The sequence below is a fragment of the Rattus norvegicus genome, chromosome 4 (assembly GCF_036323735.1).
Source record: "Rattus norvegicus strain BN/NHsdMcwi chromosome 4, GRCr8, whole genome shotgun sequence".
In the NCBI taxonomy this organism is placed as follows: domain Eukaryota; kingdom Metazoa; phylum Chordata; class Mammalia; order Rodentia; family Muridae; genus Rattus; species Rattus norvegicus.
Genome location: NC_086022.1, coordinates 129211616 through 129283704, shown reverse-complemented (window position 1 = coordinate 129283704; position 72089 = coordinate 129211616). Strand labels below are relative to the sequence as shown.

General features: G+C 40.9%; 1 protein-coding gene and 1 pseudogene across 3 annotated transcripts; one reads left to right on the top strand and one right to left on the bottom strand.

The window, feature by feature from the left end:
* Nucleotides 1–21342: 21342 nt before the first annotated feature.
* Hnrnpa1-ps45 (heterogeneous nuclear ribonucleoprotein A1, pseudogene 45) lies at nucleotides 21343–22185 on the top strand (annotated as a pseudogene).
* A 15911-nt stretch (nucleotides 22186–38096) lies between these two features.
* Kbtbd8 (kelch repeat and BTB domain containing 8) lies at nucleotides 38097–50924 on the bottom strand. Of its 3 annotated transcripts, none has more exons than XM_006236932.4 (4): nucleotides 50845–50924; nucleotides 49947–50157; nucleotides 44329–45443; nucleotides 38097–41308 (listed from the first exon to the last, which is right to left on the bottom strand). In XM_006236932.4, exons 2-4 carry the CDS (start codon nucleotides 50093–50095, stop codon nucleotides 40845–40847), a joined length of 1728 nt encoding a protein of 575 aa, XP_006236994.1. In that variant the 5' UTR covers nucleotides 50096–50157; nucleotides 50845–50924; the 3' UTR covers nucleotides 38097–40844. The 3 variants fall into 3 exon arrangements, with proteins under 3 accessions (XP_006236994.1, XP_038964124.1, NP_001102720.2); XM_039108196.2 differs by lacking the exon at nucleotides 50845–50924 and adding an exon at nucleotides 50612–50714; NM_001109250.3 differs by lacking the exon at nucleotides 50845–50924 and adding an exon at nucleotides 50687–50741 and having other exon boundaries at nucleotides 39184–41308.
* Between the last annotated feature and the right edge of the window lie 21165 nt (nucleotides 50925–72089).

Here is a 72089-nt window from a genome sequence, read left to right as displayed (position 1 = left end):
ACATACATACACACATACATACATACACACACATACATACATATGCATGAGAAATTATACATACATTATTTTTAAAACAACAGATAAACGGTTTGATTGTTTAGTTATTTTTGTTTGCTTTGTTTTGCTCTTCAAAACCCTTGTTCAATGTGTCAGTGAGAGACAATGTACAAAATTGAAAAGCAACAAAAATTGGGGCAGATAAGATACATGTAAAGCTAAAATTGAGGGTGCCTTCTCTAAGAAAGTACTTATTAGCATGTGCAAGGGCCTGCCCTGGCCCTGGCTTTAATCCTCAGCAGTGAAAGAAAAGAAGAAGGGAGAAGCAAAGGGAGGGGAGAAGAGGGAGGGGAGGGGAGAGGAGGAGTGAAGGAACTTACAGGTGTGGTGTCACACACCCTCATCCCAACACCCAGGAGTCAGTTTCCTGAGGCCAGACTGTTCTACACAAGGAGCACCAGACCAGCCAGGGCTACTCAGTGAGACACAGTCTCAAGAAAACAAAACAACAACAAAAGCAACAAGTGTATTCAACATGATCACCATTCTTTAAAATCCAGTAACTCTGTGGAGATATTATTACACTTTATGTGGAGCATCACATTTTCTTCATTAAATATGAAGAAAAATGAGAACATTTACATGAAAGCGGATTTATTAACTTTAGAAATAGAGATGTATGATTTTATGAAACATGTAAGTACCAGTTATAAAACATCTCAGTTTTTTTATTTAAAAACTGATTGATAAAAATTAACTGCTAATAAAAATAATTTAGGGTAAATATTTCAAAACTATTAATTCCATGCTCCTATTCACTATGTAATTACTCTGTGCTGAGCAATTTTCAAATGTCATATCTATTAACTTCTCCTTTCACAGCTCAGTAAGTTTGGTGCTTTTATTCCTATGCTGCAAACAAAATGAAGACACCAGCAATCTGGATGGTCTACCAGGGAGTACACAAGCCTACAAGGAGGAGCCCTGGGTTCAAACTCAGGGAGTTTTAGTGTTAGCTTTGTTTGGGTTACATGATAAATTCATGTATTCTCTTAATTCTAAAAGGTCAATAACATAATAGACATTTAAAAAAATTACCAGAAAAAAATTACTCAGAAGTATAACTAATAAAGGCTGGGGGGTGGTGTGGCTCTGTGGTAGAGTGCCTGCCTGGCTTATATGAGGGCCTGCAATCAACCTTACTGGAACAGGAGTGGGGTGGGGAGCGGGAAGGATGCTGAGGTGGCTTGGAGGGGCTGGGGGAGGGGGAGGGTGCCGGAAACAGAAAGAGCACTTCTCTGTGTTAGTCCACGGAAGCAAATGCTGTGAAGCACTTAGCATATAGACAGACAAGGTGCACATGCTTACACACTACATTTTTACACAAACGGGCACACACTTCTACAGCTGAAAGGTGCCTGTCAGGCATGGCAGCACATGCGTGCCATCCAAGCACCCCAGAGGCTGAGACTGAGACAAGCAGTTCCTGTCTGAAATGTGTGTGTGTGTGTGTGTGTGTGTGTGTGTGTGTGTGTGTGTGTGTGTGTGTAAAATTTCCAAAATATATGTTTCTGTATCCTTAAAACACCCCTAGGGGCTAAAGAAATAACTCAGCAATTAAGAGAACGGGCTGCTTTTGCTGAGGACCCAGGTTAAATTCCCAGCACCCATATGGCAGCTCACACCATCTCTAAGTCCAGTTTCTGAGGATCTGATGCCTCCTTCTGGCCTCAATAGGTACTGCATGCACACAGTACACAGACATACATGTAAGTAAACACACCCATACACATCGAATAAGAATATTTAAATCATTTTTGAAATCTTGGGGGCTATAGAGACAGCTCAGCAGTTAAGAGTGCTTGCTGCTCTTGTGGAGGACTTGAGTTCAGATCCCAGCACCTACTGGTTGGCTCAAAACCATCTGTAAGTGCAGTTCAATGGATCTAATGCACTATTCTGGCCTCTATGGGCACCAGGTAAACAGTGTACAGACCAGGTAATCAAAACACCAATATACATAAAATAAATATTAAAATAAAACTCTGTGTACAAATAGCACAATTATTAATCTTCTCTACAAGATCTTTTGGCTAAACGCTATTCAGACTATGACTTCTTGTTTTCTAGTGATCTGAAAGACATGCGACTTCAATAGAAGCCTTAGTTGAAATTTTCTGAGGTTCCCACTATGCCAGTCAACCAGTGATGCCATCCATAGAGTAAACAAGTTCTTCTTACAACCAGCTCTTCTGTAATATTCTGAAGGTCATATGCTTCAAAAGCCTTTCAGCTAATGATGTCTCCAACAAGCTTGTTAGATCTCTGCTCACTATGAGTCTGAGAACGGCTACATGAGTTAATGTTTTTACACATGTTAATTTTCTCTAGAGGAAAGGAAAACTTATTTCCCTAAAGGATGCTTTAATTTATTAATTACCACTTTGAGTCTAACTTTATTATTATAGATTATTGAAAAGTTATCTCAGAAGTCTTGCTTGAATGTTCCAGTGTTCGATTCCTCCATTAACAATCTCCTGCCTCCTAAAGGCCAACTAGCTCACTGGGCTGTGCTAATTACATTTGTCCTTTTCTGTTTGATTCCTTTAGATGTCTTAGGAGATGGCACAATCATTTACGAGTCATCTTTTTTAGCTTTTCTTTCTCTATAGAGCCTATTCTCATTTTTAGCTTCTTGTCTGACTTTGCTATGGTTAACAAGAACAGATCATAGCACTAACCCTAGCCCTACTTTTGACTTTCATAGGAATACCTACATCACCCCACTACATGTTTGGGCAGTTTTCTCTAAATTACATTTACTTCTATTCCTAGTTTACTATTTTTACTTTGTCGTTGAACTTTAGATATTGAAGACAGCTTTTTTTTTTGTTCTGTGTAGTTTTTCAAGTCCTTTCTCATTTATGTGCCCCTCTGTCATTTGTGCATTCTATTTTTATATCCTGTATTTTCTATGTAATTTGATTAATCCTTCCATCCTTTGGAAGTCCTATAGATGTGTCACCCATTCGATTTCTTATCTTCTTTTCACTTCTTCTTGTCTACATGGTATGTGCTTCAGCTGACAGGAGAATATAGATTAATATATTCCTGATTTTTTTATTTGCTGAAGTAAGTTTTATATCATGCTTTCATTATGTGTAAGTTGCCCACATCTTTCTCAGCCTTGGTCTCTTCTTCCTATCTGTCTTTCTGGAATCAGTGCACCAAGACCAAAGTTCTTTTCCTCTGAATGCACTCTGGTCATTGATGTGGAATGCCAGACTATGGATCCATGGGAGAGGTATTATCTGCCAGTAGCTATGACTTAATACAATTTTTGTTATTAAATTCTCTCAGCAAATCATTTGCAACATTTGATCCAAAGAGAACATCATGCTTCTGTTTTTAGAATTCATCAGTTTGACAGAAGCAAGAGATTAGAGTTGCTTCCTATGCTATGAACCTTCTGTGACTCCATATTTGCTGACCTGCAAACCTCACAAATTGCTTTTTTTCTCCCACCTGCTCTGCTGAACTCTTAAGCATCTGTCCTCCTACGAAAGGCACCTAGTGGTGTTCTCACAGTCTACCTGCATGCGTCATTCAAAAGACTTCTATTTTAACTTGCTTTTGAAGGAAATGCAGATATGTTGACCTAGACTCTCTCTCTCTCTCTCTCTCTCTCTCTCTCTCTCTCTCTCTCTCTCTCTCTTTCTTGTGTGTACATACGTGTTTGCTTGAGTGATCATGTGCGTATAGTACAGGTATACATCATGCATATGTGTAGAGGTCAGAGGTCAACCTCCAATGTTGTCCCATCTACCTCGAAGGGATTTGTTTGCTTGCTTGCTTGTTTTTGAGACATTTTTTCATTCACCTGGAGCTATGCAGATGGGCTAAGCCTGCTGGCCAGTGAAGCAGTTCCAGGAATCGGCCTGTGTCTTCCTCCAGAGGCGGGCATATAACTTTGCACCATGTGGGGTGTTTTTGTTTGTTTGTTTGTTTGTTTTTTTGGTTTGGTTTTTTGTTTGTTTGTTTGTTTGTTTGTTTTGTTTCATGTGGATTCTGGGGATTGAATTCATGTTCTTGTGTTTGCACAGCAAGTGCTTCACTAGAACTATTTCCCAAGCCCAGAGAGTTATTTTCTTGACCTCACTTCTTCACATTTACTTCAGAACCACAGTAAATGAAATGGGATATGAATAGTGGGAAGTCTCTGCTCATCCACCCGGTTAAGTCACTGTCATCACTATAATAAAACAAGTAAGTGTAGTGACAATTTTGGAATTTTGGTCTGTTAAAAAAAAACAGAAATACTGCTCCCAGACCTGGTGAGAGAGAGACCCAACCGCCTGGTCAGGTGGGCACTCCTGAGGCTGCAGAGCGGAAGAGACCACCAACACTGCTCACCCCTGCCCACATCCCTGGCCCAAGAGGAAACTGTATAAGGCCTCTGGGCTCCCGTGGGGGAGGGCCCAGGAGCGGCAGGACCCCTGCGCCTGAGACACCGCCGGAACCTGAAAGAAACAGACCAGATAAACAGTTCTCTGCACCCAAATCCCGTGGGAGGGAGAGCTAAACCTTCAGAGAGGCAGACAAGCCTGGGAAACCAGAAGAGACTGCTCCCTGCACACACATCTCGGACGCCAGAGGAAAAAGCCAAAGACCATCTGGAACCCTGGTGCACTGAAGCTCCCGGAAGGGGCGGCACAGATCTTCCTGGTTGCTGCCACTGCAGAGAGCCCGTGGGCAGCACCCCATGAGCGAACTTGAGCCTCAGGACCACAGGTAAGACCAAATTTTCTGCTGCAAGAAAGCTGCCTGGTGAACTCAAGACACAGGCCCACAGGAACAGCTGAAGACCTGTAGAGAGGAAAAACTACACGCCCGAAAGCAGAACACTCTGTCCCCAAAACTGACTGAAAGAGAGGAAAACAGGTCTACAGCACTCCTGACACACAGGCTTATAGGACAGTCTAGCCACAGTCAGAAATAGCAGAACAAACTAACACTAGAGATAATCTGATGGCGAGAGGCAAGCACAGGAACACAAGCAACAGAAACCAAGACTATATGGCATCATCGGAGCCCAATTCTCCCACCAAAGCAAACACGGAATATCCAAACACACCAGAAAAGCAAGATCTAGTTTCAAAATCATATTTGATCATGATGCTGGAGGACTTCAAGAAAGACATGAAGAACTCCCTTAGAGAACAAGTAGAAGCCTACAGAGAGGAATCACAAAAATCCCTGAAAGAATTCCAGGAAAACATAAATAAACAAGTAGAAGCCCATAGAGAGGAGACACAAAAATCCCTGAAAGAATTCCAGGAAAACACAATCAAACAGTTGAAGGAATTAAAAATGGAAATAGAAGCAATCAAGAAAGAACACATGGAAACAACCCTGGATATAGAAAACCAAAAGAAGAGACAAGGAGCTGTAGATACAAGCTTCACCAACAGAATACAAGAGATGGAAGAAAGAATCTCAGGAGCAGAAGATTCCATAGAAATCATTGACTCAACTGTCAAAGATAATGTAAAGCGGAAAAAGCTACTGGTCCAAAACATACAGGAAATCCAGGACTCAATGAGAAGATCAAACCTAAGGATAATAGGTATAGAAGAGAGTGAAGACTCCCAGCTCAAAGGACCAGTAAATATCTTCAACAAAATCATAGAAGAAAACTTCCCTAACCTAAAAAAAGAGATACCCATAGGCATACAAGAAGCCTACAGAACTCCAAATAGATTGGACCAGAAAAGAAACACCTCCCGTCACATAATTGTCAAAACACCAAGCGCACAAAATAAAGAAAGAATATTAAAAGCAGTAAGGGAAAAAGGTCAAGTAACATATAAAGGGAGACCTATCAGAATCACACCAGACTTCTCGCCAGAAACTATGAAGGCCAGAAGATCCTGGACTGATGTCATACAGACCCTAAGAGAACACAAATGCCAGCCCAGGTTACTGTATCCAGCAAAACTCTCAATTAACATTGATGGAGAAACCAAGATATTCCATGACAAAACCAAATTTACACAATATCTTTCCACAAATCCAGCACTACAAAGGATAATAAATGGTAAAGCCCAACATAAGGAGGCAAGCTATACCCTAGAAGAAGCAAGAAACTAATCGTCTTGGCAACAAAACAAAGAGAATGAAAGCACACAAACATAACCTCACATCCAAATATGAATATAAAGGGAAACAATAATCACTATTCCTTAATATCTCTCAATATCAATGGCCTCAACTCCCCAATAAAAAGACATAGATTAACAAACTGGATACGCAACGAGGACCCTGCATTCTGCTGCCTACAGGAAACACACCTCAGAGACAAAGACAGACACTACCTCAGAGTGAAAGGCTGGAAAACAACTTTCCAAGCAAATGGTCAGAAGAAGCAAGCTGGAGTAGCCATTCTAATATCAAATAAAATCAATTTCCAACTAAAAGTCATCAAAAAAGATAAGGAAGGACACTTCATATTCATCAAAGGAAAAATCCACCAAGATGAACTCTCAATCCTAAGTATCTATGCCCCAAATACAAGGGCACCTACATACGTAAAAGAAACCTTACTAAAGCTCAAAACACACATTGCACCTCACACAATAATAGTGGGAGATTTCAACACCCCACTCTCATCAATGGACAGATCATGGAAACAGAAATTAAACAGTGATGTCGACAGACTAAGAGAAGTCATGAGCCAAATGGACTTAACGGATATTTATAGAACATTCTATCCTAAAGCAAAAGGATATACCTTCTTCTCAGCTCCTCATGGTACTTTCTCCAAAATTGACCATATAATTGGTCAAAAAACGGGCCTCAACAGGTACAGAAAGATAGAAATAATCCCATGCGTGCTATCAGACCACCACGGACTAAAACTGGTCTTCAATAACAAGAAGGGAAGAATGCCCACATATACGTGGAAATTGAACAATGCTCTACTCAATGATAACCTGGTCAAGGAAGAAATAAAGAAAGAAATTAAAAACTTTTTAGAATTTAATGAAAATGAAGATACAACATACTCAAACTTATGGGACACAATGAAAGCTGTGCTAAGAGGAAAACTCATAGCGCTGAGTGCCTGCAGAAAGAAACAGGAAAGAGCATATGTCAGCAGCTTGACAGCACACCTTAAAGCTCTAGAACAAAAAGAAGCAAATACACCCAGGAGGAGTAGAAGGCAGGAAATAATCAAACTCAGAGCTGAAATCAACCAAGTAGAAACAAAAAGGACCATAGAAAGAATCAACAGAACCAAAAGTTGGTTCTTTGAGAAAATCAACAAGATAGATAAACCCTTAGCCAGACTAACGAGAGGACACAGAGAGTGTGTCCAAATTAACAAAATCAGAAATGAAAACGGAGACATAACTACAGATTCAGAGGAAATTCAAAAAATCATCAGATCTTACTATAAAAACCTATATTCAACAAAATTTGAAAATCTTCAGGAAATGGACAATTTCCTAGACAGATACCAGGTATCGAAGTTAAATCAGGAACAGATAAACCAGTTAAACAACCCCATAACTCCTAAGGAAATAGAAGCAGTCATTAAAGGTCTCCCAACCAAAAAGAGCCCAGGTCCAGATGGGTTTAGTGCAGAATTCTATCAAACCTTCATAGAAGACCTCATACCAATATTATCCAAACTATTCCACAAAATTGAAACAGATGGAGCCCTACCGAATTCCTTCTACGAAGCCACAATTACTCTTATACCTAAACCACACAAAGACCCAACAAAGAAAGAGAACTTCAGACCAATTTCCCTTATGAATATCGACGCAAAAATACTCAATAAAATTCTGGCAAACCGAATTCAAGAGCACATCAAAACAATCATCCACCATGATCAAGTAGGCTTCATCCCAGGCATGCAGGGATGGTTTAATATACGGAAAACCATCAACGTGATCCATTATATAAACAAACTGAAAGAACAGAACCACATGATCATTTCATTAGATGCTGAGAAAGCATTTGACAAAATTCAACACCCCTTCATGATAAAAGTCCTGGAAAGAATAGGAATTCAAGGTCCATACCTAAACATAGTAAAAGCCATATACAGCAAACCAGTTGCTAACATTAAACTAAATGGAGAGAAACTTGAACCAATCCCACTAAAATCAGGGACTAGACAAGGCTGCCCACTCTCTCCCTACTTATTCAATATAGTTCTTGAAGTTCTAGCCAGAGCAATCAGACAACAAAAGGAGATCAAGGGGATACAGATCGGAAAAGAAGAGGTCAAAATATCACTATTTGCAGATGACATGATAGTATATTTAAGTGATCCCAAAAGTTCCACCAGAGAACTACTAAAGCTGATAAACAACTTCAGCAAAGTGGCTGGGTATAAAATTAACTCAAATAAATCAGTTGCCTTCCTCTATACAAAAGAGAAACAAGCCGAGAAAGAAATTAGGGAAACGACACCCTTCATAATAGACCCAAATAATATAAAGTACCTCGGTGTGACTTTAACCAAGCAAGTAAAAGATCTGTACAATAAGAACTTCAAGACACTGAGGAAAGAAATTGAAGAAGACCTCAGAAGATGGAAAGATCTCCCATGCTCATGGATTGGCAGGATTAATATAGTAAAAATGGCCATTTTACCAAAAGCAATCTACAGATTCAATGCAATCCCCATCAAAATACCAATCCAATTCTTCAAAGAGTTAGACAGAACAATTTGCAAATTCATCTGGAATAACAAAAAAACCCAGGATAGCTAAAGCTATCCTCAACAATAAAAGGACTTCAGGGGGAATCACTATCCCTGAACTCAAGCAGTATTACAGAGCAATAGTGATAAAAACTGCATGGTATTGGTACAGAGACAGACAGATAGACCAATGGAATAGAATTGAAGACCCAGAAATGAACCCACACACCTATGGTCACTTGATTTTTGACAAAGGAGCCAAAACCATCCAATGGAAAAAAGATAGCATTTTCAGCAAATGGTGCTGGTTCAACTGGAGGGCAACATGTAGAAGAATGCAAATCGATCCATGCTTATCACCCTGTATAAAGCTTAAGTCCAAGTGGATCAAGGACCTCCACATCAAACCAGACACACTCAAACTAATAGAAGAAAAACTAGGGAAGCATCTGGAACACATGGGCACAGGAAAAAATTTCCTGAACAAAACACCAATGGCTTATGCTCTAAGATCAAGAATCGACAAATGGGATCTCATAAAACTGCAAAGCTTCTGTAAGGCAAAGGACACTGTGGTTAGGACAAAACGGCAACCAACAGATTGGGAAAAGATCTTTACCAATCCTACAACAGATAGAGGCCTTATATCCAAAATATACAAAGAACTCAAGAAGTTAGACCGCAGGGAAACAAATAACCCTATTAAAAAATGGGGTTCAGAGCTAAACAAAGAATTCACAGCTGAGGAATGCCGAATGGCTGAGAAACACCTAAAGAAATGTTCAACATCTTTAGTCATAAGGGAAATGCAAATCAAAACAACCCTGAGATTTCACCTCACACCAGTGAGAATGGCTAAGATCAAAAACTCAGGTGACAGCAGATGCTGGCAAGGATGTGGAGAAAGAGGAACACTCCTCCATTGTTGGTGGGATTGCAGACTGGTAAAACCATTCTGGAAATCAGTCTGGAGGTTCCTCAGAAAATTGGACATTGAACTGCCTGAGGATCCAGCTATACCTCTCTTGGGCATATACCCAAAAGATGCCTCAACATATAAAAGAGACACGTGCTCCACTATGTTCATCGCAGCCTTATTTATAATAGCCAGAAAATGGAAAGAACCCAGATGCCCTTCAACAGAGGAATGGATACAGAAAATGTGGTACATCTACACAATGGAATATTACTCAGCTATCAAAAACAACGGCTTTATGAAATTCGTAGGCAAATGGTTGGAACTGGAAAATATCATCCTGAGTGAGCTAACCCAATCACAGAAAGACATACATGGTATGCACTCATTGATAAGTGGCTATTAGCCCAAATGCTTGAATTACCCTAGATCCCTAGAACAAACGAAACTCAAAACGGATGATCAAAATGTGAATGCTTCACTCCTTCTTTAAATGAGGAAAAAGAATACCCTTGGCAGGGAAGGGAGAGGCAAAGATTAAAACAGAGACTGAAGGAACACCCATTCAGAGCCTGCCCCACATGTGGCCCATACATATACAGCCACCCAATTAGACAAGATGGATGAAGCAAAGAAGTGCAGACCGACAGGAGCCGGATGTAGATCTATCCTGAGAGACACAGCCAGAATACAGCAAATACAGAGGCGAATGCCAGCAGCAAACCACTGAACTGAGAATAGGTCCCCTATTGAAGGAATCAGAGAAAGAACTGGAAGAGCTTGAAGGGGCTCGAGACCCCAAAAGTACAACAATGCCAAGCAATCAGAGCTTCCAGGGACTAAGCCACTACCTAAAGACTATACATGGACTGACCCTGGACTCTGACCCCATAGGTAGCAATGAATATCCTAGTAAGAGCACCAGTGGAAGGGGAAGCCCTGGGTCCTGCTAAGACTGAACCCCCAGTGAACTAGTCTATGGGGGGAGGGCGGCAATGGGGGGAGGGTTGGGAGGGGAACACCCATAAGGAAGGGGAGGGGGGAGGGGGATGTTTGCCCGGAAACCGGGAAAGGGAATAACACTCGAAATGTATATAAGAAATAGTCAAGTTAATAAAAAATAAAAAAAAAAATGTTCAACCTAGGTCTGGAGAGATGGCTCAGCCATTAAAGGCTAGGCTCACAACCAAAAATATAAGAATGTTCAACCTATATAAGTCTTTCTGAGATCTTCATTTATTTTTATTTTATTTTATTTATTTATTTGCTCTAAAGATTGAGGAAGCTGGATTGGCTGTGAACTAGAGTACTAGGCACTAGTCTTGTTTTGCACATGTGGACTAGGGCTTTGGGACTCAGAACTGTAAAGTGCCCTGGACAGCATAGCTATCATATCTACTAACAACAGCAGACATAGGGTATCGAGCCCATGGAAGCTATGGTGTCCTGCCTTCACCTACTTCTTCTCCACATTTCATTAATAAATGAAGTCAGTGACCCTGAAAAAAAAAACAGAAATATTACAAGAATATATTTTCATCTTAATCCCAGGTATGGGATATGGGACTGATTCGGATGGTCCGCAGCAAGTGACTATGATTTGCCTCATGCTCTGGTAGGGGAATGATTTTGCAACCTCAGATAGTTTCTGTGATCATGTGACATTTGTAATTCTTCAGACTTTCCGGACATTATATAAATGCCAGGGTTCCAATGGGCAGGTGTGGGGGTTGTTGTTCATTGCTGCTGTTGGTGAAGTGGGTGGGTTGTAGGTGAAGTGGGTGGGTTGTAGGTGATGTGGGTGGGTTGTTGGTGATGTGGGTGGGTTGTTGGTGATGTGGGTGGGTTGTTGGTGATGTGGGTGGGTTGTAGGTGATGTGGGTGGGTTGTTGGTGATGTGGGTGGGTTGTTGGTGATATGGGTGGGTTGTAGGTTATGTGGGTGGGTTGTTGGTGAAGTGGATGGGTTGTTGGTGATATGGGTGGGTTGTTGGTGAAGTGGGTGGGTTGTTGGTGATATGGGTGGGTTGTTGGTGAAGTGGGTGGGTTGTAGGTGAAGTGGGTGGGTTGTTGGTGATGTGGGTGGGTTGTAGGTGAAGTGGGTGGGTTGTAGGTGAAGTGGGTGGGTTGTTGGTGAAGTGGGTGGGTTGTAGGTGAAGTGGGTGGGTTGTTGGTGAAGTGGGTGGGCTGTTGGTTGATTGTTGGTTGTTGTTGCTCACAGTTTAAGTCACTGCACACAAAGAAGAAACAAGAAGAAATTAGGTATCCTGATGCCAAAGATCAAACTTGCTCCTAGGATCTCAAAGTCCCTAATCAGCTGCAAGTGGACTGACAGTCACCCCCTTCAGGACTCCTGACCTTATTCTGGGATCTCTTTCCTTTCCTCTCTATCCTTTTTTCTCTCTTATTTAGTGTTTGGGGGTTGAAAGGGTGGAAGAAAGGGGTGGAAAAGGATAGAAGAAAGAAGAATCTACAAAGTAGCCAAAGATAATTGGTCCCATAGATTCAGGACCAGTTATCAAAGTGTCAGTGCAGGGCAGAGCAAAACCTCTTCCATTGTTACCAAAAAGAAAGTGAGAAAAGACTGCTGTAGTCCAATGCCATAGCCCTCCCCCTGACCTGAAGCCCTCTCATGAATTCCAACTTCCTGAAGGCTCTATTTCTTTCCAGTGGTGCTACTCTAGGGGTCCCAGCTTCTCAGAAGTCGGGTCTGCCAGGTTGATTGCTGTTCCTAACCTCTGTATAGGAATCCCTCAGATTTTGAGGGTAGCAGGTGACTTTGGTAAGACTTAGGACTAGGATGGCAGCTAGCAAGACTTTACAAGATGAAGTACAACATTTTTTTATCCTGTATATTGCATCAAATAGTTGAAATATTGCCCACAAGTTGAAAGACCCCCAGAGGACCCTTTTGAGCTTCGCTTTCCCTGGGAAGGCTCTAAGGAAAACATATACCTGTAGGTGGTACAAGCATGTTGCTCCAGTCTTGCTATGACTTTTGGTTCATGCTAAGGCCATGGGAGTCTGGTATTTGCCCCACAACTGTACCACAAGTCTATGCTTGATGTGTTTAATTTTCATATAAAATCCTGTATATCTTAGAAGCAATAATTGCTTATTCACAAAGGAGTAAGAGTGAAATGGGCACCAGTCACATGGTAAATGGGAGAAGACAATAGAGGATACTCAGCATTCTGAGAGGGAAGGATCAGGCCCCTGAGCACTGATAATCAGGCAAAAAATAGCATAAGATTTAAAACCAGGAGCTGGGATGTGCTCAGTGGCAGAGTACTTGCTTACTAAGCCCAAGGGTCTAGGTTCTATCCCTATTACACACACACACACACACACACACACACACACACACACACACAGAGAGAGAGAGAGAGAGAGAGAGAGAGAGAGAGAGAGAGAGAGAGAGAGGAATTTACAAAGAAAATACTACAAAAGGAGAGGAGAGAGAACATAGAGGGAAGGAGGGAGGGAGGGAGGGAGGGAGGGAGGGGTGGAAGAGGAGGAAGAAGAGAAAGAGGAGGGATAATATCTGACTAGTAGGAATTAGCTATTCCAGAAAAAAAAGAAGCAGTCTAAGAACACAGAAAATTATCTAATAAATGACCCAGAAAAACTCCCTAGACTACCAGTGTGTCAGCTGAAAACAGAAACATACAATTAGGCATATGGCATGAAGTCGCACAACACCTTGACAAGGAACATATTCCAAAAGCTTTCACCAAAAGACAGAGGGGCCATTTACAAAGTTTGGTAAGCCAGAATAACCTGCAGCTTCTCAGTCATAGCTCAAGGCACTAAGGCCCAGGGGGATGGAGCACTGGAAAGGTGACTCAGCTGTTAAAAGCACTAGCAGCTTTGCAGGGGACGGAAGTTCAGTTCTCAGCACCCACACTGCAAGAGCTCACCACCAACCACCTGTAACAACCTCCACACATAAGTTGGTGGCTTTAATATAGATTAATAGAGATGAGAGAGAAGGGGAATCAAAGAAATATGTTTTAATCACATGTGGGAGCCTATCTGGGAGTCTAAGTGATCCATGCCAAGCACAAAGTAGCTGCAAAGCATTAATATTGTAGCTCAGGGCTATAGGAAGAAGTCGATATTTTGAATATTATCAAGAAACACTTGGTCTCCAGTTATTAGTGAGAAGTCCCTTTGACCATTGACCTAGCAGGCTTAACTCCCTTCAGGTATCCCGTCCTCTGTTCCTTCTCCCATCTCCATTGTGTTATTTTTCTCTATCCTTTTTCCTCCACAAATAAAACACGATAAAATAGAATCATAGCAAACATAGCATTGTTCGAGTGAAACTGAAATCTAAATTTTCCAAAGATATTGAAGAAAGCTCTAGGCAGGGGGAGAGATGGCTCAGCGGTTAAGAGCACTGACTGTTCTTCCAGAGGTCCTGAGTTCAAATTCCAGCAACCACATGGTGGCTCACAGCCATCTGTAATGGGATCTGAAGCCCTCTTCTGGTGTCTGAAGACAGCTACAGTGTACTTCAGAAGACTGTACAGTGTACATTGTATAATAAATAAATAGATAAATAAATAAATCTTAAAAGAAAAAGAAAAAAAACCTCTAGGAAAATCCATGAAAACCCAACTCTAAAAACAAATATTTCACAGCTACCCAATGGCTGCTTCTCAGTGGGAAGGTATATTCTACCCCAGTGCTCATGGCCCCAAACAAAACACAGTCAGCTAGCCTGAGGCATGGTAGAACAGCCTAGCAAAGCACAATCACAATGCTCTGATTGAGGAAAGAGCACATGTTGGGGAAGTCACCAGCCATCCCCATCTGTCCATCTTTATCTGCAACGAATTGATTTCACAACTCTTCCGGATGTGAAATGCCAACCCCCCGACAGAAGGATCCTTGCCAGTGGCTCCCGAGCCTGAAAATGAATCTTTGAAACAATAGAGAGCTTGAAGTCAGAGTCCTAGAGCGAACAAGGAGCCCTGTGGTATCTAGCAGGGGGACTTGCATTGGGATTTGCCTCAGGTAGCAGCAGCAGGACTCCTGTGAGCTAGGTAACAAGAGCTGAGCTCAGCACACACTCGGGCCCCAAGGGACCAGACCAGGCCCTGGGGGAGGGGTATGTGTTCCAGGCTGAGCAGTGGGGATAGGTGTCCTGTAGGAAGGTACAGAAACTTGATAGTGAGATGGGAAATAACAGTTTGCCTGGTCAGAAAAATGCTACTCCGGTTCACTAAAAATATGGTCATTTTATATGAAGAGACAATTGTGAGAATTTAAAACCACCACTTAATAGGGAGGATTTCACAAACAAGGCTCAGCAGGATTCGCAGGATCCACTGTTAATAAATTACTTTTCTTCTCTTTGAAGTGCATCCCTTTTCCCAGTGCTGTGTTCCTGGCTGTCTCCCGCCCTGTTTATCCTCAGCACCACTGGAAGGCTGTCTTCCTTTTCTTGCAGCCTCTCCTGGGCCTCCAAGGCTCAGATTCCGCTGGGCCTTCTCTCCTCTCTACCTCCTCAGTGCCTGGATTGGTGGCCAGTGCTTGAGTAGCTGCCAGTTCCACACTGTCCCCTGACCTATCGCCTTGCTTCAGTTTCCTGTTTCCACCCTGGCTGAAGCACAGAGCTCTGTCTGTCTTCATCTCTCCTGTCACTGGAAACTTAGCTCTTCCAAAAGTGAGCTCACTTGCTTTACATCCCACACTGGCTTTCCTGCCAATCGCCCAGGCTCCTTATACTTCTGTCTGCTTGTGTTGAGTACACCCAGAGCAGACCATCTTCCTGTGTCCCTGCTCACTGTAAGGGAGCTAACACATCAGCTTTTGTTGACAGTTGGATCCTGTGAGTTTAGCAGTTCCTCTCCCTTGTGTGTGTTTTCTCAAACAAGGTGTGACAGGTGGCTTCAGGACCACTAGCGGTGTCCAAGATGACAACACCCAGGAGGGAAAGTTCAGCAAGTTGAAAGTCCTTGCCAGAAAAAGATGTTGACCAGTGGTCCATAACTGGTAAAATACTTTTCACCTCTGAGGTACTATCACACGTGATTGATAAATCCAGAACATGTGCTGAACAGCAAATCAGACTTGTGTAGCAAAGTACAAATAATGTTTTATTCTCTAGAACTATGAAATGTAGACGTAAGAAAAAAATCATAACCATCTCCTGTCGCGGTCTTTGCATCTTTTGTTTGCATATGCACTTGTGGTACACAAGCATGTACAGAGCAGGTGTCTTCCATAATCACACGCCACCTGATTTTTGAGGCAGGGTCTCTCACTAAACCTGGAGTTTTTTTCAATTAGGCTAGGCTGGCTAGCCAGTGAGTTCTAGGGATCTTCCTGTCTCTGCTCCCTCAGTGTTAATATTACAATTGTGTGTCAACACACCCAGATTTTTATATAGATATGGGAATTTGAACTCAGGTTTTATATAGATACTGGGGATTTGAACCTGTAGGACAGATACTTTGCCAACTGAGCCATCTTCCAGTCTCTAAGACATAGTTATCTTGGTATACATATTGTATTATATTTTATATTTATGAATGAACATAAACTTACTTGAGGTCTCACCTCTTACAGAAGAGAACAAAATATACTTCTATAAATCGTTGGCTAATCCCATGACAGATAACTGTGTGGCTTGAGATCTATAAAACTACCTACTGTATTGAGCTGACTGCTGTGTGATAGGTCCTGCCTTCCTGGTCTCTGTGCTGTACAAATCCTGCATAAAAGAACCCTGTGTTCTCCTCACCTTCATGAATGCACACGCTAATTAACTCATTCACTCTTCTGCCTATCACTCTGGCAACCACCATACCCGGCATGCGCTTTAGAAGACTCCAGATATTGGAAGACTGATCACAAACCAGATGTTCTGGGTCAAGAGTGGGGACCAGATTGGGCTCTGGGACAAATGAGCAAGAAGCTACAAATATTGCTATCCTCTGCATTCTCTTCCAGAAATAGGAGGTCCCAGAAAGTGTTTCTCTCTGGTCAGGACTTCTCTTTTCTTACTCTGCCATGTCTGGGAGTCTGTCATCTGTACTGTCTTTACCTGTACTTTTATAAATGTGCCCCTATTTGTTAACCTAAAAATAAAAAGTCAGTAGAACTGGTTCGCACAAGTATCCTGGTGGTCCTAGTTCCATGGTCCATTGTAACTAGCCCTAATTCATCTCAGATTAGTATCTCTCCCAGTGGCTCTCTGCTAGCCCTGAACTCTCTGGTTGCAGCCACCGGTCAAATCAAGACTCAACCAACTGTAACCCAACAATCAAATTTACATGGTAAATTCTCAATCCACAATACATCCATACAATTAACTTACAGCCAATTGGTAAGGATATAAACCAGCCACCTAGATAAGATATAATTTGCCCATCTAGACAACACAAAATCTTGTACACATCCATCCCTCGAGAATAGTCTTAACAACCTGCTAATATGTGCAGAGAGGAATCTTAACATCTGCCACCATGTTCTGTTGGCTGCCTCCTCCTCGATTGGGTCTCTTCTGCATCTCTAAAACTTTTATCCTTCCCATCCTTCCTTCTTGTTCAATGACAGGCCACATTCTATCCTGTACCTGCCTTCACCTGTATAATGACATCAACCTACACAATTTTTTAAGTTTTCACTCTGTAAGGAATCAGAGGTACTGGAAACCCCTGAGCTGGGAAGATTATAAAAGTGAAATGGGCTAGGACTTTTTTTTTTGTTGTGAGCCTAGCCTTTAACGGCTGAGCCATCTCTCCAGCCCAGGACTTTTTTTTTGAAACAGATACTTTCATTTCCCATCTGTATTAGAAAGATATGAATGCTCTTACACTTGTAGGTTTTTTCATTTCAAGTATTATTTTTTTCTTATGATGCTAGGGACTGAATCCAGGATCTTGCACGAGCAAGACAAGTGACCTCCCACTGGGCTGGATTCCTTTTTAACCTGATTTCTCTGCACCTCCAAGTCTTAGTCTCCCCACTTGATAGAGCATCTACCCCTAGCCAGCCCTCACCCTCATCTGTGTCTGCTTGCTTTGATTTCTACTCTTTCTCACTTCTTGATCTTTAAAAGGTCAAGTCCTTTTACTCTGTACTTTATTTCATCTTCAAGAATTAGATCCAATTATTGAAATTCTCCAGATAATATCTGTACTTTGGGGGGTCTCCTTCATTAAATCCTCAATGCCACCTTCTGTCCTCTTAACTGAGTTTCTTAAGAAATCTTAAGGAGTCAGCTGTTGAGGTTGGTCTTGCTGTCTATTGTAATGTAAATGCCCCTAAGACTTGGAGTCTTCACATAGACCCAAGCGACCCTGCCCCCAACTTATTTCTAATTGGTAAATAAAAATGCCAACAGCCAGTAGCTGGGCAGAAAGACAGACGTGGGGTTTAGGTTTCCCAGGCTTGAGGTTGGAGGAGAAGACATGGGGAAGAAGAAAGTAGAGAAGAATGGAGAATCCACTATGGGTTAGGTGAGTTCAAGAAAACATGGCCCAGAGGGATGGCCAATTGCAGTTCAGAGCAGCCAAGATGACGCATAGCACTAGCTCAGGGTTATTGACAGGAAAGTAGATTCTAATAGCACAGTGGGTTGGTATCTGCTCAGCTCTTATGCTGTTTAAGGCTTACTATAAATAATAAAAGTTGTGTGTCTTTTATCCAGGAACTGAATGGTCATGGCGGGATAGAAACCCTAGGTTGGGATTAAAAGTTTCTAAAACAGTCACTCTCTACTAATTTCTGATTATACCATGTCTTCGAGGCAACTCATTCATTGAATCAAATTCAACTGACACTTGCTCTATGGAAAGTTCTATTGCTAACCTTGAGGTTAGGGGCAATGAGGATTTCTACCATCTGTGGTTCTCACTGTGAACAGAGAAATCCCACACTGTGTGTGCAGCTTTTTTTGCACAGGCTAAGCAGTCTTCTCTTTGAATATGACATCCTACTCTAAGCATAGGTATAAAGTGCTCTCGAATCTCTTTTCCTTGTCAGGGACCTGCGTGGTCATGTTTGAAGAGCTCAGCTATGTGACCTCAACTTCATCAGATAATGGTATAGACTAAATGTTTGCTTTCCTGTCATCTACCTGAACTGTATGTTAGACTCCTAGTCCAGTATAGTGGTATTATAAGGTGGAGCTAAATTAGGTCAGGTCCAAGACTGTACACTAGGATGTACAGCTTTAAAAAAGATCAGAAGGGGCTGTGGTGATGCTCAATGGTAGAATGCTTTCCTACATGTGTAAGTTTGATTTCTAGCATGGCAAAACCACAGAGCTTGCTTTCTGTCCCTACTTTCCACCCCAAGAAGATATGACATGAAAGTAGCCTTCTAAACCTGGACCTGCCCAACACTTGGACAAAGTAACCCAGGAGGCAGGCCCTTTTCAGTACCTAAAAGTGAACAAGAAAGATGCTCTTATTTTTATTTTAGAGACAGAGGTTACAGACCTTGTATAAATTTGCTTTAAATATGATCTGTTTAATTTAAATCCTTTCAAAATGCGCAGTCCAGAAATGAAAGTGAGAACTGTGTGACTGTATAACTGTGAAAATTGTTTTCATGCTTGGCTTATGGGTGCAACCAGAGCCCAAGCCATTAAAGCTCTTGTCAGCATACACTCTGTGTTTGCTATTACAGATAGACTCAGCTGTAAGTATGTCTAAAAGATAGAGTGCAGTTATAGACAAGACAAAAGAATATCCGAGCACTCAGTGTGTAGGAGACACTGTGAGAAACATTTAAATTCTCATTTCCCACGAAGACCTTGTATGATGGATTACATTAGCCTATTATGCATGAGAAAAGAAATCTCAAAAAGGTAAGTGATTTGCCCATAATCACCAAAGAGACTGTAATTCATGTTCATAACAAAGCCCATAGATGGTTACACAGTATAGAGCTCCCATGTGTTAATGTTTATTATGGTATTTTGAATGTCAAGTCATAGCTATATGTATATGATTGGAATAGAAAGGAAGAAAAGGGTTGGTTAAATCTCTTATTTTTCCAACACACTAGCAAATAGGAAAAGCTTCATATAAATATGATAATTTCAATGATGACACTGTAATTTCAACTTAGTTTAAAAAAAACTTCATAACTGATGACTTTAATTTATATCATAAATTCAAAATTGGGTCCTAGAGAACTGAGCTGTGGGAGTCCACAGTCACTGAATTGTATGTCAAATAATTCCATGAACATGAAAATTTCAAGGAGATTATTGACAATGAGTAAGAATATGGACATGTTTTACACTCTTTTATTGTGAAATACATCAAATGTTTATAAGTCAGGGATAAAGTATATAAGAATTTAAGGAATAATTGATTCATTAACCAACACAAAACCCAAGAAGCTTATAGAAAGCACTCCTAATTCCCGCACTGAAATGTAAGAAAGGGTTAATCAAACTGTGATCAGTCACTTTTTCCTGACCCCTTAGAAGTCAGGATCAAGGTTCTGGTTCCTCAGTCATCTTGGCATTTAGCACTGTGGATCCAGATGACCACAGATAAGGTACTGGCTACTTAGACCTTAAGTAGCTAGAGCTGTAAACCAGTAAAAATTCCTCAATGGTTATTTTGGTGGGTTTCCAGAGACCCCCCAGGAACCCCATTCTAATTCTTTGGGGACCTTTACATTTTGTGCACTTTATTCTCTGGAATCCCACAAGAGGTGGGGCTCCTTATGGTGAAGATCTGAGAAAGAACCCTGGTGGTTCTGCCTAGAGGACAGAAGGCGTGATCCTGAAATATACTCAGAACCTGTTCCCACAACTGAGGCCTGGGAGAAAACACTCTCATAGCGCTTGATGAACGCGGAGAGAATAATATTCCTCTCACCCCTATTCTCCTAATGGGAAAAAGAAGAAATAGACTCAGCAGGAGTCAGGGCACGGAAGATGAGTCAGAAGAAAATAAATCAAGAAACGACAAACTGATGACTTTAATTTATATCATAAATTCAAAATTTGGACCACTAACTAACTGAGATTTAATCACTTTGAAAGCAAACAAACCTGGAATTCCAGCTCCAGCAACATCATTCTTTAAAGTGAAGTAGAAAAAAAGACTTTCTCAAAAAAGAAAAATCTGAGTGACTCCATCATGTGTAGACCTTCCCTGCACAGCACACAGTGTCCACTAAAAAGAAGTTCCCCAGGAAGGAACTTATACCAGGCAGAAACCTCACTACACAAAGGAATGTAAGGAATAAATGAAGGTGAATCTTTCCTAATATAAAGTGATCTGAAAGGATAGCTATTCCAGTAGGAAAAACTAAAAACATACTCAGTAGTTAAAAGTATATTATAGGTCAGTAATCTCAAAATAAGTAACAGCTATTCACGACCAAATGGGGAACAATCAAGAAGGTACCTGGTTCTACACCTGAGGTGTCATGACACAAACAGGACCTTGGATTAAATTAAAATCAGACAGGAAATCTAAGGTAACTACTAGGGGAAAATGTAAAATATAATTGCTTGGCTAAAATGAGATACAGTGTTACTAAAATGCTGTTAAAATGAGAAAGTTGGAAAATAGTGAAAGAAGAACCACTGGGGAAACAGAAACAGTAAGAAACTTATCAGTTACTACTTAAAATGTAAGAGGTTGAAAAACAGCAATTTAAACAAAGAAACGTCCATGGTCCATGTTAAAGTCCCTGGTATATAAGAAATGTATAAGGAGCCCATATTGAACTCGAGTTGGAAGAGGCGAGTCCGGTCTCAAAATGGAGGACCATGATTCAAAGGAACCAGAGCAGCTGAGGAAGCTGTTTATTGGTGGTCTGAGCTTTAAAACCACAGATGATAGCTTAAGAGAACATTTTGAGAAATGGGCCACACTTACAGACTGTGTGGTGTGAGGGATCCTCAAACAAAACGTTCCAGAGGCTTTGGTTTTGTGACCTACTCTTGTGTTGAAGAGGTGGATGCTGCAATGTGTGCTGGGCCACACAAGGTTGATGGACGTGAGGTGGAACCAGAGAGAGCTGTTTCTAGAGCTGTTTCTGTACAGCCTGGTGCCCATTTAACGGTGAAGAACATTTTTGTTGGTGGTATTAAAGAGGATACAGAAGAATATAATCTGAGAGACTACTTTGAAAAGTACGGCAAGATTGAAACCATAGAAGTTATGGAAGACAGACAGAGTGGGAAAAAGAGAGGATTCGCTTTTGTAACTTTTGATGATCATGACACAGTTGATAAAATTGTTGTTCAGAAATGCCACACTATTAATGAGCATAATTGTGAGGTGAAAAAGGCCCTTTCTAAACAAGAGATGCAGTCTGCTGGATCACAGAGAGGTGGATCTGGCAACTTTATGGGACGTGGAGGAAACTTTGGTGGTGGCGGCGGAGGTAACTATGGTGATGGTGGGAACTATAATGACTTTGGAAATTATAGTGGACAGCAACAATCTAATTATGGACCCATGAAGGGAGGCAGTTTTGGTGGAAGAAGCTCAGGCAGTCCCTATGGTTGTAGCTATGGATCTGGAGGTGGAAGTGGTAGATATGGTGACAGAAGGTTTTAAAATAAAACAAACAAATGGTTATAGTTCTTAGCAGGAGAGAGAGCAAGGAATTGTCAGAAAAGCTGCAGGTTACTTTGAGACAGTCGTCCTAAATGCATTAGAGGAACTGTAAAAATCTGCCACAGAAGGAACCATGATCCATAGTCAGAAAAGTTACTGCAGCTTAAACAGGAAGCCCTTCTTGTTCAGGACTGTCATAGCCACAGCTTGCAAAAGTGCAGCTATCGATTAATGCAATATAGTGTCAATTAGATAGATGTACATTCCTGAGGTCTTTTATCTGCTGTAGCTTTGTCTTTTTCTTTTTCTTTTCATAATATACCAATACAGGGTATATTGCCCTGTAAATTGTGGTCGTGGTACCAGGAATAAAAAATTAAGGAATTTTTAACTTTTCAAAAAAAAGAAAAGAAATGTATAGGAATGTATTTTGCATATATCCAGCCAGATAAGTTAAAAGAAAGATGAAAATAAAGTAAGCTAAAACAAATTAAATCCACCAACTTTCTTTAGATAGGGAAGACTTCAGAACCAGAAAGATTATTTTAAAAGGTAGATAGGGTGGTACAAGCCTGTGACCCCAGCACTGCAAAGACTGAGAGTTCATGGCCAGTCTGGGTTACAGAGCAAGAGTCCACATTTTTTAAAGATTTATTTATTTATCATATATTAATACACTGTTGCTCTCTTCAGACACACCAGAAGAGGACATCAGATCTCATTACAGATGGCTATGAGCCACCATGTGGTTGCTGGGATTTGAACTCAAGACCTCTGGAAAAGCAGTCAGTGCTCTTAACCACTGAGCTATCTCTCTAACTCAAGAATCCACATTTAAAAAGCAAAACCCAAACCAAAAAAAAAAAATGTGCACATGCATACTTGCGTGGGCACACTTGTGTGGGCACATGCATGTGCATGCACACACATACACATACACACACACACACACACATCAGAAATGAGTAAGGGGTGATCAATACCAATTCCAATGTAAGGAAAATACTATGAACAAATCTGAACCTCACAATTGACAATATAGATGAAATGGATGCATCTTTTGCAAGACAGAAAACTCAAACAAGGAGACATACATAAATTGATATTCTCATACATTAGAGAAATTTGGATAACCTTCAAAAAATGAGCATCGGGTCAGTAGTTTCACTTGTAAATTCTAATTTCCCATAATCTCTTCTAGAAACTTATTTGAGAGACAGGACTCATACTGGTGGCTTATTTGTTTAATAGAAGAGAGGAGCAGATAGGGGAAAGAGGAATTTCTGCTTAGATGAGGACCGGTTATAATCTATACTAGGAATTTAATATAGTGGCGGGGAATGGGACCAGGTGAAAGGGAAAATCCAGAGTCCTTACATGACTTTGTCCAGTTAAATTGGCCTGTTTCTGAAATGCCATTCCTACCACTTCTCAGCATACTCTGGGGCTAAACTGAAAACTCACTTCCTCCTGTCAACACTTACTGAGTGCCCAGCATCTGCCATAAACCTAAAGCCCAGGAGTAGGGCTGGAGAAATGTCTCAGTGGTTCAAGGTACTTGCTGCTCTTTCATTGATTTCCAGTAGCCATGTCATGTGGCTCACAACCTCTTCTAACCCCAGCGCCAGATCTGATGCGTTCTTCTAATCTCCATGAAGTCTCCTACACATGTGGCCTACCCATGTATGCAAGTAAATTAACATAAATCTTAAAAGAAAAAAATGTTTAAAAATGCAGTAATGGGTCCCCTGAGCACAAATGTCTAGCTCTGACCTCGCTTCTCAGTCCAGAGGAGCCTTGCACGACCCCCAAGAATGTCCCGTCTCCCTGTAGAAACTTTCTGAAGCCTCAAAACTAACCAGCTTGGAACCCTGCCTGACCACCCATGCTAGTTAGATTCACCTGCTAGCCCAGCTGGGTCTGACTGGGACACGGCCTGCAGAGTAGGATTCACCTGCAGCACAGCCTACAGAATAGGGTCTGCCTAAGGCATAACCAACAGAATAGGGTACCAGGATCTCCCTGTCTGGCCCACAGTTCTCCCCACCTTTCCAAGATGATCCTACTGCCATCAGGATCATGTAGCCAACACCAGGGAAAACCAGATGCTGAACGGACAGCATCAGAACACAATCAACAAGACCCAGGGCAATATGGCACCACCAGAGCCCAGCTATCCTATTATAACTAACCCTGAATATCCTAATGAAACCGAAGCACAAGAAGAGGAGCTTATATCCAATCTTATAAAGATGATAGAGGCCTTTAAAGAGGATATGAATACATCCCTTAAGGAAATACAGGAAAATGCATTCAAATAGTTAGAGGCATTAACATAGGAAGCAAATAAATATAAAGAAATACAGGAAAATACAATCAAACAGGTGAAGAATATGATTAAAGCTGACCAAGACCTGAAAAGAGAAATGGAAGCCATAAAGAAAACACAAACTAAGGCAATTCTAGAGATGGAAAACCTGGGAAAGAGAACAGGAATTATAGATGTAAGCATCACTAAAAGAATACAGGAAATGGAAGCGAGACTTTCAAATGTAGAAGATACAGTTGAAGAAATCAATATATCACTCAAAGAAAATGCAAAATCTAAAATATTCGTTACACAAAATATCCAGGAAATTTGGGACACCATGAAGAGACCAAACCTGAGAATAGTAGGAATAGAAGATTCCCAGACCAAAGGCCAGAAAACATCTTCAACAAAATTATAGAAGGACATTTCCCTAATTTAAAGAGATGTCTAGATTTTTCTAGAATTCAATGAAAATAGGGGCAAAACATACCTACACTCATGTTACACTATGAAAGCAGTACTAAGAGGAAAGTCCACAGCACTAAATGCCCTCATAGAAAAATTGGAGCGTTTTCATGCTGGTGAATTAAAAGCACATCTGAAGGCATTAGAAAAGAGGAGGAGGAAGAGAAAGAAGAGGAGGAGAGGAGGAGCAGGAGAAGAAGCAGCAAATACACCCAGGAGGAATAGGTGACAGGAAATAATCAAACTCAGAGCAGTCATCAATCAATTAAAAACAAAGAAAACAATACAAAGACTGAACAAAACCAAGAGCTGGTTCTTTGAGAAAATCAACAAGATAGGCAAACCCTTAGTCAAACTATTGAAAAGGCAGAGAAACAGTACCCAAATTAACAAAACCAGAAATGAAAAAGGAGACAAAACAAAATTCAAGAAAATTCAAAGAATCATTAGGTCTTACTTCAAAAGCCTGTACTCCACAGAATTGGAAAAATCTAAGAGAAATGATTTTCTAGACAGGTATCAATTACCAAAACTAAATCAAGATCAGGTTGAACTATGTGAATAGTCCTATAAACCCTAAGGAAAAGAACAGTCATAAAAAGTCTCTCAAAACCAAAAAAGTCCAGGGCTAGATGGTTTTAGCACAAAATTCTACCAAACTTTCACAGAAGAGCTAATGCCAATACTCCTCAAATTATTCCACAAAATAGAAACAGAAGAACCACGGCCAAACTCATTCTATAAGGCCACATTCATCCTGGTACCTAAACCATACAAAGACGCAACAAAGAGAATTTCAGACCAATCGCCCTTATGAACACTGATACAAAAACTACTCAATAAAATACTCAAACTGAATTTAAGAACACATCAAAGACATCATCCATTACGAATAAGTAGGCTTCATCCCAGGGATGCAGAGGTGGTTCAATATATGAAAATCCATCAATGTAATCCACCATATAAACAAAGTGAAAGAAAAAAAAACACCTGATCATTTCACCAGATGCTAAAAAAGTATTTGACAAAATCCAACACCCCTTCATGTTAAAAGTCTTGGAGCCAGCAAGGACACAAGGGGCATACCTAAACACAATAAAGGCAAGCATATAGCCAACATCAAATTAAATGGAGAGAAACTTAAAGCATTTCCACTAAAATCAGGGACTAAGCTGTCCACTCTCCCCAAATCTCTTCAATATGCTACTTGAAGTTCTAGTTAGAGTAATAAGATAACTAAAGGAGATCAAAGGGATACAAATTGGAAAGGAAGAAGTCAAAGTATCAATATTGATAGTATACATAAGTGACCATCAAAATTCTACCAGAGAACTGCTACATTTGATAAACACGTTCATCAAAGTGGCTGGATACAAAATTAACTCAAAGAGATCAGTAGCTTTCCTTTACACAAGAGATAAACGAACTAAGAAAGAAGTTAGGGAAACAGCACACCTCACAATAGGCCACAAATAACATAAACAACCTGGTGTAACTCTCACCAAGCAAGTGAAAGACCTGTATGACAAGAACTTTAAGTCTCGGAAGAAAGAAGTCGAGGAAGATCTCAGAAGATGGAAAGGTCTTCCTTGCTCATGGATTCTGGTAGGATTAATGTACTGGCTGGTTTGTGTTTCAACTTGACACAAGCTGGAGTTATCACAGAGAAGGGAGTCTCCCTTGAGGAAATACCTCCTTATGATCCAACTGTAAGGCATTTTCTCAATTAGTGATCAAGGTGGGAGGACCTAGCTCATTGTTGCTAATGCCATCCCTGTCTTGGGTTCTATAAAAAAGCAAGCTGAACAAGCCAGGGGAAGTAAGCCAGTAAGCAGCATCCACCACGGTCTTTGTATCAGCTCCTGCCTCCAAGTTCCTGCCCTGTGTGAGTTCCTGTCCTGACGTCCTTTGGTGGTGAACAGCAGTGTGGAAGTGTAAGCTGAATAAACCCTTTCCTCCCCGACTTGCTTCTTGGTCATGCTACTTTGTGTATGGATACAAACCCTGACTAAGACAACATAGATAAAATGTTCATCTTGCCAAAAGCAATCTACAGATTCAACGCAATCCCTACCAGAATTCCAACAGAATTCTTTACAGATCTTGAAAGAACAACCCTTAATTTCATACGGAAAAACACAAATGCAGGATAGCTAAAATGATCCTGAACAATAAAAACCTTCTGGAAGTATCAGGATCCCTGACTTCAAGCTGTACTACAGAGCAATGGCAATAAAAATTGCATGGTGTTGGTACAGACACAGACAGGCAGATCAGTGGACTTTAATAGAAGACCCAAAACTAAATCCACACACCTATGGACACTTGACTTTTGACAAAGAAGCCAAAAACCATACAATGGAAAAGGGGGAGCATCTTCAACAACTGGTGCTGGTCTACCTTGATGTCTGTATTGAGAAGGATGCAAATAGACCCATATTTATCACCCTGCATAAAACTCCAGTCCAAACAGACCAAGACCTCAATGTAAAACCATGCACACTTAATGTAATTGAATTGAAAGTGAGGGGTATCTTGAACTAGGTTCAGGAGACAACTTCCTAAATAGAAAACTAATGGCTCAGGCACTAACACCTAGAATTAATAAATGGTACCACACGAAACTAAAGAGCTTCTGTAACTCAAAGAACACTGTATTCAGGATAAAATGATAGTTTACATATTAGGAAAAGATCTTTACTAACCCCACATCTGATAGACAGCTAATATCCAAATATACAGTTAGACAAGAAGTTAGACACCAATGATCAAAATAAGCCAATTAAAAAATGGGTACAGAGCTAAACAGAACACTCAAAAGAGGAATCTCAAATGGCTGAGAAGGACCTATAGAAATGTCCAACATCTTTAGTCAGGGAAAGGCAAATCAAATGACTCTGAGATTCCACCTTACAACCACCAGAATGGCTAAGATCAAAAAACGCAAAGGACAGCACATGCTGGTGAGGTTGTAGAGCAAGGGCAACACTCCTCCACTGCTGCTGCTTACGCAAACTTGTGCAAGCACTCTGAAAATCAATTTGGCAGTTTCTCAGAAGATTGGGAGTAGTTCTACCTCAAGATCCAGCTTTAGCACTCCTGGGCATATACCCAAAAGATGTTCCCCCATCCCACAAGGACACTTGCTCAACTATGCTCATGGCAGCTCTATTCATAATAGCCAGAAACTGGAACAAACTAGATGTCTCTCAACTGAAGAACAGATACAGAAAATGTGGTATGTCTATACAATGGAATACTACTCAGACATTAAAACAAGGGCATCGTGACTTTCACGGGCAAATGGATGGAACTAGAAAGTATCTTGAGGCTGCCGCCGCAGAGAGCTCGTGGGCAGCGCCCCGCGAGCAAACTTGAGCCTCGGGACCACAGGTAAGACCAACTTTTCTGCTGCAAGAGACCTGCCTGGTGAACTCGGGACACACAGAGGCAGAATTCCTCTAGGACCGGGCACTTCCTGTGTTTACCAGGAGTCCCAAACCCGTGGATCCCGGCCTGCAGCAGCTCTCTGCTCCCAGACCCCATGGGAGGGAGACCTCACCGCCTGATCAGGTGGGCACTCCTGAGGCTGCAGACGGAAGAGACCACCAACACTGCCCACCCCTGCCCACATCCCTGGCCCAAGAGCAAACTGTATAAGGCCTCTGGGATCCCGTGGAGGAGGGCCCAAGAACAGCAGGACCGCTGCATCTGAGATACCACCAGAACCTGAAGGGATCTACTTGATAAACAGTTCTCTGCACCCAAATCCCGTGGGAGGGAGAGCTAAACCTTCAGAGAGGCAGACACGCCTGGGGAACCAGAAGAGACTGCACTCTGCACACATCTCGGACACCAGAGGAAAACACCAAACGCCATCTGGAACCCTGGTGCACAGAAGCTCCCAGAAACGGATCTGCGGCGCAGATCTTCCTGGTTGCTGCCACCGCAGAGAGCTCCTGGGCAGCACCCCGCGAGCAAACTTGAGCCTCGGGACCACAGATAAGACCAACTTTTCTGCTGCAAGTGACCTGCCTGGTGAACTCAAGACACAGGCCCACAGGAACAGCTGAAGACCTGTAGAGAGGAAAAACTACACGCCCGAAAGCAGAACACTCTGTCCCCATAACTGGCTGAAAGAAAACAGGAAAACAGGTCTACAGCACTCCTGACACACAGGCTTATAGGACAGTCTAGCCACTGTCAGAAATAGCAGAACAAAGTAACACTAGAGATAATCTGATGGCGAGAGGCAAGCGCAGGAACCCAAGCAACAGAAACCAAGACTACATGGCATCATCGGAGCCCAATTCTCCCATCAAAACAAACATGGAATATCCAAACACACCAGAAAAGCAAGATCTAGTTTCAAAATCATATTTGATCATGATGCTGGAGGACTTCAAGAAAGACGTGAAGAACTCCCTTAGAGAAACACAGGAAAACATTAATAAACAAGTAGAAGCCTACAGAGAGGAATCACAAAAATCCCTGAAAGAATTCCAGGAAAACACAATCAAACAGTTGAAGGAATTAAAAATGGAAATAGAAGCAATCAAGAAAGAACACATGGAAACAACCCTGGATATAGAAAACCAAAAGAAGAGACAAGGAGCTGTAGATACAAGCTTCACCAACAGAATACAAGAGATGGAAGAAAGAATCTCAGGAGCAGAAGATTCCATAGAAATCATTGACTCAACTGTCAAAGATAATGTAAAGTGGAAAAAGCTACTGGTCCAAAACATACAGGAAATCCAGGACTCAATGAGAAGATCAAACCTAAGGATAATAGGTATAGAAGAGAGTGAAGACTCCCAGCTCAAAGGACCAGTAAATATCTTCAACAAAATCATAGAAGAAAACTTCCCTAACCTAAAAAAAGAGATACCCATAGGCATACAAGAAGCCTACAGAACTCCAAATAGATTGGACCAGAAAAGAAACACCTCCCGTCACATAATTGTCAAAACACCAAACACACAAAATAAAGAAAGAATATTAAAAGCAGTAAGGGAAAAAGGTCAAGTAACATATAAAGGCAGACCTATCAGAATCACACCAGACTTTTCACCAGAAACTATGAAGGCCAGAAGATCCTGGACTGATGACATACAGACCCTAAGAGAACACAAATGCCAGCCCAGGTTACTGTATCCTGCAAAACTCTCAATTAACATAGATGGAGAAACCAAGATATTCGATGACAAAACCAAATTTACACAATATCTTTCTACAAACCCAGCACTACAACGGATAATAAATGGTAAAGCCCAACATAAGGAGGCAAGCTATACCCTAGAAGAAGCAAGAAACTAATCGTCTTGGCAACAAAACAAAGAGAAGAAAAGTACACAAACATAACCTCACATCCAAATATGAATATAACAGGAAGCAATAATCACCATTCCTTAATATCTCTCAACATCAATGGCCTCAACTCCCCAATAAAAAGACATAGATTAACAAACTGGATATGCAATGAGGACCCTGCATTCTGCTGCCTACAGGAAACACACCTCAGAGACAAAGACAGACACTACCTCAGAGTGAAAGGCTGGAAAACAACTTTCCAAGCAAATGGTCAGAAGAAGCAAGCTGGAGTAGCCATTCTAATATCAAATAAAATCAATTTTCAACTAAAAGTCATCAAAAAAGATAAGGAAGGACACTTCATATTCATCAAAGGAAAAATCCACCAAGATGAACTCTCAATCCTAAATATCTATGCCCCAAATAAAAGGGCACCTACATACATAAAAGAAACCTTACTAAAGCTCAAAACACATATTGCACCTCACACAATAATAGTAGGAGATTTCAACGCCCCACTCTCATCAATGGACAGATCATGGAAACAGAAATTAAACAGAGACGTAGACAGACTAAGAGAAGTCATGAGCCAAATGGACTTAACAGATATTTATAGAACATTCTATCCTAAAGCAAAAGGATATACCTTCTTCTCAGCTCCTCATGGTACTTTGTCCAAAATTGACCATATAATTGGTCAAAAAACGGGCCTCAACAGGTAGAGAAAGAGAGAAATAATCCCATGCGTGCTATCAGACCACCACGGACTAAAACTGGTCTTCAATAACAATAAGGGAAGAATGCCCACATATACGTGGAAATTGAACAATGCTCTACTCAATGATAACCTGGTCAAGGAAGAAATAAAGAAAGAAATTAAAGACTTTTTAGAATTTAATGAAAATGAAGGTACAACATACCCAAAATTATGGGACACAATGAAAGCTGTGCTAAGAGGAAAACTCATAGCGCTGAGTGCCTGCAGAAAGAAACAGGAAAGAGCATATGTCAGCAGCTTGACAGCACACCTAAAAGCTCTAGAACAAAAAGAAGTAAATACACCCAGGAGGAGTAGAAGGCAGGAAATAATCAAACTCAGAGCTGAAATCAACCAAGTAGAAACAAAAAGGACCATAGAAAGAATCAACAAAACCAAAAGTTGGTTCTTTGAGAAAATCAACAAGGTAGATAAACCCTTAGCCAGACTAACGAGAGGACACAGAGAGTATGTCCAAATTAACAAAATCAGAAATGAAAAAGGAGACATAACTACAGATTCAGAGGAAATTAAAAAAATCATCAGATCTTACTATAAAAGCCTATATTCAACAAAACTTGAAAATCTTCAGGAAACGGACAATTTCCTAGACAGATACCAGGTACCGAAGTTAAATCAGGAACAGATAAACCAGTTAAACAACCCCATAACTCCTAAGGAAATAGAAGCAGTCATTAAAGGTCTCCCAACCAAAAAGAGCCCAGGTCCAGACGGGTTTAGTGCAGAATTCTATCAAACCTTCATAGAAGACCTTATACCAATATTATCCAAACTATTCCACAAAATTGAAACAGATGGATCACTACCGAATTCCTTCTATGAAGCCACAATTACTCTTATACCTAAACCACACAAAGACCCAACAAAGAAAGAGAACTTCAGACCAATTTCCCTTATGAATATCGACGCAAAAATACTCAATAAAATTCTGGCAAACCGAATCCAAGAGCACATCAAAACAATCATCCACCATGATCAAGTAGGCTTCATCCCAGGCATGCAGGGATGGTTTAATATACGGAAAACCATCAACGTGATCCATTATATAAACAAACTGAAAGAACAAAACCACATGATCATTTCATTAGATGCTGAGAAAGCATTTGACAAAATTCAACACCCCTTCATGATAAAAGTCCTGTAAAGAATAGGAATTCAAGGTCCATACCTAAACACAGTAAAAGCCATATACAACAAACCAGTTGCTAACATTAAACTAAATGGAGAGAAACTTGAAGCAATCCAACTAAAATCAGGGACTAGACAAGGCTGCCCACTCTCTCCCTACTTATTCAATATAGTTCTTGAAGTTCTAGCCAGAGCAATCAGACAACAAAAGGTCAAGTGGATACAGATCGGAAAAGAAGAAGTCAAAATATCACTATTTGCAGATGATATGATAGTATATTTAAGTGATCCCAAAAGTTCCACCAGAGAACTACTAAAGCTGATAAACAACTTCAGCAAAGTGGCTGTGTATAAAATTAACTCAAATAAATCAGTAGCCTTCCTCTACACAAAAGAGAAACAAGCCGAGAAAGAAATTAGGGAAACGACACCCTTCATAATAGACCCAAATAATATAAAGTGCCTCGGTGTGACTTTAACCAAGCAAGTAAAAGATTTGTACAATAAGAACTTCAAGACACTGAAGAAAGAAATTGAAGAAGACCTCAGAAGATGGAAAGATCTCCCATGCTCATGGATTGGCAGGATTAATATAGTAAAAATGGCCATTTTACCAAAAGCAATCTACAGATTCAATGTAATCCCCATCAAAATACCAATCCAATTCTTCAAAGAGTTAGACAGAACAATTTGCAAATTCATCTGGAATAACAAAAAACCCAGGATAGCTAAAACTATCCTCAACAATAAAAGGACTTCAGGGGGAATCACTATCCCTGAACTCAAGCAGTATTACAGAGCAATAGTGATAACAACTGCATGGTATTGGTACAGAGACAGACAGATAGACCAATGGAATAGAATTGAAGACCCAGAAATGAACCCATACACCTATGGTCACTTGATTTTTGACAAAGGAGCCAAAAGCATCCAATGGAAAAAAGATAGCATTTTCAGCAAATGGTGCTGGTTCAACTGGAGGGCAACATGTAGAAGAATGCAGATCGATCCATCCTTATCACCCTGTACAAAGCTTAAGTCCAAGTGGATCAAGGACCTCCACATCAAACCAGACACACTCAAACTAATAGAAGAAAAACTAGGGAAGCATCTGGAACACATGGGCACTGGAAAAAATTTCCTGAACAAAACACCAATGGCTTATGCTCTAAGATCAAGAATCGACAAATGGGATCTCATAAAACTGCAATGCTTCTGTAAGGCAAAGGACACTGTGGTTAGGACAAAACGGCAACCAACAGATTGGGAAAAGATCTTTACCAATCCTACAACAGATAGATGCCTTATATCCAAAATATACAAAGAACTCAAGAAGTTAGACCGCAGGGAGACAAATAACCCTATTAAAAAATGGGGTTCAGAGCTAAACAAAGAATTCACAGCTGAGGAATGCCAAATTGCTGAGAAACACCTAAAGAAATGTTCAACATCTTTAGTCATAAGGGAAATGCAAATCAAAACAACCCTGAGATTTCACCTCACACCAGTGAGAATGGCTAAGATCAAAAACTCAGGTGACAGCAGATGCTGGAGAGGATGTGGAGAAAGAGGAACACTCCTCCATTGTTGGTGGGATTGCATACTGGTACAACCATTCTGGAAATCAGTCTGGAGGTTCCTCAGAAAATTGGACATTGAACTGCCTGAGGATCCAGCTATACCTCTCTTGGGCATATACCCAAAAGATGCTCCAACATATAAAAAAGACACGTGCTCCACTATGTTCATCACAGCCTTATTTATAATAGCCAGAAGCTGGAAAGAACCCAGATGCCCTTCAACAGAGGAATGGATACAGAAAATGTGGTACATCTACACAATGGAATATTACTCAGCTATTAAAAACAATGACTTTATGAAATTCGTAGACAAATGGTTGGAACTGGAAAATATCCTGAGTGAGCTAACCCAATCACAGAAAGACACACATGGTATGCACTCATTGATAAGTGGCTATTACCCCAAATGCTTGAATTACCCTAGATGCCTAGAACAAATGAAACTCAAGACGGATGATCAAAATGTGAATGCTTCACTCCTTCTTTAAAAGGGGAAAAAGAATACCCTTGGCAGGGAAGAGAGAGACAAAGATTAAAACAGAGACTGAAGGAACACCTTCAGAGTCTGCCCCACATGTGGCCCATACATACACAGCCACCCAATTAGACAAGATGGATGAAGCAAAGAAGTGCAGGCCGACAGGAGCCGGATGTAGATCGCTCCTGAGAGACACAGCCAGAATACAGCAAATACAGAGGCGAATGCCAGCAGCAAACCACTGAACTGAGAATAGGACCCCTGTTGAAGGAATCAGAGAAAGAACTGGAAGAGCGTGAAGGGGCTCGAGACCCCATATGTACAACAATGCCAAGCAACCAGAGCTTCCAGGGACTAAGCCACTACCTAAAGACTATATATGGACTGACCCTGGACTCTGACCTCATAGGTAGCAATGAATATCCTAGTAAGAGCACCAGTGGAAGGAGAAGCCCTGGGTCCTGCTAAGACTGAACCCCCAGTGAACTAGACTGGTGGGGGGAGGGCGACAATGGGGGGAGGGTGGGGAGGGGAACACCCATAAGGAAGGGGAGGGGGGAGGGGGATGTTTGCCCGGATACCGGGAAAGGGAATAACACTCGAAATGTATATAAGAAATACTCGAGTTAATAAAAAAAAAAAGTAAAAAAAAAAAAAGAAATATCCAAGTTAATAAAGATGAAAAAAAAAAAAGAGGGAGAGAGAGGAAGAGGAAGAGAAAGAGAAGATCTTTCAAATCTTTTCAGCCGAGTCACAGAGGCAAAGATTAAAACAGAGACTGAAGGAACACCCATTCAGAGCCTGCCCCACATGTGGCCCATACATATACAGCCACCCAATTAGACAAGATGGATGAAGCAAAGAAGTGCAGACCGACAGGAGCCGGATGTAGATCGCTCCTGAGAGACACAGCCAGAATACAGCAAATACAGAGGCGAATGCCAGCAGCAAACCACTGAACTGAGAATAGGACCCCCGTTGAAGGAATCAGAGAAAGAACTGGAAGAGCTTGAAGGGGCTCGAGACCCCATATGTACAACAATGCCAAGCAACCAGAGCTTCCAGGGACTAAGCCACTACCTAAAGACTATACATGGACTGACCCTGGACTCTGACCTCGTAGGTAGCAATGAATATCCTAGTAAGAGCACCAGTGGAAGGAGAAGCCCTGGGTCCTGCTAAGACTGAACCCCCAGTGAACTAGACTGGTGGGGGGAGGGTGGCAATGGGGGGAGGATGGGGAGGGGAACACCCATAAGGAAGGGGAGGGGGGAGGGGGATGTTTGCCCGGATACCGGGAAAGGGAATAACACTCGAAATGTATATAAGAAATACTCAAGTTAATAAAAAAAAAAAGAAGTGCGACAATGTATATGACGCATATGTGGTGTACAGAGAAGGCAGTGGGAAGGAGCTGTGAAGATAAGCTTTGCACAACTATTGCTCAAAGGAAACCTTTCTCCCTGACTCTAAACTCTAATAACGTTTTCTTTCAAATTCAAACCAAGCCTCTTACCCAGCCTGTGCTGTTACTCTAAAGTATGAAGATACACAGAAAGGTCATTCTACACCATTATGTCAACTTCACTCTGTCAGAGAAGTCACCTTCCCCACACTCTCACTCCTCTGCCCTGCCCACTTCGACAACAGCTGCCCATGAAGAGTGGTGGAGGTAGGGTCAGAGGTGACGATTGAGAAGGTGGGGCCACAGAGCGTGCGTACTCAGATGCTTATTTTGGTTTCGTCATCAATGAAGTCATTTGTACTTGAGACTTTACAGTTATGTTGGAATAAAAAAAAATGAAAAAAAAAAAGAAAGTATCTTGAGTGAAGTAACCCAAAAGCACATGCATGATATGTCCTCCTTCTAAGTAGATATTAGCCATAAACTACAATATAACCATGTTATAAGCAACAGACCTAAAGAAGCCAAATAACAAGGAGGGTACAAGAGATGTTTGAATCTTTCTCAAAAGGGGAAACAAAATAGAAACTGACGATCAATGGAAGGAGGGTCTGGGTGGAAGAGGGGACGGGGAGGGGAGCAGGAGATCAAATGTAGTGAGAGCAGGGGAGAGAGAAGGAAGATCAGCTTGGGTGGAGGGCAATCTCTAGGATGTGCCAGAAATCTGGGATGGACAGAGGTCCCAGTGTCTAAGGGGGAGACTCTAGCTGAGATTCTTAAGAGTGGGCAATACAGGTCCTGAAGTGGTCACTTCCTGTGTCAAGGCAGGACTCTCAGTGGAAGGATACGGACAGCAACCCACCCATAAAGCCTTCAACCCAAAACGTGTCCTGCCTACGAGATATGGAGGGCCAAATATAAAGCAGACTGAAGGAATGGCCAACCAATGACTGCCCCATGAGCAAGAACCAATCCCTAACACAATTATAACACGCAGTTAGCCTAACTGTCCTCTGAGAGGCTCTACCAACAGCCAACGGAGAGAGATGCAGACTCACACCCAAACATTAGATGGAGCTCAGGGAGTCTTACAGAATTGGCAGAAAGATTGAGGGATCTGCAGAGGACTTTGGGGACTCCACAGGAAGACCAAGGGAGTGACCCTGGACCCTTGGTACTCCCAGAGACTGAATCACCAACCAAAGAGTGAACACCAGCTGAACCTAGGCCCTGTACATATGTAGCAGATGAGCAGCTTGGTCTTCATGTGCCATCCCCAAACTGGAGCAGGAGCTGTCCCTGAGCCTGCTGCTTGCCTGCCTGCCTGTGGATCCCACACCCCTAAATGGACCACCTTGTCTGGCCTCAGTGGGAGAGGATGTGCCTAGACCCACAGTGACTTGATGTGTGTAGAGGGTGTTGGTACCCAGAGTGGGGCTTCTTCTCAAAAGGGGAAGAAGGAATGGGGAAGAACTTGCATAAGGGGGTATTGGGGGGGAAAGGAAGGGCTAATATCAGGTTGGAAAGGGGGTAAATTTAATAAAAAACATGCAGTAGCGAATAAGACAAAATCCTTGACTTTGTGGTTTTAATAAGGGGAAAGATGTGTGAAATATAGGAAGAGACAGACAGAATGGGAAGGATCTGGAACACAGAATGATCATTACGATTCCTCTAGCAAGTTGATATTTTAAACTTTAAAATTTTTCATCTCTGTACTGTGTATTTGTGTTCACATGTGCACCTCATGCCCCAGGAGGCCGAACACCTAGAAATAAGTTACAGTTCTGACCTTCTGTGTGGGTGCTAGGAATTGAACCCTCAGACCTCTGAAAGAGTAGACAGTGCTTTTTAAAATTCCAGCCATTGCTCCAGCGCAGTCTGTTATTTTAATACAGACAGATGGGGTAATTATAAGGCCTTCTCTGATTAATAACATAGCAAGGTTAAAGGCCCTGGTGTTGGAAATACTTGGCATGTCTGAGGAATATCATGGTTAATGTGGCTAGAATCTAGTGAGTTCAAGAAGTTACAATGAGGTCCAAGAGATTGTACTGTAAGGCTAATACTGGTCAGGAGCTTAGCTCCCATGTGGAGGTGGGATGCCATGGGATCTGAGTAGGAAGAGGGACACAACCCTGACTTCAGAACTATTCAAATGTGTGGAAAAATAGACCACATGGGTCAAGGGTGCAAAAAAGAAGGAAAACCCCTGAAGTGGCAATTGGACACAGCCTGACAGAACAGGCTTAGTCTAGGGTAACACGAAGAGGATGAGGATGCTCCAGAGGAAGCAGCAGAACCTTTTGGGATGGGATAGAAGAACGGCATCGAGGACGTTTTAGGCTAGATCAGAATAAAGGAGTTGTTGGTAATACTAACTAGTTCATGTTATGCCACAAGTCAGATATTTAACAGGTTAAAATATTTCATTCTACCATGACATGAGATAGTTTGTGATTTTCACCAAATTTTAATTTTGCAAAAATCATTCTTCAGATCAGTTTACAACACTGGCAGTTTTCAATCAGAAAAGGTTTTATTACAAGAAACAATGACATCAGGTAAAAATGCAAAAATTGTGCAATTACAGCAAAATGTTTAAAAATATCTACACATTTGCCCCATAGGACTACAGTACTTACTACATACCTGAGCACTGAATATTGAATGCCATCTTAAACTCCTCATGTGGGACTCTGGTTCCTTACAGATCACATCCACTTTTCCTCATGCACCAATGAAATCAACTTGATGTTTACACATCAACTTTGTAGGATAACAAGAAACAAAGACAGACATAAATAATAATTTCTTCAATCCTACAACATAGTTACACCTAGTTCAGTTTTCTTTGTATAGAACTGTATAGGAAAAGTGCTGTGTACATTCAAATCCAGAAACATAGTTAACGTGGGCTTGGCATTGGTTAGATCTTTAATTCTGCTGTAGCCATTGTGCCTTTTACTGACAGTTTCATACTATGAAAATGTACCTTAAATTTCTACACATAAACCCACATATATCACTAATCTCAGTTTCCTAGGACCTTTTCTGAAATCATTTTAAAAGTGGCAAAATATCCCAGCTATGTAATGTAAACAAAGAGTTCATACAAAATTCAATATATATTCTACTCCCATAGCAAATTCTAAACCTTGGCTTTGATACACTATTCTTAAATGATTCCCTCAACATACAGTTATGACAAAAGGACCGACTGTTGTACAGATCAACAGAATAAGTCTAGTGTAGAATTAGCCACAGTGTATTTGTTCTCTTACATATCGTACGGTACATATACATTGCTAACTCAATGTTCTACATCAGGTATTCAAGTAATGAATTTTCCTAAATACAGAGATTGTCAAAGTGGCAGGAAATCTTAGATACTCAACAAAGCTTTCAAAAATAAATTACATGGATATTTCTTGTAAAAATTATCTTCCCTCTCATTAGCAATACAAAACTATAATGTAATTCAAAAAATTCACAGAAATAACCCTAAAACAGCATGAAAAAAGAAAACACAAGACAAACTAGAGAGGTTAAAAAAAATATATTGGTTGACAAAGTTTACAAAGAGATTAGGAGAAGCCACACATACACAGTCATTCTGCGAATGCTGTCCACTTGAACTGCTTCAGAGAGCTCTCCGCTTGCAGGGCCGCTGTAAAGCAGTCTACAGTTTCTGGAAAAGGAGGTATGTGATGCAAGAGGCTATGCTTTCCATTCGTTCACAGTATCTATCACCGCACGCTTCGTGTAAGACTTTATTCCCAATATAAACCATGCCAATTTTCTTCAGGAGAAATCAAACTGATTCTCTTTAAAATTGTTCTGAGGACAGGCTCTGCCTTATGTGTAATATTCTTTATCAGTTATAGGAATAGTAATGAGTATGTTGTCAACCTAAATGCCTGCCTTAGGTAAAAAAGGAGTTAATGTTAATATTCCTAACTAATTTTGAGACACTTATCAGTTCAATATGAACAGCGCCTTAGTACCTAGAGTACAGAAACCTATGACTCTGTTCATTCAACTCATCCCTCCTTCTACATCACCTTCAGATACAAGTGTCTCAACATACAAATATTCATCACTGTTGAGTGCAAAAAATAGAGGTTGTAACTGTCATAGGAACCTTAGAAGCCACTGAATTATTAGACCACTCCAAGACTCTTGTTTCTGGAAAACAGAATTTTGTAAGTAGGTGTTAAAACTTCACAGTATTAGTTAACTTTCACGATACTAGCAATGACTGGAAAGGTAGAGGATGGAAAAAGTTTGGGCAACAAAACAGCCCGTGTTAGTGCAAACTTGGAATTGTAAAACTGAATCCAGTTAGACTAATGGCCATCGGCCAGATCCTATCACACAAATAGCAGACCTTGTGGAGTCACAAGGTAAAGTGCCACAACCATGGAACTAGCATGCTAATCCGAAAGAGAAACATTGACTCATAAACCATTTAAATCAATCTAACGACACGTGAATTAACTTATACGAGCACCAGTCACCTGCAAATCTGAGCCCTATCTGGGATTTTAATGAGACAGTGTTAGCACTTGAAAAAGTTATGGACAGAAAAACTGCCACTTTAACCTTGTAGCTTAACTTAAAAGTTACATGAGAAATATGAAACAATCTGAAGTTCGTTCTGAAAACTGAGTTTTCCTTCAGTCTGACAGAGCACATTTAAATCTCGTACACTTGAAAACAGCACACAAAAATATATATGTAAATAGATATAAATAGTAAGACTGAGGATCTAAGTTAGTGCTTCTCTGTGTTAGAGAGATCACAGCTAAATAAATGATATTGCCTCATATTGTTACCCGTATTTAAAATAAAAAGTCACGTTAACCAGTTTGGATTTCTCTACCCAGGAATACTCTGCTTTTCAAGAGTGCATAGTTGTCTTGAATTCACCTGGTTTCTCAGCAACTATTTATCACAAAATTCTAGGATGATACTTTTATGCCAGGGGTGGAAAAATGCTGATAATTGCACTTTGTTACCTTTCCTGACTAAAATGAAAAAATCATGAAGGTAAAAGCAAATCCCTCCCAACACCACTATCTTTACGAGCACCCATTTCTGAATACAAAACTGTTAGCTTTCTTCAATGTTGACAGCATTTCCTAAACAAGCTTCCTTAGTATGAGAGATGCCAGTGACGTGCTTTGGCCTGCTATTTATTAAAGAACTTTCTGAAGACACTGAGGATAGAGTTTAGCCACTGCACACTCAAAATGGCGGCCAAGGTCCCACAGCCGATCTGGGGTCTCATACACTTTCATCCACTGGTCAGCGATGTCATCATACTGGTAAAGAGAATTTTTCCTGCTGGTTCTGAAGATATGTTCTTCAACAGTCACTTGAGTAGCTCGCACAAATAAATGAAGTTTATTCTGGAAAAGTACCAGCTTAAGGTATGGATTTATAGACTGATCACAAGGAAAGTCCTTTTTTCGAGTCCATTTATTTAGCTCAATATCATAGGCTTCAACAGTAAACACACGCTGATGATTTCCACAGGTTCCAGCTATGTAGTAGATGGAGTCTTTATACACAGCCGCTAAGCCCTGGATTCTAGGCACAGTCATGGGGGTTAAAAATCCCCAGTAGTCTTTTTGAGGCTCATAGAAGAGGAAAAATTCTCCTAAAAAAGAAAAGGGAAACAATTATGTACATTTTCATGTTTAGTTGTATCTTTAATTCCAACCTCAGAAGACAATATTTTCCTTCCAAATTCTTGACTCCTAGAATATACAAAGTAACAGTAATACTACACCCAATCTGCACTGGGATGTATGACCCAGGAGGAGTAAGGCAGGCAACATGAACACATACAACTTAACCATAAAAAATACATCACATACATGTGTGGTACTTGGTTAGAAAATAGCATATGGAATTGTTTAGATTTGAACTTGTGGTCACTCGTGTGTTTATGTCAATGTTGTTATAAAGCAAAGACAACAAACAATTTATGGACTTGATAGTCAGTTACTCTTCTAAACTGACAATAAAAAGGTGTGTGCACTGAGCCAGACTGTCAATAGGAAAATGTCTGTAAGAATTAAAATAGTGAATATTGCCAAGATCTTGCTAATGATATAACACTGCTTTGTTTTTTGATAAGGTCTCTAGCCTGAACTCAGGCTCATCTTCACTTTGAAATCCTCCTACCCTACCCTCCCAAGAGCGGGAATTAGAGGTATGGGCAGCTATGTGAAGCTTAATGGGAACACAGAATAATGTCTCATGATAGTAGGTAACAGCTCTATGGAGACTAGAGTCTAGAGACAGGCAGTTATAGGCAGAGCAGGCTGGAATATTCTCTCTGAAGTGCTTGACACTCTAAGTACTGCAGATCTCAGAGTATCTACATGTACATAAATATCCTGGGGATTACTCCATGTCAAAACACGGATTACTACGGTATCTTTAGTGCCTGCGTTTAGACTGTGACCTCTTATAAGGTTGGGTATAAAATGTAGAACCACATCAAAAAAGTCTCGAATTTCAAAATTCAGATTTCAGATTTTGGCATTTTACATTAGGAATGCTCAATCTGTAAGACATAACCTTCTTTGACAGTTATCACCAGGTTATATATGTAAGAAGGTTTTGTAGGTTAGAAAAGAATATTAGAGTCTAAGTAAAGCTTCCCTTTAAACTATTCTAAAGTAAGGACATTCTCATCTATAGATTAAATTACATACTTAATAAGAGTGACGTTTCAACCTCACTTTTATTTAAGCCCTAACCTTTGCTTGCATATTACCTTTTCTTTCTACTATGACTTATATTCTGGTGTTCTTGATAAAGAACATGGGAGTTAAGACATCTTATATGACCCAGTTGTCTACACATTTCTTATACCTCTGGCTACAAATTATTCGCTCTGGTGCATAAATGTATTAAGTTATTGCTGTTTTGCTATAATATTTACATTAATATACAGCCTACATACTCCAATTAGGAGCCTTAAAATTATCTCTATAAACTATTTTTGCCAGTACCACATATGGGTGGGGGTGGGACATACTTCACACTTCACACTTCATCACACTAGATATAACCATTCCTATATTTTACAAAGATAAATCCAAACCATGCTTTCATTTTAACTAAAGTACATTAGTACTATACCTTAATTAATTCTACAAAATTAATAAGCAACTTAAATCAAACATATCCGGGCTTCTCTGAGAAATTTTAAGTCAAAGGATTAGAGCAAAGAATATCATTTTTAAAAATGGGATAGAGCTTAAAAATAATCATGTATATTTTCATGAAAACCTACATTGTTCCTGATTTATTAAAGTAGTCATATAAGGAAATATGTGAATATAATCCCTTAAGAAACATAGTAAATAAGAATTTTGGAATAATCTAAACTGCATTCAAAATTCCAACAACTAAAATATTCTTAGAAAATGTAAAGGGACTGGGGGTCAGCAGGTCAGGTGCTTGCAATGTAACCTATGTGAGTTCAGACCTTTAGGATCCATGAAAAAGCAGGGCACGGTGGCACACCTACATAACCACAGCAGTGAAAAAGCAAAGAAAGTCAGACTCCTGAGGGACCTGGAGGCAAGCTAGTCGACTTAATTGTTAAGCTCCAGTGTCTGTGAGAGCCTGTCTCAAAAAATAAGGTGGCCAACAATAGAAACAGCCAATGTTAATAATGTCTGACCTGCACACTCGTATACATACAATTTTTAAAAAGCTAAGATCTAAAGATGATAATCTCAAGCCTTTGTAATAAAGTTTCATAACTAGTGAAACTCTTTGTGGGCACTGGAATGTGAGTGAGCAGCTAAGAGCACTAGCTGCTCTTTTAGAGGGCTTAAGTTCAAATCTCAGCATCCACAGGACAGCTCACACCATCTGTGACTCTAGTTCCAGGGTTCTCCTCTTTTGGCTTCTGCAGTCACCAAGTATGCATGTGGTATATACGCATACACTCAAGCAAAATGCCTACATAAGATTCAAAACAAACAAAAACCTGGTAGAACTGGAAATAGAGCTCAGTGTTTAAAAGCACTTGCGGCTCTACTCTTCCAGAGGACCTGGGTTCAGCTTCCAGAACCCTCATGGCAGTTTACGACTGTCTATAACTCCAGCTCCAGGTGATCCAACACCTTTGGCCTCTGTGAACACGGCATGCACCTGGTACACAGACATAAATGCAGGCAAAATGTTCAGACATATAAAAGAAAAATAAACCTTGGAAGAAAAACAAAGCTCCTTGGTAAATGAACAGTCAATTCCAGTAAACTCAATCAGTAAGTTCTATAAAAGAGTTGTAGCCAAGTCTCTTGATTATATTATTAAAGAACAAAAATAGCCGGGTGATTAGCCTTTGCTTATTGTTTATTTTAAAATGCTCCAAAGTAGTCAGTAATAAACTATTACTTATTATGCTTTTAAAAACTTTATATGAGATCTGAACATAACTCAAAAACAAAGGACCAACCATTTCAGTAACTTAAAAATATTTTAAAAATTTAAATGTTTTTGACCTTGATTTTCTACGTGAATGTTCTAGCACAGTCTATGGTTAGGAAGTATTAAGTACTACTAGGAGTATCGCCTGCTTTGCTATCGTCAAGGAAACCACCCTTGCCATATAAACATAACCCTTTGATGAAGAATCCTTATGCTACCTACCCTGTAAAACGTAGATTTTTTCTTTGTGCTCCACAGCATTATGAAACTCCATTGCAACTGGCATGGCGCAAACAGTCATCCAGCAATTCTCTCTGCTATCATAGCATTCCACAGACTTCAGTGAGTTTCGTCCATCGCCTTCGTAAACACGCCCTCCAATTGCATACATTTTACCACAGCAATATACTAGTTTGCAGCCTATTCTGGCCCGAAGCAAGGATGGCTTGGAAAGCCATCGGTTGGTGGAATGGTCATACATCCAAAAATCATTTTCTGCTTTGTGATCAATGGACACCTCACTGCTGCTTGGCCTGTACCCTCCTGCAATGTATATGTCATTATCTGGTGATACAAGAATCCCAACTTCTCTTAGGTCATTTGGTGGTTTGCATAGTTTAAACACTCTTCCTGTGACTATATCTAGACAAGGCACTGTTTGCTTCTTTCCTGAGTGTTTGTGTGCAGCATCAAAACATATGATCATTTCGGAAGCTGTCATTCCAAGCCTCTGAGTACAGCCATTGGTGTTGGATGGTCCCTTTTCTCCACAGCTTTTGACTATGGCCTGCGCAAACCGAGGAGGAATTTTCTCAATAAATGCATCTTCCATTAGAGGAAAACGTATACATTTGGCAAAAATTTCTGGAAGGTGTACTTCTCTTTCATTCTGCTCATGTTCAAACCACCTTATAATGCTTTCATAAACATGTTCTTCCCGGTCTACATTTAAGTCATCACTATCTAGTATGCTTATGAGTTGGTCTTTTGTCAGCTGGAGAAACTCTTGTTCTTTGGTGACACACAGGAACTTTTTACGGATGTATTCTTTCGATCGATCTCCAAGTTCCTGATGACCATAATGATCAGCAAAGATAAAGACTCCAATAGAATTCTGTGGATCCAGATGACTAATCATATACTTGGCGCACTGGTCTTGGATGGAAGGAATCTGGAAGATGCTGGCTGTAGTGAACAGGGCTTGCACATTGGCCTCTGTCAGAATAACCCTAGAGGTATACGCATAATTCAATACCAAACCCATCGATTCAGCTTCAACACCGATGATCCGCACTTCTTTCTGAGTACTTTCTGTAAGGCCGCTAGTGAACATGGATCTAAGAAAGAGAAAGATTAATGTTTTATATGTACACAAATAGAAATCACCACACATACAAGCCCTCCTGACAGCTGGTCATCTAGCACAGACTTAAATCCAAGAAGCTGTTTTCAGGGTCATTCCATCTTATGCCAAAGGAGTTAAAAACACACAATCTAAAAATACGGTACACTGGCCGATTGCTTCACGCTCACAATCACCTGGGGAACCACAGCTGACGGAAGGGCCCTGTGAAGCCCCCGTCTGTCTCTTTCTCTGCAACAAGCTATGGGGATTCTTTTGGGGTGGTGGTCCTTCACCTACCAAGGCTGGAAAATAGCCTTAATCGACAGAGTAACTGCATAATTGTGACTGAAGAAACAAACTTTGAAGCCACATTCTTTCAAGTACTTCTGTAACTCCCCGACTCCCACATATCCCTAAGTAACATCCCTGGGATTTTTTTTTTTAATTAATTTATTCAATATAAGTACACTGTAGCTGTCTTCAGACACACCAGAAGAAGGCATCAGATCTTATTACAGATGGCTGTGAGTCACCATGTGGTTCCTGGGATTTGAACTCAGGACCTCTAGAACAGTCAGTGCTCTTAACCGTATCTCCTGCCCACATCCCTGGAATTTATTGTCCTAATCCAGATAGCCACTTGTCCCTGACATTTCTTGACAACTGTACTTCACTTTCTTGTAAAAATAGCTCTGGGCAAATAAAACTAATAAAATTCATATAAGAATCTCTTGCTAATTAGATTTTGTGCTAACTGGGTTTCTCATCTCACCAAAGAGTCTATATAAGAAGGGGAGGCAGAAGGGCAGGATTCTCTTCTTACATGCTAGCTATAGAAGGAGAAACTGTAAGTGACATACTTCAGATCTGATTGTCCTTATAGCACCCATCCAAACTTCCAGTCAAATTGCCTTATGGATAATGGACCTTATATTGTCAAATCTCAGAAAAAGTTCAAGACACAATCAAGACAGCAAAATGAGTACTAAGCACAACAAGCCAGTCTAATAAAATCTTTGATGGCCCAGGGAACATTATATTGTGTGAACAAATTAAATTTCATCTCAGAAAGAGAACAGCAGTCTTCAAAGACCCATATTTTTCACCTACACCTTTTAAAAGCCCATTTTACTTACACTTTAAAAACCCTTCCTTAATAGATATACTTCATTTTCTCAGTTCCTGTAATTTAGTTGTAATAAGTTTAATTGTAATAAGTTCCTGTATTTTACCTATTTATATCCATACAAAAAAAATTATGATAGGGTTAATATGCTTTTTTCTAAAGAGTTTAACACTTAATACGTCACTGATTCTTTGGAAATTATTTTTAAATTCCCCAACGTACAACCTTAAGACTAAGCTTCTTAGAGGAGTACAGTGGTGATGATCCCAATTAGTGGAAGGCTGAGGTGGGAGGGCAAGCACAAGTTCATAGCATCCTGAGCAACAGTGAATTCCAGAACAGCCTGGGCATACACTTTAGTTTGGACTTAGTTCTTGTTTTAAATAAATATATTTTTCAAAACTTCTTTCCCAAACATTAAACAGATAAAATACTTGGACTTTTAAGTATTACTCATTTGTAAACATCATTAGCTTTCTGTAAGGTTTCACTCTAAAGAAACTTTCGTTGTTACTATTTTAAGACAAGATCTTTTCACATAGCACTGATTGTCCTGGAACTATGTAGACTATGGTGGCCTCAAATTCAGAGATGTCCCTGCTTCTGGCTCCCCATGTGCTGGGATTAAATGCATGTACTCCCGCATCCAACCATTCCAGTAAACTCTTAACAATTTTTTTCTTAAAGTCTTATGAGAAAATGTATGTGTTTTTACTTTTTTTTTATAAGAAAAGGTATGTGTTTTTACTCTCTTTGGAAAGCATCTGGGGTGCTTACTAGATACTTGAATTGGTGAGGTATCTGGGATAAAAGTAACTGAGATCTAGACATTTTATACTTGTTTTGTAGTATTGTGAAAAGTATCCTAAATGAGAAAATGGGCAGACACCTTTGAAGGTCCCACATACATAGGGATTTTTTTTCCTTAAGATTTTATTCTTTTTATTTATGTACATATGTGTGGGGGTGGGTGGGAGTGGAGAATTGTTCACATGTGACTGTAGGATTGTTCACATGTGACGGAGTTTAGAAAAGGGCATTAGGTCCCCTGGAATTAGTTACAGCTGGTTGTTAGTGGCTTGATACAGGTGCTGAGGATGAAATTTGGGTCCTCTGCAAGAGCAGTGTGCTCTTAACCACTGAGCCATTTCCCCAGCCTTCAATATATGGAATTTTAATATGTAATATGAGAAACCTTGAGGATACAAGGGCCCAACCTGGTGTATAGACTATGTATCTTTTTACTTTAATAATGTAAAGTTTAGGTTTAATATTACCCCTTGACTGAAAAAACCAAATGTTCCTATGTTTGAGCTGCTTTTAAATTCAGGGGTTTAATGACTCACCTACACAGCTATCAATTAAAAAGAAAACTGTAGCCCTTGCTTAGGTACAGACTGGTTCCCAAGAGAGAACATCATCTCATGTCCCTTTACCATGGGGCCACTACTGCCTTCAGCAGGCTAGGCTAACAACAGGGCAGCAGTCTGATACCTTGACGAGTTCCCTAACGGGTTCTTCATGCACTTGATACATTGGGAGTACTTCCTTGCACAAAATCCCAAGTAACAAAAACTTCTCAGTTCTAATTTTAACACATAGTAGATCAGGAAGCAGCCACATCAAATTTCCAGCTGTTCTGAGTCTTTCCCCTGCAATGCAAGGCTTGAAAATTAAGTATGATTTCTGCGATTCCCACATCAGGGAAGCCAAGAAACTTTTGTGCAGAAAGGAGAACTTAGTTTTTCAGTCCTTTAGCAACATCTTTATGTGAATGGTATTTCAAACCATTTTTTAAAGATCTGTTAGAAACTAAAATCTACTGTAACTATAGTTCTTTTATGTAGGCATTCAAATCGAATTTTAATTATCCATGACATTTATAATGGTATCCTCTAGAGAATAAGGTTTCAATGAGATGTTTACTTTGAAGTCTCAATTTATTTATGTTTTTTTTACTATTCAAAGAGAATATAGTTTTGTTTCATTTTTTTTAAATATCAGAAACCTGGAGACCCACTTGACCCATTCCATTAAGTGTCACACAATAAGTCTAATTTTAGAATATAGTTCTGCCATTTGAATGACTTAGGTATCACTCATCTGGATTTTTCCATATGCAAATGGAAATTAACTGTATAGAGATAAGTTTATTAAGATTATAGAAGACAAGACATATCAAGCAAGCTTCATTCAGAGTTTGATAAGGAGCAACTCTGCCATATATTCAAAGGCACACAAGACTAGCAGCAGTGGTTCTGTATGTTTTTTTTTTTTTTCTGGCTTTCTATCCTGTAATAATCAGTGACCTACCCAAGGCAAGTCTAATAGGTTTTAAGTATCAGAACTGATGTTAACTGTATCCACCCCAGCATTCTGAGAAAGAGGGACCACCCCCACACATATGTACATAAATAAAAAGAATAAAATCTTAAGGGAAAAAAAAACCCTATGTATGTGGGACCTTCAAAGGTGTCTGTGGGGGTGGGTGGGAGTGGAGAATTGTTCACATGTGACTGTAGGATGCCTGCCTTATAAGCACCCCAAGAGATAACGCAAGAGTATGGCTGACTAGATAGTCTTCCTATCATTCACAAACCACTTTTGTATGCTGAAGGGCTTTTAGAAACGAGCACCTGAAACAAAACCTATTCCAATCATCTGTTCTTAAATGAGAACTTAGTTTTCAGACCCAAAACTTTCACTTTTCAGTATTTTATGGTAAAAGTAAATAGAACAAAAGAGTGAAGGAAGCATGAACTATTTATTTCTGGGGATCCTGGAAAGACATAACTAACCTTTATTTTATTTCACTACTTTTTACAAAACTCCATGGCATTAAAATAATCTAAATTCCTAGTTTACTTGTAAAGTAACACGTTCCTATGTTTTAAACTCTAAAAAAAAAAAAAAAGTTTTATGTACTAAAAACCAAACGGAAAAAAAAAACCACATCACAGATATTTAAAATTCTAGATCGTTCTCTAATGACCCAGTGATTGAAACACTGTATATCCACGTTGACCAGTATAGCAGTCACCAGCCACATGTAGCTGTCTGTACAGGTGCCATGTTTTAGTATAGGTGAATTTAATTTTAAAGCATTTTAATTTTTTTCACGTGACCGGCAGCATCCATATTGGGAACACCTCCCAAGTCCACTAAAACTCCAACTATCTGAATTCTAGGATCCCACCTCAAAACAAGAGCTCATTAATAAAACAAGCCCTGTTATCTACTCTCAGGAAATAAACGCATTGCTTGCCTTCATTTATTTGCCCCAACTCAGTATCACAACTAAGTGGGCAATACTGGGGATGAAAGGGATTCCCGTCCGGATAGTAATAGAAGTTTCTACCGTCGTCATACCTGAAGTACGGGCTGATTGCAGCAAGAACGTTTCTATGACAGGAAAATGTTTTCCCGTGATCCACTTCCACTACAATGTCTGTCAACTGTCCTTCATCGTACATTGTTTTGAGTTGCTTAAGAATACTGCAAGCATGGAAAGGGTCCATGGTATCGTTGGCTGTGTCTGAAGATGGAATCCCATTCGGTGTTGGGGAAGACTTACTTAAATCTAGGAGAAAAATCGCACAACCACAAGAAGTTCGAAGCCAGTTTATGGGGTTCCCCCCCCCCCACCAACCCTTACACAAATGCCCGTGTGTAGGCACAGGACCGCCGACATAGGCTCTGGGAGCCGAAAGCTCAACAAGGGCGAACAAGTTCCCAGGCCGGAGCGCTCCTTGGGAGCCCGGCGAGCCCGGACCGCCGCGCTCGCAGAGGGAGCGTGTGAGGCGAGCCAGCCGAGCCGGCGGCTGTGCGCGGGGACTCGGCTCCGGGCCGAGCGCGGGGCGGGAGCCTCCCGAGGGCAGCGCGACCGAGGGCGACTGCCAGGGCACCCCTCAACCGCCTCGCGGGCGGCCGGTACCCAGACACCCGATCTCCGCGGGCGCGCCGCCCACCACCCTCCTCCCCATTCATCCTCGCCTCCTCGCCCGCCGCCTCTCCATCCTTCCCTCCCGCCTTACGGCCGCCTCTTCAGGTCGTGGCCCGCGCCCGCGCTCCTGCTCCGACACTACCAGCGGCCGTACCACGCCACCCACCTGCCGACGCGGCCATTTCTCCAAGGGGCCCCGGCTCCGGTTATTTAAAGAGGAAATGTCATTGCGTTTAGCTTGCTCCCGGGTTCCGGCTCTACTAAGGGCCGCCTAACCAATGAGTGTGGCTGACCAAGCCGGCTCCTCCCCGAGCCTCAAAATACCTGAATCTGATTGGTCAGTATTCTTGTACCGGCGTGTCGGGAAATGTAGTTTTAAGGCCCCCGTTCCCGCGTGCTCCTTGTCGGGCAGAGGACCAAGCCGAGCATTTCTATTGGCTAGCTGGGCAGAGGAGAGTCCCGAGCCCGCCAGCCTGTGCTTGTGAGATGCGCAGCACCCGCTGGGAAATGTAGTCCACTGGCTAAGATGAGCTGTCACTCTGAGACATGAAGTAGGAAAAGCTCTTATAGAGCAAAATTCCCTGGCTAAGGCCTCTCTCCTAGTCTCGACTCCGTTTTAAAAATAATTTTCTTCATACCCCTAATTCCCTATCCCGGACTAGATTCCTGTATGAAAACGCGCTCTGCACGAGGGCTATGAAACCCGGAAAAGTTGGAAATGGTCAGGAAGGCTGTTATCCAAAAATCAAAGGATCTAAGCACCCCCGACCCCGACACACACACACACACACACACACACACACACACGCACGCACGCACGCACGCACGCACGCACACACACACGCGCACACACACACACACACACCTCGAAAATATCGGTAGGCCTCTGATGAGTCACCTGTGACGCCCACTTGAAATTGCATCGCCTGAGCCGCATGCCCTGCTTTCCACAGATGAACCGGGGTCTAGTTACACGGCCACTCAGCACCTGAATCCACTTGGCTTGCATTTGTAGCATACCCAGAAAACACCTGTCACACTAAAGAGTAGCGGGTACTAGAGGGAGACTTAGATGATTGATTTCCGCTGGGCTTCTTGACTGTGAAGAGGGCCTCTGGCTTTCTTGTGAAGAGATGTAGGAGAGAGGCTGAGCCTGGGCGCTCCTCTGGACCATGCTCAAGTTCTGGCTCTTGCACAAGCTCTTCCAGCCCTTGAACTTAAGGTATAACAGCCGCCAATCCACATTCGGCATTCAGTCTACTTTATAGTTTTGTTTTTTTTTTTTTTTTGTTTTTGTTTTTTTTACAAGAAAGCAGGGTTTTTATTGTTGACTTATTGTTTTTCTTCCATTTTGTGTTTGTGTATAAGCGCGCGTGCATGTGCGTGTGCATATGCGTGTGTGCGTGCATGAGTGCGTGGATGTACTTTTTGGGGGGCAGTTCAGGTGCACATGGAGGCTGGAGATTGGTGATGGAAATCCTACAACATTGCTTCTCTACCTTATTCAGTGAAGCATGGTCTCTCAATCAAACCGAGAGAGTCTCTCTCTAGGTTGGGTTCTGGAGGATTTGAACACCTGTCCTCAAGCTTGTCAAGGCAAATACTTTCATCACTGAGCCATCTCCTCAGCCACCTTGTTGTCTGTTCTGATTTCCTCATCCTGTTTCTGGCATCTAACAGGATTCTCTGACAAGTTCGTTCGTTCGTTCGTTCGTTTGTTTGTTTGTTTGTATATTGCTGTAAATTGAACCACAGGCACGATACAAGCACACTACCAGCCCCAAGGGAGCTCCATCTCCACCGCCAGGTGACCTTCTTAAAGGGTCTTGAGATTTCACCTATGGCTGATAAAGAATGAGAATGATTTAAAATACTTGAGTTCTATTCCCTAGGTATGCTAGAAATGTAAATAAAGTTAGTTAGTGCTATGCCGAGATGCAAATTAATGACATGTGGTGCTTCCTGGGGATTAGGGCTTAAGGACCTCACTTACAGTCCTTGCTTTTTAGACATTAAAGGCTTGCTTATCCGCATAGTCTTTGCACGATAAATTTGACTTCATTTGTTGTTTCTAACTTTGAATTTGCATTTTATGTATTCAAAAATTTAGTAAAATTCTGCTCATAATATCGAGGGCATTAAGAAAAATGGCATTAATTCTCAGTATAAATTTAGCAATTAAAAGGGAAAGCATGCATTTTGGGGAGAAGTCCTACTGGTTTTCTAACTGAAGCTCAAGTTTAACCAACAACTTTTTCAATCCTGTTAAAACTCTTTAACAGACACTTGACTAATTTTCTTCTTGCTTTTTTTTTAACCTCAATTTTCTGTTTAATTCTGTGCTAATTAAATAATATACCTGTCCATATTGCTAAATTAAGTAAAAGAACGCTTCCTTATTCTTTAATGGACAAAGATTTGTCCATTTGGGGATGGGGCAGACTACAAAGTTACAGAAAGTAAATCTAAATTTAAGAAATAAAAATCTGTAATTACAAGTTTGCGGTTCACATGACACCCTATAAATAAACTCCACAACTGGTCGGGCAACATTGTCTAGTGAGGATTTGTTATCATTAGGATGTGCGTTTTAAATAAAAAGAATAAGTAGAAGGATCTCTGACTAAGCCAGCTCAGTCGGGTAACAGGTTCTCCAGGGTAGGGTGGAAGATTAAGAAGAAAGAAAGACAACTAAGCAATATTGTAGCACGACCTCAGCCAGTTCTGTGGCTGAGGTGGGTTTATTTTTCCCCAATCCACTTTTATAAGATTTTAATTACACTCAGGTAATAAGGTCAGTTTGAGGGAAAGGGAACAAGCAAGACAATAAACACATGTAGTCAAGGAACAAGCGAAGCAATAAACAAAGTCCTGTGATCACTGTTTCTTTTTTTTCTTTTTCTTTAAATTGGATATTTTTATTTGCATTTCAAACATTATTCCCTTTCTTGGTTTCCTTTCCATAAACCACTATCCCATTCCCCCCCCCCTTCTTCTATAAGGGTATTCCCCTTTCCCAAACAACCCCCTTCCCAGGTCCCCACCCTGACATTTCCCTACACTGGGAGTCCAGCCTTTGGCAGAACCAAGGGCTTCTCCTCCCATTGGTGCCCAACAGGGTCAACCTCTGCTACATAGGCAGCTGGAGCCATGTGTCTGTTCATGTGTACTCTTTGGGTAGTGGATTAGGCCCTGGGAGCTCTGGTTGGTTGGTATTGTTGTCCTTATGGGGTTGCAAACCTCTTCAGCTCCTTCAATCCTTTCTATAACTCCTCCTCCACTGGGGACCCCATTCTCAGTTCAATGATTGGCTGCTAGCATTCGCCTCTGTATTTGTCACTTTCTGGCTAAGCCTCTCAGGATATGGGTATATCAGGCTCCTATGAGCATGCATTTCTTGGCTTCATCACTATTGTCTAGGTTTTGTGGCTGTATATCTAAGGGCTGTATACCCATGTTGGGGAGGAACTGAATAGCCATTCCTTCAGTCTCTGCTCCAAACTTTGTCTCCATATCCCCTCCTATGAATATTTTTGTTCCCCCTTTTAACAAGGACTGAAGCATCTGCACTTTGGTCGTCCTTCTTCTTGAGCTTCATGTGGTCTGTGGATTGTATCTTGGGTAATTTGAGCTTTGGGGCTAATATCCACTTATCAGTGAGTGCATACCATGGGTGTTTTTTGTGATTGGGTTACCTCACCTAGGATAACATTTTCTAGTTCCATCCATTTGCCTATGAATTTCATGAAGTCATTGTTTTTGATAGCTGAGTAGTATTCCATTGTATAGATGTACCACATTTCCTATATCAGTTGAAGGGCATCTGGGTTCTTTCCAGCTTCTGGCTACTATAAATAAGGCTGCTATGAACATAGTAGAGCATGTGTCCTTGTTATATGTTGGAGCATCTTTTGGGTATACGCCCCAGAGAGGTATAGCTGGGCCCTCAGGTAGTGGAATGTCCAATTTTCTGAGGAACCTCCAGACTGATTTCCAGAATGGTTTTACCAATCTGCAATCCCACCAACAATGGAGGAGTGTTCCTCTTTCTCCACATCCTTGTCAGCATCTGTTGTCACCTGAGTTTTTGATCTTAGTCATTCTGACTGGTGTGAGGTGGAATCTCAGGGTTGTTGTGATTTGGATTTCCCTGATGACTAGGGGTGTTGAACATTTCTTTAGGTGTTTCTCAGCCATTCAATATTCCTCAGCTGAGAATTCTTTGTTTAGCTCTGTACCCCAATTTTTAATAGAGTTATTTGGCTCTCTGGAGTCTAACTTCTTGAGTTCTTTGTATATATTGGATATTAGCCCTCTATCAGATGTAGGATTGCTAAAGATCTTTTTCCAATCTGTTGGTTGACATTTTGTCCTAATGACAGTGTCCTTTACCTTACAGAAGCTTTACAGTTTTATAAGGCCCCATTTGTTGATCTTAGAGCATAAGCCATTGGTATTTTCTTCAGGAAATTTTCCCCAGTGCTCACGTGTTTGAGATTCTTCCCCACTTTTTCTTCTATTAGTTTGAGTGTATCTGGTTTGATGTGGAGGTCCTTGATCCACTTGGACTTAAGCTTTGTACAGGGTGTTAAAAATAGGTTGATTTGCATTCTTCTACATGCCGACCTCCAGTTGAACTACCACCATTTGTTGAAAATGCTATCTTTTTTCCACTGGATGGTTATAGCTCCTTTTTTTTTTTTTTTTTTTTGGTTCTTTTTTTCGGAGCTGGGGACCGAACCCAGGGCCTTGCACTTCCTAGGTAAGCGCTCTACCACTGAGCTAAATCCCCAGCCCCGGTTATAGCTCCTTTGTCAAAGATCAAGGGACCATAGGTGTTTGGGTTAATTTCTAGGTCTTCAATTCTATTCCATTGATCTACCTGCTTGTATCTACACCAGAACCAGTTTTTATCACCATTGCTCTATAATACTGCTTTAGGTCAGGGATGGTGATTCCCCCAGGAGTTCTTTTATTGTTGAGGATCGTTTTCACTATCCTGGGTTTTTTCTTATTCCAAATGAATTTGCAAATTGCTCTTCCTAACTCTATGAAGAATTGAGTTGGAATTTTGATGGGGATTACATTGAATCTGTAGATTGTTTTTGGCAAAATGACCATTTATACTATATTAATCCTGCCCGTCCATGAGCATGGGAGATCTTTCCATCTTCTGAGACCTTCAATGTCTTTCTTCAGAGACTTGAAGTTCTTGTCATACAGACCTTTCACTTGTTTGGTTAGACTGTGGTATTTTATATTATTTGGGACTTTTATGAAGCATGTTATTTCCCTAATTTCTTTCTCAGCCTGTTTATCATTTGAGTAGAGGAAGGCTACTGATTTGTTTGAGTTAATTTTATTCCCAGTCACTTTGCTGAAGTTGTTTATCAGGTTAAGTAGTTCTCTGGTGGAACTTTTGGGATAACTTAAATATGCTATCATATCATCTGCAAATAGTGATATTTTGATTTCTTCCCTTCCAATTTGTATCCCTTTGACCTCCTTTCACTGTCTGATTGCTCTGGCTAGAACTTCGAGTACTATATTGAATAAGTAGGGAGAGAGTGGGCAGCCTTGTCTAGTCCCTGATTTTAGTGGGATTGCTTCAAGTTTCTCTCCATTTAGTTTGATGTTGGCTACTGGTCTGCTGTATATGGCTTTTACTATGTTTAGGTATGGGCCTTGAATTCCTGATCTTTCCAGGACTTTTATCATGAAGGGGTTTTGAGTTTTGTCAAATGCTTTCTCAGCATCTAATGAAATAACCATATGGTTCTTATCTTTGAGTTTGTTTATAGAGTGGATTACATTGAAGGATTTTCATATATCAAACCATCCCTGCATCCCTGAGATGAAGCCTACTTGATATTGATGGATGATCGTTTTGATGTGTTCTTGCATTCAGTTTGCCAGAATTTTATTGAGTATTTTTGTGTCAATATTCATAAGGGAAATTGGTCTGAAGTTCTCTTTCTTTGTTGGTTCTTTGTGTGGTTTTGGTGTAAGAGTAATTGTGGCTTCATAGAAGGAATTGGGTAGTGTTCGTTCTCAGATACTGTCTACTCAATGTAGCCAATGTGACATTTGTCTTGCTAAAATCTTGTATTAATAGGATTAATGCCTAGAATGAAGTAACAGTATTTTATAGAAATTTAATATAATTGCAGATAAAAACTGTTTTTTTAAATTCTAGGACCTATATGTTGCATATGGTTTTCTTTTGTAAAAATACAGAATTCTAAGTGGATATTAGCATTAAGTCTACCTATTGTTTCTCAACTTTATTATATCTTTTATGTAATGGTAAAACCTAGAAAACTATATTTTTTTCAAACACTGCTTTTGTTCATAGCAGAGGATACTACAATGCACTAATTTGTCCTATTAGTATTTGGAATTTAGCCTACCCAAGAAGAAAAGTGTGTATGCATGAATATTATGTGTATTATGAATATTTAATTAAAAAAAAACCTCCTTTGTCTTGCTTGGGTTTGATTTGAGACAAGGTCTCACTATTTGCTCTGGCTGGCCCAGAACTTACAATCTAGACCAGCCTGGCCTCACACTCACAGAGATCTGCCTACCTCTGCTTCCCAAATTCTGGGATGAAGGGTATGTACCACTTCTCCAGGTTTCAAAAATATTCTGGGAAGACTCCATGTGCTACAGGGCATGGCAGAAGGAAGAGAGGAAAGAAATCAGGAAGGAAGGGAAGGGAAGGGAAGGAGGAAAAAGAAGGGACTGGAAGGGAGAGAAATTCTAACTTAGGACCTTATTTGTGGAGGTAAAACATATTCAAATAAAAATCGGGTAAATTGTATGAGCTGAAGGCACTCTTTATTTAACTAAAGATATACATTTTAGACAATATGTTAAGGAATTCAGATTTACTAAAAGAACCTATTCACTTAATGTGGGCGTTAAGCAGGACATCAAAGCAGGCTGTGTTGCAGAAGTATTTGCCAAAGCAATAGACACTTTCTTATTTCTCTTAGCTTAACCCCAAAGGTTAAGCATTAACTATGTGTACCTTGCTATTAAGGAGGGTCTTTGGCTCAGGATCTTCTGATTACACTGAAAGGTCCCAGAGACTAACACAAATTGGGAATAATATTTTAACACTCTCCCCATGCCTACTTCTGCATCAAACACAAGGTAAACCAGAATCTTCCAGAAATGATGATCGCACAGGTTGGAGAAACTTTCATATAAAAGAATAAGGGAAAACCAGTGTGCAAAAGGGAAAGTCACCTGCTAACCCATTTCGACTTTGTCAGGTGAAACTGATTGACTTAAAGGTATAATGATTTAATGTTTCTTGATGGTAGCTGTGATTTACACGACTAGTTATTAGGTTGAGCATGCCCCACAAATCTGTAGAACTGAACTGCTATACTGGTCCCTTAATTAATTCAGTCACACCCAAATGGATTTTAAGGGCCACAGTCACTGTCCACATGTGACAATAATATCAGCTCTCCTCTCTTTGAAGATTAGCTGGTAACCCGCATGAAGCTGGTGGAGTTAAAAGTAATTCTTGTTTTCTTTCTACCCCTAATTATGTTCTGATATATTTTAAGCCCATGGATTAACTAAAAAGCATAAATAGGAATATGAAACCAAGAAGCAATATTCATCCTGCAGACACAAGAACAGAAACTTATGGAGAATAGGCATACTCTAAACACAGCAGAGAGAGCATAATTAAATATTTATGGGACAAAGCTATTGATGTGTCCGTAAGACTTTCAGGAATATTTAACTTTTGTGTCTGGTTGTTGTACCCAGGGCTTTCTTAGGCTCAGTCCTCCTTTGTTGTGGCAGGCTGCCCCGAGGTGTTGTCTGATAGTTTAGAACAGCATCTCTGGCCCTGCCCATTAGGGGCTAGGAGCCTGACCAGCCTTCAGATGTGAAACCAAACATGTCTCCAGACACTGTGAAAGTCCCTTAAGGAGAAAGCTCCCTCCAGCCGAGAGCCACTATTTTAGGTGCCTTCTTGCTTCTGTTCCTCTAGACCATGGATGCTTCCGCTCTGCTGATAGCTCTGTGTGTCTTACCATAAACACAGCACTGTTATTTAAAACTATTTCACTTCTTTCCGTTAAAACACTTAGATTGAATTTTATCTTGTGTGTATGAGTGGCTTGCCTGCATGTATGTCTGTGCACCACATGCATAGCTGGTACCTAGGGATGTCAGAAGAGGGTGTCAGATTCCTTAGAACTGTAGTTATCAATGGCTTTGAACCACCATATGGGTCCTAGACCCAAACTCATGTCCTCTGCAAAGGTAGCAAATGCTCTTAGCCTCTGAGCTACCACTCCAGCCTCCTTGTCTTCTTTGACAATATGTATTATATAGTTAATACTTGCCTTAGTTCATAACACTTATAGCCCCCTAAATCCTCTCTCCTGTTTTATATATTCTAGTTTACTTCGATTATCTACTTTGACTTCTTCTAACTTTAAATACAATTGTTATGGATTTGAAATCTCTCGTTTCATAAGTAAAACTATTGTAAAACATATTTCTGTGTTTTGTACCCCAAGAATTCACATGATAGTGTTGGACTCTGGATCTAATTCATTTTTAAATTTTTTACCTTGTACTCTGCTTTTTTTTATTAGATATATTTCTTTACATACATTTCAAATGTTATTCCCCTTCCTGATTTCCTGTCCATAAGCCTCCAGCCCCTCTCTTCCCCCTCCCCCATAGAGGTATTTCCCCCATACATCCTGCTTACCATCCACCCCCCATATTCCCCTGCACTTGGAGTCTAACCTTGGCAGGACCAAGGGCTTCCCCTTCCACTGGTGCCCCAACAAGGCTATTCTCTGCTACATATGCAGTTAAAGTCCTGGGTCAGACCATGTATAGTCTTTCGGTAGTAGTTTAGTCCCTGGAAGCTCTGATTGGTTGGCATTGTTGTTCTTATGGGGTTGCAAGCTCCTTCAACTCTTTCAATTCTTCCTCTAATTCCCCCTAAGGGGGTCCTGTTCTCAGTTCAGTGATTTGCTGCTAGCATTGACCTCTGTATTGGACATGCTCTGGATGTGTCTCTCAGGAGAGATCTATATCCGATCCCTTTCAGTATGCATTTTTTAGCTTCATCAATCTTATCTAGTGTTTGGTGGCTGTATATATATGGGCCACATGTGGGGCAGACTCCGAATGACTGTTCCTTCAGGTGCTGCTCAAACTTTGCTTCCATGTTCCCTCCTATGGATATTTTTTCCCCTTTTAAGGAGGAGTGGGAGCATCCACATTTTGGTCATCCTTCTTCTTGAGCTTCCTGTAGTCTGTGGATTGCATCTTGGGTAACTAGAGCATTTTGGCTAATATCCACTTATCAGTGAGTGCATACCAAGTGTGTTTTTTTGTGATTGAGTAACCTCACTCAGGATGATATTTTCTAGTTCATTCCATTTGCTATGAATTTCATGAAGTCATTGTTTTTGATAGCTGAGTAGTACTCCATTGTGTAAATGTACCACACTTTTTAAATCCATTCCTCTGTTGAAGGGCATCTGGGTTTCCAGCTTCTGGCTATTATAAATAAGGCTGCTATGAACATAGTGGAGCATGTGTCTTTGTTGTATGTTGAAGCATCTTTTGTGTATATGACCAGGAGAGGTAAAGCTGGGTCCTCATGTAGTGGAATGTCCAGTTTTCTGAGGAACCTCCAGACTGATTTCCAGAGTGGTTGCACTAGCTTGCAATCCCACCAACAGTGGAGGAGTGTTCCTCTTTCTCCACATCCTCACTAGCATCTGCTGTCACCTGAGTTTTTGATCTTAGCCATTCTAACTGGTATGAGGTGGAATCTCAGGGTTGTTTTGATTTGCATTTCCCTGATGACTAGGGATGTTGAACATTTCTTTAGATGCTCTTTTGGCGATTCGATAACCCTCAGCTGAGAATGTTTTGTTTAGCTCTGTACCCCATTTTTTGTTTGTTTTGTTTTGTTTTTTTTTTTTTTTGGTTCTTTTTTTTCGGAGCTGGGGACCGAACCCAGGGCCTTGCGCTTCCTAGGCAAGCGATCTACCACTGAGCTAAATCCCCAACCCCATTTTTAATATTGTTATTTGGGTCTCTGGAGTCTAACTTCTTGAGTTCTTTGTATATTTTGGATATTAGCCCTCTATCAGATGTAGGGTTGGTAAAGATCTTTTCCCAATCTGTTGGTTGCCATTTTGTCCTAATAACAGTGTCTTTTGCCTTACAGAAGCTTGCAGTTTTATGAGGTCCCATTTATCTATTCTTGATCTTAGAGCATAAGCCATTGGTGTTTTGTTCAGGAAATTTTCCCCAGTGCCCATGTGTTTGAGACTCTCCCCCACTTTTTTTTTTATGTGAAAGCAGATATGTCTGTCTCTGTCTTTATTGGCAATTTTCTTTTTTTTTCCCCACTTTTTCTTCTATTAATTTGAGTGTATCTGGTTTGATGTGGAGGTCCTTGATCCACTTGGACTTAAGCTTTGTACATGGTGATAAGAGTGGAAAGATTTGCATTCTTATACATGCTGATGTACAGTTGAACCAGCACCATTTGTTGAAAATGCTATCTTTCTTCCATTGGTTTTAGCTCCTTTGTCAAAGATCAAGTGACCATGGGTGTGTGGGTACATTTCTGGGTCTTCAATTATGTTCCACTGATCTATCTGCCTGTCTCTGTACCAATACCATACAGTTTTTATCACCATTGCTGTGTAATACAGCTTGAAGTCAGGGATAGTGATTCCCCCAGAAGTTCTGTTATTGTTGAGTATAGTTTTTGCTATCCTGGGTTTTTTGATATTCCAAATGAATTTGCCTGGCTCAGAGGTCAAGAGCACTGATTGCTCTTCCAGAGGTCCTTAGTTCAATTCCCAGCAACCACATAGTGAATCACAACCATCTGTACTCTGCTTTTAAGTTTCATCCATATTCTTTGTTCTTTTTCTACTTTACCTTCCATATGTGTGTGTGTATGTGTGTGTATATGATGTATACATATATGTATATAATGTATATGTGTATGTGTGTGTATATATGATGTATATGTATATGTGTGTATATATGATGTATATGTGTATGTGTGTATATATATGCAATATATATGTAATATATATGTATATATATCAAAATGCCATGCAATTAATTGTATAGATTATGTTGAATGACAAATGGGTAGGTATAATAGACAAAATAATGACCATTCAAAGACTTCTGAGTCATAATTCCCAAGGACTGTGACTATTTTGCTTTATATGACAAATAGGACTTCACAGATGTGTTTAATTGAGGGTTTTATGACAAGGGGATCATGCTGGATTAGCTATATGAACCTGGAGTCATGACAATGGAAAAGGACAATCCTGCCATCATGAAGGTTTGTGGACATTTGACCTCATCCGTAAGGTAATTTGTGATGAGTTAAGCCACTCCAGCAGTAGTAATTTGTCTCAGCTACAACGGGAAAGGTTACAGTGGGTAAGTTTAGACAGACAGCATTTGCCAATCTTTGTGATAGCTGAGTGATGAATTTCTTTTTCATTCTTTTTCTTTCTCCCCTCACCCTTGGTTTTTTGAGACAAGATTTCTCTGTGTAGTCCTGGCTGTCCTGGAACTCACTCTGTAGATCAGGCTGCCCTCCAACTCACAGAAAGTCTTCTGTCCCTGCTGGGACTGAAGGTGCACTCCACCACCAGCGGCCCACTGCTGAGGAATGAACCTCAAAGCCTCGATTTTTCTTTTCTCCTCCACCAAGTGTTTAACATTAATAAAAGTATGGGTGAGGAACTCCGCTCCACATCTAAAGTAACTCAAGTGAAAATGTCTGTAAACTCTGAACTTAGCTTGACTGCAGGAGCCTCCTTCAAGGAGAGTGAGACAGAGCCTGAGAGACAACGGTCTGAACACGAGGAGGGAGAGGTATTTTTAGATTATCATTTACTACTTTACTGGGTTTTTTTTCTAAAGATATGGGTTTCTTAATCCTACAACAGATAGAGGCCTTATATCCAAAATATACAAAGAACTCAAGAAGTTAGACCGCAGGGAAACAAATAACCCTATTAAAAAATGGGGTTCAGAGCTAAACAAAGAATTCACAGCTGAGGAATGCCGAATGGCTGAGAAACACCTAAAGAAATGTTCAACATCTTTAGTCATAAGGGAAATGCAAATCAAAACAACCCTGAGATTTCACCTCACACCAGTGCGATTGGCTAAGATCAAAAACTCAGGTGACAGCAGATGCTGGCGAGGATGTGGAGAAAGAGGAACACTCCTCCATTGTTGGTGGGATTGCAGACTGGTAAAACCATTCTGGAAATCAGTCTGGAGGTTCCTCAGAAAATTGGACATTGAACTGCCTGAGGATCCAGCTATACCTCTCTTGGGCATATACCCAAAAGATGCCTCAACATATAAAAGAGACACATGCTCCACTATGTTCATCGCAGCCTTATTTATAATAGCCAGAAAATGGAAAGAACCCAGATGCCCTTCAACAGAGGAATGGATACAGAAAATGTGGTACATCTACACAATGGAATATTACTCAGCTATCAAAAACAACGAGTTTATGAAATTCGTAGGCAAATGGTTGGAACTGGAAAATATCATCCTGAGTGAGCTAACCCAATCACAGAAAGACATACATGGTATGCACTCATTGATAAGTGGCTATTAGCCCAAATGCTTGAATTACCCTAGATCCCTAGAACAAACGAAACTCAAGACGGATGATCAAAATGTGAATGCTTCACTCCTTCTTTAAATGAGGAAAAAGAATACCCTTGGCAGGGAAGGGAAAGGCAAAGATTAAAACAGAGACTGAAGGAACACCCATTCAGAGCCTGCCCCACATGTGGCCCATACATATACAGCCACCCAATTAGACAAGATGGATGAAGCAAAGAAGTGCAGACCGACAGGAGCCGGATGTAGATCGCTCCTGAGAGACACAGCCAGAATACAGCAAATACAGAGGCGAATGCCAGCAGCAAACCACTGAACTGAGAATAGGTCCCCTATTGAAGGAATCAGAGAAAGAACTGGAAGAGCTTGAAGGTGCTCGAGACCCCAAAAGTACAACAATGTCAAGCAACCAGAGCTTCCAGGGACTAAGCCACTACCTAAAGACTATACATGGACTGACCCTGGACTCTGACCCCATAGGTAGCAATGAATATCCTAGTAAGAGCACCAGTGGAAGGGGAAGCCCTGGGTCCTGCTAAGACTGAACCCCCAGTGAACTAGTCTATGGGGGGAGGGCGGCAATGGGGGGAGGGTTGGGAGGGGAACACCCATAAGGAAGGGGAGGGGGGAGGGGGATGTTTGCCCGGAAACCGGGAAAGGGAATAACACTCGAAATGTATATAAGAAATACTCAAGTTAATAAAAAAAAATAAAAAAAAAAGAAAAAAGATATGGGTTTCTTACAGTAAGATGCTCAAATCTTTCTTTTGCTTGTGGCCACATACTAGCTGTATCTGAAACCATAATTACCGTGCTCATTAGACGAGAGGCAACACAAGGCCAAGGAAGCATCTTGAGCAACAGATGCTTCACTCGCTGCTCTCTTGCATAGCCAGGGAGCCCCTGAGGAGTGATGCTTGCTGAAACAGCTCCGCCTCGGAAACCCGTGGATGCGCACTTGGCTTTTGCTGACCTTGCACCATTTTAAATATAAAGCCATTTCTTTCCAGTCCTTCCCAAGGCCTCCTTGTCAGAGAACACAGAGGAAGTATGATTCCTGTTTAGGAGGCAGAATATCAATTTTTTGAAAGAGCCAGAGTTGGGGCCAATCTGGGGCCAGTGGAAAAATTCCCACCACAAACCTCCGAGCACAAAGACCCCCTCACTTCCAGGAAGAAAAAAATCTGGTTTAGTTCCTGAAACAGCTGCAAGCCAAACCGTCACACAAAGCTACCTGTGGCTTCCAAATGACCGCCCCCACCTTGGGAAAGTCTTGAACCAGTACACTGAGTCCGATCTGAAAGTTGTTTCGCTCCATCAAATGGGCACAGTACCCTGCCAAGTTACCATTGTGCAAATTCTGCCGCAATTGTTTGAATTTTGCCCCAAGTGTTTGCTAGGTATATAACGCTCTGTTAGAGCCTGCTCAGGGTCATCTCCCCTTAAAGTGGGATGACCCCGACAAGTCGGCATGATTAAACTCCTCTTGCTTTTACATCCATCACCGCCTCCATGAATCCCATTCAAGAGGTCCTGGAAGAGATTCAATTCGGACCTCACACTATAAGAAGATACAGTCTCTAGAATTAGGTTAGACTGCTCAGGTTCAAATGCTCCTTGAACCACTTTTGACCTGCGAATTAAATCAAACAAATGACACCTTCTTTAAAAAATGCATTTTTAATTGAAATAGAATCATGTCCTTTTCCCTTTTTTCCCTTAGCCCACCCTCCAGCTACCCTCCCTCAAACCTGTCCCATGCCCCTACTCTCAAGCTGATCACCTTTCTTCTTTATTGTTAAACACGCACGCATGCATGCATGCACACGTACACACACACGCTGGTGACAATGTTCTAAAAAGGACTCTGGGTAAAAGATTTTTATTGGCTAAACAGAAACCTAAACTCAGCATTCCTCAAGAATCTTGTAAGGCAGGTTTTTGTTCACTGGAAAACCACTTCCTCATCTGTCCAAACTGGTAAACTACCTCTGGCAAGGCCATCTAGTGCCTGATTAATTGGAACAGCCTGTAACTGCTCTAAGACTCCGCCCTACTGACTATCATTTAAATCTGCTTGTTTTCTCAACAAGTTGCTTTTCTCTATTCTGCAGTCTGGCTGTTCATTCCAATAAACTTTTCTTTCACCCTCGGAATGGTCCAGCTTAGTGATTTTTTAATGAGGCCTTGCTTAAAGTATGTATATACGTATGTGCACAAATATGTATAAGTACAACTTGCTGAGTCTATTTGTATATATATCAGCTCTGAAACCAAACACACACACACACACACACACACACACACACACACACACACACACACATATATATATATATATATATATATATATATATATATATATATATCAACCAATAGGGGTTCATCTCTGGGAGACACTATTTCTTCTCCTCCCAGCAAACTAATAATATCTCAGTGCCTTGGTAATAATGTCTCAGTGTCTCTGCTCTAAAGCTGGCCTAATATGAGAACTAGTAAGAAGGATGAAGATGCTAATTTACATTTATTTAATATATTTAGTTTAATAAATGGCACAGCAAAAGGAATATGAGTTAGCAGCAGTAGTAATGAGCTGATAGTAAAATGAAAATTCTGTTCAGTTTACCAAGTCACCATAACAAGCAATGTGTTACTCTTCCTGGCTAAATGGTCAGTTAACAGAATTATTGTAACTCGGCTGTGACAGGAGATTAAGAACGGCAGCGTGTGGACAGTGGCTCACTGGCTTCTTCTGGCTTTTGCCTGGGGCCATGGTCTTGCCTCTAATCCCATTTCATTAGCTATAGGACCAATTTTACTAAAGATAGGATGAGAAGTTCATATGTAGTATTCCCAGAATGAAGAAAGTCCAGAAAACTTGGAAATCAGTCCCAGTAAATGTACTCTCCCAGGACTATGCTAGATACAGGTAGTGGTGCAGGAAAAAAATGGAACCTTGCAGACAAGTAGATAATCTATGGCATATGTACACATGACTTCAAAAGAAACTGTTGCCAGGATAAGTTTTCTCTAATAACACGGGGAAAATAAGCCCAAAGCAGGGTTTTATTCTTCACTGGGATTATTGTATTCCCCAGGGGAGGCAGACCATCAATTTTAGTTGTTATACTTTGGAGTATAGTTTTGCTCTTGGCACATAGTGAGCAGGGGCCAGAGATGTGGCTAAACTCATAGACTGTCTTCCCACAACCAAGAATCACTCAGTTCCAAATGTTCACAGTGCTGAAGCAGGGGAATTCCTCTGCTCTGTGATAATTTGTGTATTTATCTCACATATACCCCTAAATATGGTGAAATGAACATTTGTGACTTACAATCCAGACTGTATATCCCAGTGCTCCTTGAAGGAAGGCCAAGCCAGGCTTTGCAGCTCAGCTACTCAAAACATGGAGGCAGGGAAATTCCCAAGTTCAAAACCTGCCTGGGCTACAGAGTGAGTTTAAAATCTTTCTAAATAACTTAGTACAACTCTGTCCCCCCAAAACAAAGGAACCTGGGGCTATAGTTCAGTAAAGTTCTTAAATAAAAGGCCTGGGTTTGATTCCCATCACTGAAAAGAAGAAATTAAACAAAAATGGAAGGAGTCAAAGAGAAAATGGAGGGAGAGAAGAAGGGAAGGAAGGAAGGAGGGAGGGAAGAAAGAAGGAAAGGGGGAAGAAGAGAAGAAAGAAAGGTGGGAGGGAAGGAAGAAGGATGAAGGGAGGGAGGAAGAAAGGCAGAGAAGAGGAGAAGGAAGGAGGGAGGAAAGAAAAAAGGAAGGGAGGAGAGAGGGGAGAAAAAAGGGAGGGGGGAGGGAGGGAGGGAAGTCAGCCCAAGTGTGTTCTATCATCATGCATTGCATGTTTATGAAATGTAAATCATTTTACCTACTTTATATTCCAAATTTTTCCCCAAAAGACTTTGAAATTCAAGTTTAAAACACTAATTTTCAAGCAATACTGCAAATACTTTGGATAATAACCTTTATACAAGAGCTATTATGAGACCCTTTCTTTTACTAACAGCCGTCTACCAGAATAGTAGCATTAGGAAAGTGGTGGGGAGATGCAGGGGTGGGAAAAGAGAGAGAGAGAGAGAGAGAGAGAGAGAGAGAGAGAGAGAGAGAGAGAGAGAGAGAATGAACCAAGGATAGATAACTCCTACCCCACAGACCAGCTCCCATCAGTTGCCCTACCTTCCAAACCTTCCAGAGCTTTCAGAAATAGAAATAGCCCTGCCCTCTGGGAAGCAAGACTCCAGACATGAACTTTGGGAGAACACCACCACTACTGAACCATAATGATAACCTTAGGGGTCATCAAGGAAGGTCTTAAGAAGCTTGACTTTAAAGGAAATCACATCTTGGAAATATCTTCCTCTAGGACCAATATTAATGAGAATTAGGCAGTGAGGTTGGTGTAATAGCTTTATATCCAGCCAAATTGATTTAAAGACGTCATATGTACCACAATCCAAAGGGACTTCTTAATGATTTTTTTTTTTTAAATCTAGGTCTAGAGAGAACAGTGTCTGCCCAACATGGGCAAAAGCCCAGGATATTGAGGGAGAAGAAAAGCTGTAGGAGCAAACAGAAGCCTAAGTGTCTCCCCCAGGGAAAGGCAGGTCATGGCTGTCAGGGCTTATCTTCTCGGTACAGATGCTCTCTCCTCTTCCCATTAGAAATGGTGAGGAGATCCTAGTTTGAACTTTCCAGAAGGCCAGAACTTCCACCTGATTGGTTGGAAAACTGACAGCAAGAAGAAAATGGTGGTTCTCCATAATAGTAGGTGGAAAAGGACTTCACAGGGAGACTGGTTCTTTTCCTACCCACCCCCTACACCCACCCCCTACACCCACCCCCCACACATACACACATTTTTACTGAATATAAGACCTTCTCAGGCTACATTTTGTCTAGGTCTCTGTTTCCTCCTGTGGGTGAGACTCCAAATGTGCAAGAAGAATGAGGGCTAGCTCAGGTGTTCTATAGAAGTCTCTTCAAGATTTCAGAGCATCCCAAGGGTACACTAGTGATTTAACGACAGTGTAGAGAACATGCACTTTCTGAAATCCTGATTACAAGACCCAGTATATAATCTAGGTCTTCTGACTATCTAAAATATGGGATGTGAGGGAGATTGCTTGCCATCCATGTGACTAGAAATGGTGCGGGTATTTTAGAATTTGGTCACCAGCTTCTGGGGGACACTCTTCTCTAACATCAATGCTAGGAAATTTGTTTATTCCATCCCCCTTTCCAGTTTTCTCTGTTGCCTTGAGCTAGGTAAAAATTCTTGTTTGGTTGGTTGGTTTTATTATTTTTTGTTTTGGGGCAGTCTCACTATGTAGCCCTGTCCATTCTGGAGCTTGCTCTGTAGACCACACTGTCCTGGAACTCAGAGATGCACCTGCTTCTGCCTCCCGAATGCTTGGACTAAAAGTGTGTGCCAACCATGTGCAGCCGGAACAATGATAATCTCAGTTCTTGTTCCTTCCCATCTTCCTTTTGTTGTAATGCTTATGTACGGGGATTTGTGGAGTGCCTTGAGCTCTAATAGTCACTATATACACTTCTTGTAATAAGTAAGTATTTAATGAGAGGTAGGTGTAATACACTTATAGAATTTAGTATTTAATGGGAGGTGGGTGCAATACACTTATAGAATTTAGTATTTAGTGGGAGGTGGGTGCAATATGCATATAGAATTAAGGTTCTAAGAACTTTAGTTCCAATTCAACCTTTTCTTGGCCTACTACTTGAAGAAAATTATTTAATGTGTCTCAGCTTTGGTCTTCTTGGGAAAACAGCTTAAAATATTAATTACCAAGGCTCTTCCAAAGCTCCTGTTTATTAAACATGTATAAATGTAGGAGGTGCCTTTTATTCTTCACCAATTTTTCAGCTTCATTCTGGGACATCTTAAGTAGTCTTTGCTTTGAGGATTAAACCCAGGAGTTAGGTTTTGAGGTGAAGGACAGTTCAGTTTGAGGGCTTTTCTACTGACTGAGATGTGCAGGTGTGTTTAACTAAACTTATCCAAACACATTCCTGAGGGTTCCACCTCAGCGTGATCATTTGTGTGCAAAGAAAAAAGAAGAACCGATGCAAATGGTGTGCATTCTGAAGGGCAAACCCAGCCAAGGAATGTTCCTTGACTAGAGGCTCCTGTCTCAGCCATGGTGGCTCTTGGTTATATGATTTGATGTTAGAGAAAGTTTCAAACTCATAAAATCATCCCCTTGAGTCTCATCTACACCGTTTATCCAAATGGCCTCCTTCTTTCCTCACTTTATCCCCTTTCAGTGTCAGAAAACCTCACAGGCTAGACAACAGCTCTACCCTGCTAGAACAGAGCTGTACCAGATGCCCAAACTTTATTTTTCTTACTTTTTCCACTGGAGAACTGTCACAGACCAGAAACAGGATGAAGAAATTCAGCCCCATGGTTTAACTGGCGGTGCTAATGTGTAGATCTCTAAGTACTGACTTCAGTACAGTAGACTTTCCAGTCCCTCTCCATAAACAGGGTGGAAAGGTGGACCCACTCAAAACAAATCTTTCTTTTCACACCACTTGGCCTCTGCTGGTTGCTTGGCAAAACTGACTACAGGAAATCCACATTGCTACTTCCTCAGTTAATTTAATTAAACTGAGTTCTATCCCCCAATGCAGGAATTTGGCAACCTGTGCTTGAAGAACCATAAAAATGCCATTCTTTTTGATGCAGTAATTCCACTCTGGGAATTTATTCTAAGGAAATAGTCCAAAATATGGATAAAATTATACAACCCTGTCTGACTTAAAACAAGCAATGAGAGAGGAATGTGTTTCCATCTACTGTAGTAAGAATTTTCAATCCTAATAAGCCTGTATAAAAGACACACAATCCAGATGTTTTAATTATAAGCCATAAGCCTAGATTAGGTAGATCTAGGGCTAGAATAATTTACCCAGCTGTGAGGCCCTTTGTTACTTGCTGTTTCTCCTGACCACCAGTTCTGGTCCATGGTGGTTTCCTCCTCCTCCATCTTCCTCACACCCCCATCTTCAACCCCCTCTCCAGAACCTCCAGTCACACCTTCCTCCATCCACTGCTCAATCACAGGCACTAGCATTTATTTATTTATTATATATAAGTACACTGTAGCTGTCTTCAGACACACCAGAAGAAGGCATCAGATCTCATTACAGATGATTGTTAGCCATGTGGTTGCTGGGATTTGAACTCAGGACCTCTGGAAGAGCAGTCAGTGCTCTTAGTCACTGAACCATCTCTCCAGCCCTAACCAGTTAAATTGAGATGAAGGTTCACATGATATCACTTGAGTATGGGAAGATCCACTTGTCCAGGGCAACAACATCTTGAGGAACCAGTATTTAGCATTAAAATACAAGCAGCATCAGACCCACCCACTACAATCTATTCCTGGGGGCTTAATTAAGTCAGCCATGGTGTATGTGTCCAATAGAATATTGTAAGAATGTCAAACACTTAATTACAGAGGCTGTGCTGAAACATGGGAACCTCTTATGTAATGAAAAGAATTGGGAAAGCTGTTTCTTCTTCATAACTATAGAAATGTTGACTGGTAATAAAAGAATAGGGCCAGGTACAAGGGTGAGCGTTACTCATGAGGACTGCAAATTGCAGATCGCAGGCCAGCCTAGGTTACAAAGGGACAGCCTTCACACACACACATACACACATACATATACACACACACATACACACATACATACACACACACACACACACACACAGAGAGAGAGAGAGAGACTACTAAAAAAATCAGAATGCTACAATGATGCTGTTATCATGTTAGGATCATGAGCTCACAGATAGTTGAAATAGAATATACTTTTGAAGATCAACAATTTTACGCATACACATGTGTATACATATACATATATATGCTACATATATTTGTTTATTCTCTGTGTGTATGTGATGCTCATACATGTTTGCCACAGTTCTTATATGGAGGTTAGAGGACAACTCTTTCCACACTGTGAATTCTGGGAATTGAACTCAGGTTGTCAGGCTTGGTGGCAGGAGCCTTTACTGATTGTGCTACCTTGCTCATCCTGAATATAATTTATAATTAAAGATGATATAAAAGACTAAAATCAATCAAGGTTGTCTTTATGCCCACTTTTTTGTCTAATATGTGACTAAATTGTGCTCTCTATAAATTGGTGATATTAATATATACAAAGAACTTCCGTATGTGACCAAGCCAGATCAGTCAGGCAATGGGTTCTCCAGGGAGGGAGGGAGGGAGGGAGGGAGGGAAGGTTAAAAAGAAAAAGACAGTTAGACAACACTTTAGCATGATTTAAGCCTGTTCTGAGGCTGAAGAGGGTTTATTTTTTTCCCAGTCTTTTATAACATTTTAATTACATTCAAGAAATAAGGTCAATTCTAGGTTAAGGAACAAACAAGACAATAAACACATTCAAGAAACAAATAAGGCGGGCTGGAGAGATGGCTCAGTGGTTAAGAGCACTGACTGCTCTTCCAGAGGCCCTGAGTTCAAATCCCAGCAACCAGGTGGTGGCTCACAACCATGTGTAATGAGATCTGATGCCTTCTTCTGGTGTGTCTGAAGACAATTTCAGTGTATTCACATATAATAAATAAATAAATCTTTTAAAAACATTAAAGAAACAAGCAAAGAAATAAACAAAATCCCAAAATCACTGTTTCTGGGGCTTATCAGGATGACCAAGATATCTGAGCTTATTTCCCTGTCCTGGCCCAATGTCAAATTCCTGCCAAGTTTCTAGAAGAAGCCCCAAAAGCTCTCCATACATATGACCCAGGTATACCATCTCTACTTTCTGGGTATGTACCAGAAGGAATCTAAACCAGCTTGCC

Coding starts and splice junctions, on each gene's coding strand:
- Kbtbd8 (NM_001109250.3), bottom strand. Junction 45,444..49,946: donor GCAATCAGCCCGTACTTCAG/GTATGACGACGG, acceptor TCTCTTTCTTAG/ATCCATGTTCACTAGCGGCC. Junction 41,309..44,328: donor AAAAATCTACGTTTTACAGG/GTAGGTAGCATA, acceptor TTTCTTTTTTAG/GAGAATTTTTCCTCTTCTAT.